Source organism: Lissotriton helveticus, chromosome 1_1 (assembly GCF_964261635.1).
Source record: "Lissotriton helveticus chromosome 1_1, aLisHel1.1, whole genome shotgun sequence".
In the NCBI taxonomy this organism is placed as follows: Eukaryota; Metazoa; Chordata; class Amphibia; order Caudata; family Salamandridae; genus Lissotriton; species Lissotriton helveticus.
In genome coordinates, this window is record NC_136057.1 from 1,849,365,402 (window position 1) to 1,849,437,490 (window position 72,089).

Consider the following 72,089-nt stretch of genomic DNA (forward strand, 5'->3'; position numbering starts at 1 on the left):
TTACATGTTTCGAGGACATCCCCCTGGCTTCTCATCAGGACCAAATGAATGATACTTAATTACATTGATTAATCTTGGGGCGTGGCTTGGAGCTCGGCAAGATGGCCGCACTGTAGTGCAGCTCTGCCAGCCATCAACGGACATCCTTTAATCATCCTGCCCCAGCCCTGTGTTTGGGATCGATCGCCCCTGGACTGAGCTGCCCTATGTGAGGTCTATCTGGTGACACCACATTCCGGCCTCTGAGTACCGGTATAGCGGACATTTTGAGCTCCCGTGGCTGCCCAGGGAGGCTCTGCAAATGGCGGATCTCCCCTGACCGTCGCCACTACAGACGGAGCATCTGGCGCTGATCGGTAGTCTGGATATTGCCTGGGACCTTCGGCGGACCGGACCGGGCAGTGGGTGTCCGAGTTGGGGGTGTGGACGCAGCCTAGGGGAGCCACTGAGACGAGGTGAGACGGGAGGAGCGGAGGTCGCGGCTGCGGCCCGGGGGAAGACGTCTGCGCAAGTGCCCGGCACTGTGGAGAGCTGCAGGCCACATCGCAGCGCGGCGCCGGGCTGTGGGAGATAGCGGCATTAATCTTCACCTCCTCCTCCCCCCTGTGCCTCACCTATACCTGCTGAGCTGTGCGCCTCTGCGGTGGGGGGGGTGTAACTGCTGCTCCTTGATGCGACGGGCAGATGGGGTTGCCCCCCCCCCCGAGGAGACTTCGTCTGTCAGGACAGAGCTGCTGAGTGACTGTAGCTGGGAGAAACACTTGAGGAAGCTGAGACTGGCGATACATACATGCCAGTAGTTGGTTAAGTGCGGGGGTACTGCATGAGAGAAGCCCTGTCAGCGAAAGCCTTCACCACCACACTGCACGCTATCCGTCTGAGCCCCATTGCGCCATTAGAACCCCACGTGGACGCGAACCCGGGATTGCGCTCCCACCTTGACTGGGAGACTGGCGCCAATCCTTACACAGTTGAGCAGCATACTGCCAAGAGCCCATGAGACCTGCTGACTAATATATAGGAGGACACCACTGCAAAGCCTGTTAAACCTGCTTGGAGATAGCAGTTTGGGGACCCCGACAGTCATACATAACGTCTGGACTCTGCGCACTCTCGAGGAACGTTACTAGGTACGGTGCGCAATGCAACAAGACAGTCCCGCGCCAAATCATCAGAGCTATGAGGAAGCCTGACAGAAATCATCCCCGTCTGACTTTTGAATTGCACAAGGGGAACAAACTGGGCCAAGCTGCGACCTCGGACTCTGAGATGGACATGCCGGCGACACCCCCCACGGCTATAGAGAAATCGCTGGCGGCTGTACATGCGATCCTTCAAGCCATCGACGGGAAGATCGAAGCGCTAAATGGCAGGATGGATCAATTCTCGATGAAATTGAACAAGCACGCGGTGCGTTTAGGAGAAGCGGAACAACGCATCACTGATACGGAAGACGGACTCCAACAAGTAGCAGAGAAGACATCAGACATTACTAAGCTGCTAGAAGTCATCAAAGCCAAGAATGAGGACATCGAAGCGCGATCGCGCCGCAACAACATCCGCGTTCTAGGACTGCCAGAGTCAACCAATGTGGGGTGGCTAGAAGATTATGTCGAGGCGATGCTGCTGGAAATTTGCGGCAAAGATGAACTTTCTCCCCTGTTCGCGATCGAGCACGCACACAGATCTTTGACGGCGCGGCCTCATAGCCCGACTACTCAATTTCAGAGATCGTGACACTGTTCCACGGATAACAAGATTGAAGGGCTCGGTTACATACCAAGGAAACACACTTTCCTTTTACCCGGATTTCACTGCGACTGTACAAGCAGCAGGCAAAGAATTTCAAAACGTCAAAAAATTGTTGCAAAAAGAACAGATTCCATATGCAATGCTGTACCCTGCACGCCTGAGGATAGGCAAAATGGAGGATGGAAAAATCTTCACGAAGCCCAAACATGCTATGGAATATGCACGTAGAGGGGCGTGGCTAGCAGCCAACGGAGATGGTCGCTGCCTAAAGCGGCTCCCGACCTCCGCCCGCTGATCCTGCATATAATCCACTGTGCACGGGGGCATACCCCCTGAAACCTGGGGGGAACTCCGACAGCAGACCCCAGTGCCTGCTTTGGGGCTGACGGCGCCCGGTTGGCCGCTATGAAACGACTCGAAACCGGCGAGGAGCAGAGCGTCCAGCGCCGAACAAAATGGCGACCGCATCGAGGCCCTGACTGCACGACCGGCGATGCCTGCAGCCTGAGGACTCGGAGGCAATATTGAGGAGGAGCCTACCCCTGCCCGGTGCGGCTCGATTTGGCGGCGGCGCATCCCGACCCGAGACCCAATGATCCGGCTCCCTGCTCCGGGTGAGTCTCTCTACGCCCCTCGCCTGACCGGCAGATCTACCGGACTCCCCGGCTTCTGGGCCCTGGCAGAACCTGGCCTGGAGAGACGGCCGCTGCCCCGTGTGTCCAACGGGACCTCGGCGGGCTGCACCCTGCCGCTACTGAAGCTCCACCTGTGGGCAGCATGGGAGAGAGAGCTGGGCGGAGAACCGACTGACAAGTGCAGCCCTGACCCGACTGGATGTCCCTCCACCGGGACGCCTAACTACGCGACCCCCCGGCTTGGGGGCCTGCGGCAGACCCGGGCCCTGCCGACCACCAGAGATCTGTGGAGTCCCGACACCGCCTCCTACTGAGATCGGAGCGCCGCCATTAGAGCCCTAGGCTCGATCTGGGGCCTCACCTCGAGCCCCGGCCCACTGCCCCACTGGCCTTGAACACTGCCGGCATTTGCGGGCTTTGGGGGCGCTCCGTGGTAGCGGCGGACCTGCTTCCCTCCCGGGCGGCTTGGAGGGCACCGGGGGCTGTGGTGTGGCGGCGACCTGAGGCGAGCTTGGTGCTTGGAACTGCAGCGCACGGTGGAACTCACTCGCTGCCTGGACATTCCCGCTGGTCGAGCCCAGTGGGCCTGGACTGCCGGGTGGGCCCCCCCGGCACTGGCGCTTGCTGTCTCCTTGTGGGCCCAGGAGTGCCTCGCAGATAAGGTGGATCCTTGAGGGCGGCAGGTTCACTAGGTGCCCGGCGCGCCTCCGCCCCCTGTGCTCCGTCGCTGGCCCTGGACCCTGAGTGCCTACCTGGCCTGCGCTAGCAGAGGAAACTGAGCCAGACCACAGGCGAGAAAACGGAACTCGCCCGCTCCAGTGGGAAGGGCCTGCGCTTAGGGCCAACACCACGACGGCCTGACCGGGCCCCTGGGGGGAGCAGGAGCGTGTGGGAACTGTGAGACCCGGAGTGACCCGCGCTCGGGCTCGGACTCGGACTAGGGCCTACCAGACCGTTGCCCTCCTGATTGCCCGTGGCGCGTGGCGCCCTGATGCCGGCGAACCTCGTTGGGGCTCCAGCACAACCACCCCGCTACAAGATGGGGAAGCCCAGGGGAGCGAAGGGAGATGGACACCCACCCGCGGAGGCGCCTGAAGACGTTCCGCAGACCCCGACGGAACTGCAACAGATGCAGGACCGCATCCTGGAGGCTATCGCAGCCACGAAAGACGCTCTACATCAAGATATTGTGCAGGTGTCGACGGGACTGGGACTCCTGCGAGCAGATCACGGAAAGCTGGCGGACAGGGTCAAATCTGCGGAAGATACTCTGAAGGGCATGTTGCCAGCACACAAGACCATGGAGGGGCGACTCACAGAGGCTCTGGAACACATACAAACCCTGGAGAGACGGGTGGAGGATGCCGAAAACCGCAGTCGGAGGAACAATGTGTGCCTAGTGGGCCTTCCGGAGAAAAAAGAGGGATCGGACATGGTGGGTTACCTGACCGAATGGCTAAAGACGGATGTAGCCCCGGAGGGCCTCTCGCCCTTTTTCACACTGGAGAGGGCGCACCGAGTACCGGCCAAACCCCCGAAACCGGGCCTACCACCTCGCCCAGTGGACGTCAAATTGCTACACTATAAGGACAGGGACTGGCTCCTGCAAAGAGCCCGGGAAGCGGGCCCCTTCCAAGTGGACAATAGTAGAGTCACGCTGTTCCCGGACTATACATTCGAGACTCAACAGCTGAGGGCCTCATTCCTCTCCATCAAGAAAGAACTGCGAACTGAAGGCATACAGTATTCGCTCCTTTTCCCGGCCAGACTCCGAATAGTAGTGGACGAGAAATCGCTGTTCTTCCCCACGGCGGCGGAGGCATGGGCCTGGTGGGACACTTACAAAGCGGGCACAGACGGGGCCAGGTTTAGAGCGGAGGAGGAACGGCAGAGGCAACTGGTGAAGAAATCGCAGAGACACCGGGGGCGCAGCCAGAGATCCAGGAGACCTACGGAGTCCCAAATGGAGGACGAGAGAAGAGCAGCGTTGCAGGCAGTAATGGACGTCTCGGGCTCGGCACTCGCCCAGTCGGGGAGAGTTTCAGGCTCGGATGAACAGGGAACGGGCTCAGAGACAGAACTATCAGAGATTGGCGACATGAGGGGTCCAACGGTCACGCCACAGACATTGGAGAACATAATTGAGGGCTGAAAGAGAGCAGTGGCGCTCTTACTGGAATGGAGGCTATTGGGACCACCGCCTTGGACACCTGAGCAGGCAGCTGTAAGACTGGATCATCGTGAGTTCTACTGCGTATTGCAGGGCGGGGGGAGTGGGAACTGAGAATTTGAGTGCTTGTGACTAGTACACGCTCCTTAGGGCCCTTAAGGCCTCCGTAGTGCAGACTGCGGAATAGAAGAACTTGTGAGCACGTTTGCTCATACACAGTTTGGATGGGAGCTGCTCTTTCGGGGTTAGGTCCTGTTCTGGGGGGGGCCTGGAGAAGTTGGGGTGACTCAAGGTGTAGAGGAGGGGAGGGGGGAAGGGGAAGCTCAGTGGGGGGGCGGGAACAGTGTCACGCCTGATGCCAGGAGGTGATACACCTTTGATTTGAACCGAACACTGTGGGACAATGGCTAATGCGGGATCGATAAAGTGTGTGTCTTGGAATGTGAGGGGGCTGCATACTATGGCAAGGAGGCACAAGATTCGTGCTTATCTGGTTCGGAGAGGGGTGCACATAGCGTTTCTACAAGAAACCCACCTGACGAAGAAAGAAGGAATCGCGCTGCAGCGTAGATGGAGAGGGCACTTGTTCAACACCACGTATTCTGCTTCTGCTAGAGGGGTATTAATATGGATATGGGCGGGTACTCCTTTTCAAGTAACCAGACATATAGTTGACCCGGAAGGGAGGTTTGTAGTAGTTGAGGGCAAGCTTAGAGGCCGACACATTGTACTCAGCAGTGTCTATGCACCCAATGTAGACCAGGCAAACTACTTTACAAAGCTATCCGGGGAACTGGCCAATTATCTCACAGGTCCTGTTTTGATGGGGGGGACTTCAATTCCGTAGCAGACACGGTACTAGATAGGTCAAAGCCGCCACTGCATTCATCCCCAGTACATAGGCTAGCGAGATGCAGATCCGACTGGCAGGGAAAATGGGAACTGACAGACGCTTGGCGCACACAACACCTGGCGGAGCGGGACTATTCATTTTACTCCAGCCCGCATGACCTCCATGTCCGCATTGATACCTTCCTGTGCTCCCAATCGGTGCTTCCTGCAGTAGCCAGGACTGAGTATCTAGCGCGCACACTGTCCGATCATAACCCACTACTCCTGACACTGGATTGGATGGCTGAGATATCGCGGATCCCGACGTGGCGGCTGCGGCCGGACACGCTGGATGAGCCGCCTTTCCGAGAGGAGCTGGGAGAGAGGGTTTCCCAATACTTTATAGAGAATGAGGGTTCTGCTACAACCAGAGCGGTGGAGTGGGACGCCTTCAAAACTGTAGTGAGAGGACACTGCATAGGGAAGTATGCGGGGGTGCGCAGGACCCTGCTGGACGACCTAGAGAAAGCTGAGCACAAGATGAGGGAGGCCGAGCGAAAACGCCCCAACCGGCCCGGGCTTCAGGGGAAGGTTAGCGATGCGAGGAAAGCGGTGGCTGTGGAGGTGGAGCGCCTTCGCAGTTTTGATTATAGAACATACCCAACAAAATCACACGCAGAGGGGGATAAAACTGGCACACTCCTAGCCTGGTTGGCGAACCCCACTAGGAGCAGTCACCCAATCCTGGCCTTGAAGGGGGAAGGGGGCCGCATCTGTAGCACGCAATCTGACATATCGAGCAGCTTTCGGGCGTATTACGAGGAATTATATAAGAGTGCGCTAGGGGACCAGGGTGAGGCGATAGACGCTTTCCTAAGTGAGCTACAGTTGCCGCAGCTCGAACGGGAACAGGCAGCCACCCTAGGGGGTCAAATAGAGCTAACAGAAATAAGGGGAGCAGTGAAGCGGATGGCACGTAACAAAACTCCGGGTATAGACGGACTGCCCATTGAGTTCTACGGACGATATCTGGAACAATTGGCCCCGAAGCTCCAAATAATATATAATGAAGCCAAAGATAAAGGCCGACTCCCCCAATCAATGTGTGAAGCCGTAATGATTCCTCTACTAAAGCCACGTAGAGAGAGCACAGACCCTGCATCCTATAGACCACTGTCCATGTTAACGACAGATTACAAGATCCTGAGCACTGTGCTGGCCTCCAGATTGTTAACCCACATGCAAGACCTAGTCCATAAGGACCAGTCCGGATTTATACCCACCCGTAACACGACGCACAACATCCGAAGACTGCTCAGATTGATAGACGACCCACCCCCGGGAGAAGAGACTCCCCTCGTGTTAGCTGTTGACATAGAGAAGGCCTTTGACAGCCTAGAATGGGAGTATCTATATAGAGTGATGCGGAGGTTCGGCCTAGGGGAGGGATACATCACTTGGACAAAAGTATTATACACGGCGGCGAGGGCAAGAGTGAGGGTTGGCACCCTGATCTCACACCAGTACGAGGTGCATCGGGGTACCAGACAGGGATGTGCACTTTCTCCCCTACTATTTGCACTGGCGGTGGAGCCTCTAGCGGCGATGGCCAGGCGGAGTACCTATTATAAAGGGTTGGAGTTCAGAGGAGCACAACACTTTATCTCACTGTATGCAGACGACATCCTCCTTTATTTGGAGGATGCCAAGGGGGCTGTGGAGGGTGCAGAGAGACTGCTGGTGCGCTTCGGCGCCTTGTCGGGCCTGAACGTGAATTGGGCTAAAACCTGTCTCTTCCCCCTACGGAAGGAGGGGAACCAACCCCCAGCCCGCCCACTGCTTAGATGGGAACCTGACTGCCTGACCTACCTAGGAGTACACGTATACCACGAGCCGGCCGACATGCTGGACGGCAATGTGGGCCGATGTGTCCGAGCTCTGCGGAACAGCATGTCCTTTTGGGCCCCCCTGCCTCTGTCAGTAGCCGGTCGGGTATCTCTCTTAAAAATGGTAGCCTTGCCGCGCTTGCTGTACTACTTCAGGACTCTCCCCATTTGGGTGCCTGGAGCGGTTTTCCAGCAGTTAAGATCGGCGATTATATCATTCTTATGGAATACGGGCAGACGCAGAATTGCGTTAACGACACTGACCCACCCCAAAGACGAATGAAGCCTAGCAGTCCCGGATCTCGAACTCTACTATTTCGCTGCCCAACTGCAAACATTTACGCAAGAAATTGCAAGAGCTTACCGGGGACCGGAACAGGAAAGAGACGACGGCACCCCCCGCCACGTGTTGGCTTATATCGCCCTACAGCAAAAGATAGTGCTCAGTGACCTGTCCCGGGAGGAACGGACGTTCCGATTATGTTGGAACCGCTCGCAGAAACGAGCGGGAGTCAGGCACCCGTATGCGCCCGAAATACCACTGGGCATGGTGACAGCACTCCCACACGGGGTAGACTGGTCGAGGCTCCAGCTGTGGGAGGAAGCAGGATTGCAGATGGTAGGGGATCTCTACGATGATGGTGTGATAATCCCATACCAGACATTGCAGGAGCGCTACGATCTTCCGAGGGGGGATTACCTACTACACGCGGCTGTGGTGAGGGCCGTTCAGGCACACTGGGGGGAAGGACTGATCGAACCACCGATGACACTGGCTTGCCAGTACACAATGATGGCGGCGGGCACCTTCAAGGCAGTAACATGCCTCTATTCGAGAATGCTGAGTGAGTCCTTGTAGCCGCTTGCGGCGTTGAAGGCCAAATGGGAAACAGACCTGCAGATGGAAATCCCGGACACCGCGTGGTCCCAACTAGTACGGAGGGCTAGAAAGAGCACTAGAAATGCGCGCTTCCAGCTCATACACCTTTATATTATTTATAGGGCCTACCTCACCCGGGCAAAATTGCACAATACTCCGGAGCGGAAGACACGGCATGCCCCAGATGCAATAAGATAGGAGCAGATTTAGTACATATGCTGAGGGACTGCCCTCACCTGCAGCATTATTGGAGGGATATTGGCACCACGTTGAATGAGGTAACGGATAGGGACCTGCAGTACAATGGAGCGGTCAGCATACTACATTGGTTCCCACACACACCCAAAAATAAAATGTCGAGCGAATTCATTGACATGGGCCTAATCTTAGCGAAGAGGGAGTTGACCAAGGGATGGAAATCGAAAACGGGGACGACACACCGGCGATGGCTGAACGAATTTCTAAAATGGGCGGCGGCTGAGAGCACGGTCAGGTACCAACTAGCCCGTCGTGGTTCGGACGAGCGAGCCCAGGAGGCAGCGATGGCATGGGAAGTTATGGTGCAGGCACTACGAGATAGTTCAGTGGAGGAGGAGAGGGGGATGGACCCAGAGGACCCTGAAGACCCGCCTGGGATTGCCGCGGTGCCGGCACCCTCACCAGACACACACACACAGTAAACACTAAAATGCTTCTGCCCATCACCACAGGTTCGTGCTTCTCAGAGCTAGGCGAAGGCGGGGACACTGAGGGGAGGAGGGGGGAGTTTAAGTTCAGGGGTACAACATTGAGGAAGCTGGAGGAATATTGCCTGGTGATAGCGGGGGATGGGGAGAATAAGCTGAAAAGCAGACAGCAGATTGCCTCATACAAGGACTATGTATAGTAGAAATTGTAACATGCACCGAGAATGCAAAAGACGCCGCCCGGCCTTCGGGATGTGGGCTGAATTGCTGTGTATGCTAACCAGGTGCGGGGATGAGAGGAGGAGAAATCTGCACTGAACCGATTCCGTAATGTTAAATGTACTGTGCATTTTATTCTGCAATAAAAAACGTTTACAAAAAAAAAAAAAAATGGAGTACGCACGTACTCTGGGGCGCAAGAAACAAGCGGCACCAACATCCCCCACATCAGACATTGATGAGTGACCGTAAGGGGGTGCATGCAGGGCTGCGATTGAGATGGACTTTGTGGACCATTGGAGGGTACGAAGGGGGCGGACATTGTTTAAGGGTGGCTCACCTGAGGGGACAGAAACTATTTGTTCAGTGGTTTTATATGCTACAGCAGGGTCCCATGTTCCACAAGGCTGGTGGTGATGATAAGTACTGATGGCTCCTCTCCCGCCATCACCTGGGAGCGGTTGCAGCCGCCACGACCCCCGATGGGTGATCCCCGATGGGAATTGTACTTGTCTAATTTGGAGCTATTGGGGGAGTTATGTGAGGGACATGTCTTTAGCAGGTTGGGGATGCTGAAGTGGGAGGTGTGCCAAAGGTTTCCAACGTTAAAAAGATTGCACTAAACAGTCAAGTATGTAAGAAGCACGTAAATGACTACTTGGTTCATAGCGGTTGCATTGTACTCACACACTACAAATGACAGGGGATACGAATAATTGCATCACATGGAATGTCCGGGGACTCAATACCCCACAGAAAATTAGACAGGTGCTAGCACAATTAGACAGACACAATGTCAAACTTGTGGTGCTACAGGAAACCCACCTGACGAAAACAACAGAGGATAGAGTGGCTCAAAATGGACATCCTATAGATTAGCTTCCTCCTATTCCTCATACGGGAGGGGGGTCCTTATTCTAGTCAAGAAAGGGGTACCATTTACGCATATTCGAGATAGCACAGATCAGGAAGGTCGCTGGGCAATGGTACTGGGGAAATTGGTTAATGTTTTGGTAACCATCATCAGCTTTTATGGCCCTGTAGTGGACGATACTACGGATATCTGAATATGTTTAGGGAATTGCGGACATGGCCTGAAACGGACATACTATGGGGGGGGTGACCTCAGCACACACCTGAATCCCGCGGTGGACAAGTCCAATCCACATGGTGCGAGAATGGTCAAAGTCGCTCAATGTATCAAAGACGGCATGTTAGAGTTTGGGATGGTTGACACTTGGCTTCAAAGGCATGCAGATGTTGTAGCAGGCACCCACATTACACCTGCGACAAATAGCTGGTCCAGATTAGATTACTGGTTATTGAGCGAAGGGGCGAATAACTGGGTAACGGAGGTTCGCACCCTTCCGAGAACACTATCGGACCATAACCCAGTACTCCTCACCTTACGTATCCCACAAAACCCCCATAAACCATTCACATGATGGTTTCGTGCAGAGTCATTACTTGACCCGGTGTACGCTGACACCATCAAAGTTGCTATTACACAGTATTTTGAGACAAATGTAGGATCCGTAGAGAGTCAAGAGACACTGTGGGAGGCCTTCAAGGTCACAATCAGGGGCACATGTATTTGCACGTCAGCAGGGATACTAAAGGACATACGGGGTAGATTGGCCACGTTAGAGAGGCAATTAAGTGAGTTGGAGGTTCAATATGATCATAAGCCATCGACAGCCACACTTGCTAGAATACACGAACACATCGCGGAATACAACGCCCTTGCCGATACAGAAATAAAATATCTATCGAAACGGCATGTTGCCAGGCGGTACGGCGAGGGGGGACGGCCTAGCAGATCACTAGCTGGCAGGCTACAAAGTCGGTCAAGCCATCTTCCGGTTGAGCGTATTGTGGACGAAGACGGGCAGGCCCATTTTTCTTCAATCGCAATCGTAGAACAATTTCGGCAATGTTATGCCACGGTGTACTCCTCGAGGGGCGGAATGAATGAACAAGCTATGACTGACTATCTAGATGACATTGCATGTGCATGGTTGTCCGATGCTCATCGGAAGTATCTTGCCCTTCCTCTGACGGAAGAAGATGTGACTGAGGCCATCCTTTCGCTCCCGAATGGCAAAGCTCCGGGCCGGACGGGCTTACCGCGGAATTCTATAAAGCACATGCTGACATATTGGCGCCTCACCTGTTACGAATGTACGCAGAAGCGTACGAGTCGGGCCGCCTCCCTCCCACTCTGTGCCAAGCAATGATTATAACTCTTCTGAAGAAGGACAAACCCCCCCTAATGTTGTGAATCATACCGTCCGTTATCCCTTATAAACCTGGACGCCAAGATTCTGGCCAAAATTCTCACCACGAAACTACAACCCCTCATGCCGATGCTGGTACTCCCAGATCAGGCTGGGTTCATTCCCGATCGTTCCTCATCCCTTAATCTGCGCACAATTTTCGCCATGCAGCATGTACTGAAACCCGAACTCCCAGCCGTGGGGGTGCTGCTAGATGCCGCTAAGGCATTTGACACGGTAAGAAAAGGGAGAGTCCCTGTAAAGGGTAGCAGACAGGGATAGCTGTGGATGGAACTCAGGGGGAATGCTTTTGACCTATACCTGCTAATTTAGCAAACATAAGTATCAAACACAAGAGTATGCAGTACACTGTGACTAAAGCAAATGATGCAAAAAAAATTTTTAAAAAATATGAAGAATTTATTCATGAGTACCTCCCACTTGGGTTACAATCTATTACAAAGTTAAAACTTTCTTCCAATACCATTCGGAATAGTACCACATATAAGAAATACACAATTAAAACAAGATATACAATAAAAAAGGTCTTAACAAAAGGTCGACGCGGCGTTTCGGTGTCACTTTATCTTGGCACCTTCATCAGGACATTTAAGACTTTTGGACTTTGTATCTAAGAATAAATAACAGTATTTTAGTGTACTCACAATTATGTCTCTGAATACAATCATTTGAACGTGTTCTTACAGCCCACAGGTTGCACACTCTAATGGTCACTCCCCTCGTTCCCAGAGACTTTATAACTATTTTGCCTCAAATTCACTTAAGGTTAATCCTTTAGTGTACAATGAATAACTATCTCACAGACAGTATTGTATTAAAGATGCAATTCTAGTCAATATACCTGAAAATTACGGTTGAAGCAGCTTTTCAATTGCTGTCCGTTTAGCGTACTTTTTAAGATGATGTTAACGAATATCTATGGATCAGACGTTCTACTGCACATCAGTCAACTAGAAAAACATAAATAAATCCATCTTTAGTCTATGTTTTCTCTATACACATCACGGTAATTCAATGCAACCGGTTCTCTTTACCTTTGATTATGGAATTCGTTATTGTACATTTAGCACGAAGAAACCACCGTGTATGGGGTCAATGTCCCTCGGTTCAACAGGTTATGGATGATCTGAGTATACATAAAACAGGAATCATCTTTAGTCTAAAACGGGACTTGTTGCCAATGTCACTTCCTTATTTTTCTGCTCTCATCCTACTATTCCAATTTATACTCCATTACTCACCAGCTTATTCGTGAGTATTCCTAATTAAATCGGTGTGCCCTGAAGATAGGACCGTGTTCTCCTGTTGATTCTGGTTAAGGCTCACTTTTCGATATAGAGGGAGTCTGTGCAGTGGAATAAAAGGACGTTTATTATGATAAAACTCCTGATATCCATTGTGTTCATAATTATCACTGCTTGTCTAAGTTTTAATTCAAGCTATACTAAGTTTTTAATTCAAGCTATACTTAGGGATCCTGTGTGAGTCCCCCTCGCTCGCAATGTTCCCAGCGTTATATATAACTGCTTGGTATACCGGGGTTTTAACAAAGTTGCCCATTCACTCTAGAGCCCTTCTCGCGGTGTCCCCTCTCACTACTAAGACTCCCGGCCGAGTGTCCACTTTTACTCTAAAGCCTCCCGACCGAGCCCTTCGTTGAACATACCTTCATTCCTCAGTTCGGCCTCCCCGTTTCTCCGTGCTCCGTCCTTCCTTTCGATTCGAAATGGAATGAATGGAGAACGGGGTCGCGTTTTTATGCTGCCACTGTCAATATTGACCCGGAAGTTTAAAACTTTTACCGAGCCTAGTCCCCAATATTAATATTAGTGGCAGAGGTTCCTATCTTGTGGCGCATCTGACCTTTATACTACTTTTGTTTTCAATCCAAATCGGCTATTCGGCATCAATCCTGATTTTAAGCTTGTTGGTGTGCCCGGTTGCTTCCGGACCCGGAAGTAAATCGTATTACCGTTCTGGCATAATCACCATCCTTACATGGATTCATAACGCAATAATGCGCGGGTCTAATAGTTGGTAATCGCTTATATTTAGGAATTCCATAATGTAGCATAATGCGGTATATACTTTTCCTCATAATCTATTCGCGTCTATATTTACGTGGCGGCCATCTTGGATTGGGACGCTCTCGGCCTCGGGTGTTATGACCAATGATGCCTCTTGTATATTAACAGTTTCTAGATGTATGTATGTTTTACAGTTTCTAGATGTATGTATGTTTTGCGTATGTTCAACACAGAACCTATTTAACCAACAACGAGTGAATTCTTGAATTATCGAGAGCATAGCATTACTTGAATCCTCGAATTATCGAGAGCATGGCATTGATTACTATTACACACGACAATCCTGTCATATCATACATTCTTCAGTCTGTATACATTTGGATTTACTGGTAATTCGAATCGATCCCTCTAGGTCATTAAAACAAACCATTTAATGTAATATTTCTGGTTACCTTCACAAACTAATAATCCAAAACAGTATGTATAATAATACAGTTTCTATAATACAGTAATCAGATTCAGACCGGCAAATAATTAACATCATTTGTACATAACGATAATACACATGATTCACAGTCTGTTGGTCATATTTCCATTCTCATAGTTATCCTCAATTTGTCTCATCAATCTGATTAGAACCAAATGGTTTTAAGGCTCGACACACAGTGTCACTCTGCTGGTCTAAGGGAAATACATCTGAAAGTGGTGAATAGGAGAATTCACAGGAATAATCGTTCCCACTCTTCCCTATTATTAAGCCCAGTTCTGAAGGTATTAAAAAGGGACATGTAGAACTGCTCCCTTTTCTTTCTTTTTACAGTGTCATTACCTCCTCTGATACTGTGGGTGATGCATTCCACACCACCCCATTGCAAATCCTCTATTTTATGATCAAACGTGATCCAATGCTCTACTAGGGGGGCAGTCGTTTTTTTAGTTCTAATAGCAGATTTGTGCTCTGTAATTCTAGTTTTAATCTCGCGTCCTGTCTCTCCTATATAAGCTTTATTGCAGGGGCATTTAATTATGTAAATCAAATTTTTAGTTCTGCAATTGATAAAACTTTTAATCCTATGCTGAACTCCATTATGTTCGATTGTATTGCCCTTAAGTTGCGATGCACAATTACAGCACATATTGCACGCAAAATTCCCTGTGGGTAGAGGATTCTTGTCTATGGTTTCATGGGTGATTTGTTTATTTTCTTTGAAGGTATGGACAAGACAGTTTCTTATCGTCTTGTTTCGGCGGAAGCTGAACATTGGTTTTGGTATACTGACATTCTGTCTGTCGTTCAGTAGTGACCAATTCCGGTTAATTATATTTTTGATTTGATTACTCACTGTACTAAAATTAGTTACAAAAATTAATTTATCCTTCGTGTTATCCTTGTTCTGATTATCTTTGTGAAATAATGCTTGTCTATCATAATATTTGGCACGTTTGTATGCCTTTCTAATCAGGCTTTTGGGATAACCCCGGTTTCTTAGTTTACTAGACAGGGCATCTGCATGTCTGTTAAAATCATGTAGGTTGGAGCAATTACGTCTTATTCTTAGATATTGGCCAAAAGGTATATTATCTTTTTGGCTCCTCGGGTGATTGCTTTTGTAGTGTAAAAGCGTGTTCCTATCGGTGGGCTTGGTGTAAAGGTCTACGCCTAGGATCGCATTTTCTACTCGAATTTTGATGTCTAGGAACTCTATCGATGTCTTATTGTAGTTTTTTGTAAATCTAAGATTTCTGTCGCCGCAGTTGAGCCATAAAATAAAATCATTTAAGGTTTCTAGATTACCTGTCCAAATAAAGAAAATATCGTCGATATACCTCGACCAATGTGATATATTTTCGCTAAATGGTGCTAATTCGTTAAAAACGTGCTTGTCTTCAAACGCCGCTACGTATAAGCAGGCCAAACTTGGGGCACAGGTGGCCCCCATGCTGGTCCCTTTTATTTGTTTATAAAATTCTTTTTTAAAAAGGAAAATATTATTTTTCAAAATTATTTTTGCACAGTCGCAGATGAAAGTGGCATGGGTGGTCAAATCCTCGTCTCCAATTTGTAAGAGGCCCTCTAACATTCTGATAGTGTCATCCTGCGGAATGTTAGTGTAGAGGGCCTCTATGTCGAGGGTCACTAACCATTGGTTGTTCTGATCATATGGAAGACCCTCGATTTTTTCAATCATGCTAGTGGTATCTTTAATATATGCTTGTTGAGTTACCACTAATGGTTGTAGAAATTTATCTATATATTTGCTGAGTGGCTCTGTTATAGAATTGATACTAGACACGATTGGGCGCATGGGGGGGTCAGTTAAGTTCTTGTGAACTTTAGGCAGCCCATACAGAGCTGGTATTATTGGTGACTCATTTTTTAAAAATTTATACTCATCTGGGCAAATTATCTCGTCTTCTCTGGCATGATCTACTAGATTATTTACTTTAAGGATCAGATCATTCCACTCCTGTCTGCTGGAACGGCAATAATGTTCGGTATTATTTAAAAGAAGCATCATCCTATTCTCATAATCATCAGTTTGCATGAGCACAATGCTCCCGCCTTTATCTCCTGGCTTAATTGTCAAGTTGTTATTGTTCTCTAAATTATGTAGCGCTGCTCTTTCCTCTTTACTCATGTTGTTGCTACCTAAATTCGGATGTGACAATAGATCATTGATATTACTTTCGACCACCTTTTCGAAAAGATCTACTTGTTTATGGACCATGTTAATATTAGGTGTCCACTCGGATTTCGGTTTTAAACCCGATTTGTTTTCAGGTCCAGTTCTTTGTCCCTTGTCTCTAAAGAAGTCTTGCAGCCTAATTTTTCTAAAAAAACCTCTAAGGTCTTTTTCTAGATTGTATTTATCTACCTTGGTTCCTAACGCAAAACCTAATCCCTTTTCCAGGACATTTTTTTCTGTTTGGGTTAGAATAATGTTGGACAGATTTATAATTGCTGCCTTTTGATTCTGATGGGTCTGACCAGACCCATCAGAACCAAACAAGAGGAAATGGGAGAGGGAGGTCCTACCATCAACCTCCACAACAGAAAAGATATTACACGAGGAGCCAGCCCAAATGGGATTAAATCAAAAGGCAGCAATTATAAATCTGTCCAACATTATTCTAACCCAAACAGAAAAAAATGTCCTGGAAAAGGGATTAGGTTTTGCGTTAGGAACCAAGGTAGATAAATACAATCTAGAAAAAGACCTTAGAGGTTTTTTTAGAAAAATTAGGCTGCAAGACTTCTTTAGAGACAAGGGACAAAGAACTGGACCTGAAAACAAATCGGGTTTAAAACCGAAATCCGAGTGGACACCTAATATTAACATGGTCCATAAACAAGTAGATCTTTTCGAAAAGGTGGTCGAAAGTAATATCAATGATCTATTGTCACATCCGAATTTAGGTAGCAACAACATGAGTAAAGAGGAAAGAGCAGCGCTACATAATTTAGAGAACAATAACAACTTGACAATTAAGCCAGGAGATAAAGGCGGGAGCATTGTGCTCATGCAAACTGATGATTATGAGAATAGGATGATGCTTCTTTTAAATAATACCGAACATTATTGCCGTTCCAGCAGACAGGAGTGGAATGATCTGATCCTTAAAGTAAATAATCTAGTAGATCATGCCAGAGAAGACGAGATAATTTGCCCAGATGAGTATAAATTTTTAAAAAATGAGTCACCAATAATACCAGCTCTGTATGGGCTGCCTAAAGTTCACAAGAACTTAACTGACCCCCCCATGCGCCCAATCGTGTCTAGTATCAATTCTATAACAGAGCCACTCAGCAAATATATAGATAAATTTCTACAACCATTAGTGGTAACTCAACAAGCATATATTAAAGATACCACTAGCATGATTGAAAAAATCGAGGGTCTTCCATATGATCAGAACAACCAATGGTTAGTGACCCTCGACATAGAGGCCCTCTACACTAACATTCCGCAGGATGACACTATCAGAATGTTAGAGGGCCTCTTACAAATTGGAGACGAGGATTTGACCACCCATGCCACTTTCATCTGCGACTGTGCAAAAATAATTTTGAAAAATAATATTTTCCTTTTTAAAAAAGAATTTTATAAACAAATAAAAGGGACCAGCATGGGGGCCACCTGTGCCCCAAGTTTGGCCTGCTTATACGTAGCGGCGTTTGAAGACAAGCACGTTTTTAACGAATTAGCACCATTTAGCGAAAATATATCACATTGGTCGAGGTATATCGACGATATTTTCTTTATTTGGACAGGTAATCTAGAAACCTTAAATGATTTTATTTTATGGCTCAACTGCGGCGACAGAAATCTTAGATTTACAAAAAACTACAATAAGACATCGATAGAGTTCCTAGACATCAAAATTCGAGTAGAAAATGCGATCCTAGGCGTAGACCTTTACACCAAGCCCACCGATAGGAACACGCTTTTACACTACAAAAGCAATCACCCGAGGAGCCAAAAAGATAATATACCTTTTGGCCAATATCTAAGAATAAGACGTAATTGCTCCAACCTACATGATTTTAACAGACATGCAGATGCCCTGTCTAGTAAACTAAGAAACCGGGGTTATCCCAAAAGCCTGATTAGAAAGGCATACAAACGTGCCAAATATTATGATAGACAAGCATTATTTCACAAAGATAATCAGAACAAGGATAACACGAAGGATAAATTAATTTTTGTAACTAATTTTAGTACAGTGAGTAATCAAATCAAAAATATAATTAACCGGAATTGGTCACTACTGAACGACAGACAGAATGTCAGTATACCAAAACCAATGTTCAGCTTCCGCCGAAACAAGACGATAAGAAACTGTCTTGTCCATACCTTCAAAGAAAATAAACAAATCACCCATGAAACCATAGACAAGAATCCTCTACCCACAGGGAATTTTGCGTGCAATATGTGCTGTAATTGTGCATCGCAACTTAAGGGCAATACAATCGAACATAATGGAGTTCAGCATAGGATTAAAAGTTTTATCAATTGCAGAACTAAAAATTTGATTTACATAATTAAATGCCCCTGCAATAAAGCTTATATAGGAGAGACAGGACGCGAGATTAAAACTAGAATTACAGAGCACAAATCTGCTATTAGAACTAAAAAAACGACTGCCCCCCTAGTAGAGCATTGGATCACGTTTGATCATAAAATAGAGGATTTGCAATGGGGTGGTGTGGAATGCATCACCCACAGTATCAGAGGAGGTAATGACACTGTAAAAAGAAAGAAAAGGGAGCAGTTCTACATGTCCCTTTTTAATACCTTCAGAACTGGGCTTAATAATAGGGAAGAGTGGGAACGATTATTCCTGTGAATTCTCCTATTCACCACTTTCAGATGTATTTCCCTTAGACCAGCAGAGTGACACTGTGTGTCGAGCCTTAAAACCATTTGGTTCTAATCAGATTGATGAGACAAATTGAGGATAACTATGAGAATGGAAATATGACCAACAGACTGTGAATCATGTGTATTATCGTTATGTACAAATGATGTTAATTATTTGCCGGTCTGAATCTGATTACTGTATTATAGAAACTGTATTATTATACATACTGTTTTGGATTATTAGTTTGTGAAGGTAACCAGAAATATTACATTAAATGGTTTGTTTTAATGACCTAGAGGGATCGATTCGAATTACCAGTAAATCCAAATGTATACAGACTGAAGAATGTATGATATGACAGGATTGTCGTGTGTAATAGTAATCAATGCCATGCTCTCGATAATTCGAGGATTCAAGTAATGCTATGCTCTCGATAATTCAAGAATTCACTCGTTGTTGGTTAAATAGGTTCTGTGTTGAACATACGCAAAACATACATACATCTAGAAACTGTAAAACATACATACATCTAGAAACTGTTAATATACAAGAGGCATCATTGGTCATAACACCCGAGGCCGAGAGCGTCCCAATCCAAGATGGCCGCCACGTAAATATAGACGCGAATAGATTATGAGGAAAAGTATATACCGCATTATGCTACATTATGGAATTCCTAAATATAAGCGATTGCCAACTATTAGACCCGCGCATTATTGCGTTATGAATCCATGTAAGGATGGTGATTATGCCAGAACGGTAATACGATTTACTTCCGGGTCCGGAAGCAACCGGGCACACCAACAAGCTTAAAATCAGGATTGATGCCGAATAGCCGATTTGGATTGAAAACAAAAGTAGTATAAAGGTCAGATGCGCCACAAGATAGGAACCTCTGCCACTAATATTAATATTGGGGACTAGGCTCGGTAAAAGTTTTAAACTTCCGGGTCAATATTGACAGTGGCAGCATAAAAACGCGACCCCGTTCTCCATTCATTCCATTTCGAATCGAAAGGAAGGACGGAGCACGGAGAAACGGGGAGGCCGAACTGAGGAATGAAGGTATGTTCAACGAAGGGCTCGGTCGGGAGGCTTTAGAGTAAAAGTGGACACTCGGCCGGGAGTCTTAGTAGTGAGAGGGGACACCGCGAGAAGGGCTCTAGAGTGAATGGGCAACTTTGTTAAAACCCCGGTATACCAAGCAGTTATATATAACGCTGGGAACATTGCGAGCGAGGGGGACTCACACAGGATCCCTAAGTATAGCTTGAATTAAAAACTTAGTATAGCTTGAATTAAAACTTAGACAAGCAGTGATAATTATGAACACAATGGATATCAGGAGTTTTATCATAATAAACGTCCTTTTATTCCACTGCACAGACTCCCTCTATATCGAAAAGTGAGCCTTAACCAGAATCAACAGGAGAACACGGTCCTATCTTCAGGGCACACCGATTTAATTAGGAATACTCACGAATAAGCTGGTGAGTAATGGAGTATAAATTGGAATAGTAGGATGAGAGCAGAAAAATAAGGAAGTGACATTGGCAACAAGTCCCGTTTTAGACTAAAGATGATTCCTGTTTTATGTATACTCAGATCATCCATAACCTGTTGAACCGAGGGACATTGACCCCATACACGGTGGTTTCTTCGTGCTAAATGTACAATAACGAATTCCATAATCAAAGGTAAAGAGAACCGGTTGCATTGAATTACCGTGATGTGTATAGAGAAAACATAGACTAAAGATGGATTTATTTATGTTTTTCTAGTTGACTGATGTGCAGTAGAACGTCTGATCCATAGATATTCGTTAACATCATCTTAAAAAGTACGCTAAACGGACAGCAATTGAAAAGCTGCTTCAACCGTAATTTTCAGGTATATTGACTAGAATTGCATCTTTAATACAATACTGTCTGTGAGATAGTTATTCATTGTACACTAAAGGATTAACCTTAAGTGAATTTGAGGCAAAATAGTTATAAAGTCTCTGGGAACGAGGGGAGTGACCATTAGAGTGTGCAACCTGTGGGCTGTAAGAACACGTTCAAATGATTGTATTCAGAGACATAATTGTGAGTACACTAAAATACTGTTATTTATTCTTAGATACAAAGTCCAAAAGTCTTAAATGTCCTGATGAAGGTGCCAAGATAAAGTGACACCGAAACGCCGCGTCGACCTTTTGTTAAGACCTTTTTTATTGTATATCTTGTTTTAATTGTGTATTTCTTATATGTGGTACTATTCCGAATGGTATTGGAAGAAAGTTTTAACTTTGTAATAGATTGTAACCCAAGTGGGAGGTACTCATGAATAAATTCTTCATATTTTTTTAAAAATTTTTTTGCATCATTTGCTTTAGTCACAGTGTACTGCATACTCTTGTGTTTGATACTTATGTTTGCTAAATTAGCAGGTATAGGTCAAAAGCATTCCCCCTGAGTTCCATCCACAGCTATCCCTGTCTGCTACCCTTTACAGGGACTCTCCCTTTTCTTACCGTATCTATTCCCCCTCCCTGTTACACAGTACATAGGGGAACCTCCATTTGTGTTGACGCTAAGGCATTTGACTCCATAGAGTGGGGATATATAATACACATATTGCGAAGAATGGGATTCCCCCCATTTTTACACGCTGGATCCAGATACTGTATATCGAACCATCCGCGAGGGTGAGAGTAGGTGGAGACACGTCTGAGAAGTTTGATATTGGACGTGGTACGCACCAGGGGTGCCCACTGTCCCCGCTTATATTTGCTATTGTGCTGGAGCCACTGGCATGTAAAATTTGACAAGCCCACAGAGCGGCGGCCCTTAACTTTAACAACAGGCCGGTGGGGATCTCCATGTATGCGGATGACATGGTCCTTTATGTCCACGAACCGCAACAATATCTGTCACCAGTCCTCCGTGAATATGTAAAATGTAGCTTATTTTCTGGACTAAATATTAACTGGGATAAATCTGTCATCATTCCTCTGACTGCAGCTACCACCCCTCCTATAGTTGAATATCCCTTGCTTTGGTCTGCAGACCCTGTTAAATATCTGGGAATCTGGATTCATAGGGACCCTGAGACAGTTATCACGGCAAATTATGGTGCGGCGTATACGGCACTCGTCACGCAGGTTGACAGATGGCTGCGTTTCCCATTATCACTAGCGGACAGGATTTCAGTCATAAAGATGGTGATACTCCCCAAATTTTTATACTTGTTCTGTAACATACCGGTTCCGTTGACCAAACACTTTTTCCAAACTATTCAAACACAGGTATTACGACTTGTTTGGGGCGCCAAACCACCGAGAATAAGCTGGCATACATTATCGCTGGCATACGAGAGAGGCGAGTTCAATGCACCAGATTTTTACATATACTATTTGTGCTGTCAGGCTCAATATGTTTACTACTGGTATCGATCACATGACTTCATACCACACGTATCTGTGGAAGAGGGTGATGCGCATCCAATACCACTGAGGGGCATCATAACACACACTCACAGGCACATTCCCAGGGCAGAAATTAACACTCTAGATATCACGGTGGCGGCCTGACAAGCAATCGGACGGCGTACACAGAAGCTCCCTTTGTATGCCCCTGCAATGCCCATAGAGGGACATGCAGCACTGTCAGTGGCCCAAGATAGGGGATCTACACACGCACTTCGCGAGGCAGGCATAACATGTATGAGTGATCTATTCCCAGAGGGTACGTACCCCACAAAGGACGATTTATCGTATATAAAAAATCCTACACTTCTATTCCAGTTCACTTGCTATCGCTTGCGACAAGCGATTAAAGTTCACTACACTTGTTTCCCGAATGAACCGGAGACATTGTCGGCTCTGCAGACACTGATCACGACCCCAACGAAAAAGAAACTGATCACCAAATTATACAGGGCGACACAAAAGGATACACCACACGACTCTGGGGCTAGCCTCCTTCGCTGGAACAATTAAATAGATCCCCCCATCACAGAGGAGGAATGGATAAAAATATGCTCACTTACGGGGAGATTGACGTCAAACAGTAACCTCCGCATCATTCACCTTAAGTTTATCCATCAAACATACTACACTCCCCACAAGCTACGGAGGATAGGCCTAAGGAGATCAGATGAATGTAAAAGATGTGGGCGGGAAGGGGACGATTTTATACACTTAGCGTGGACATGTGGGCCAGTTTTTTTGTACTGGGAAAAGGTTTTGGCACTTATCACCGAGATGACAGGATTAACCCTGCATAATGCTCCATCGTAGTGTCTGTTAGGTCACGATCCCCAACTAAAGGGCATGCTGGGTAAATTTGTACAACTGGCCTTACTATTGGCAAAAAGACGCACTCTGTTTACATGGGATAGTAGACAGCACCCTAAAGCAGACAGCTGGTTAAAAGATATGGTGTACTGCAGAGACCAGTTGGAGACATATGCAGAAGAACTTCCACTTTCCTCAAGGCCCAGGGATGTCTGGACTCCGCTGCGGGAGTATTTATTGACATGTGCTGATCTGAACTCTGATTGAACATGACAACTATGGATTCTGGGTCTAACATTTCCTACGATGCTCAGATAGTAAAGCCTTATATGTGGGGTGTTGGATGTGGAGAGAGCTATTATACATTGCGACTGACAGTTTACCTCTGCTTGATGCATAGTGCCCGTTATTACTTACCAACTAGTGTAACCTTTGGCTTTGTTAAGTTGAAGTTCGTTGAATGTTACATACTGAAGATCTTTGACTGAACAGGCATATGCTGTATGAATATTATATGCTCAATAAAGAATTATAAAAAATAAAAAATAAATAACATTGAATAATCTTCATGCATTCATGTAGTTGCACAAAGGCATCTCGTATTTACCGCATAATGGAACATGCATCTATTTTAATAGTATTTTACACTTATAATGTGACTGTCTAGGTATCTGTATATATGCAGCTACAACGTGTATTGAAGTCTTGGCTTTTCTAACTTGACCAAAGGCCTTAAACATTTGGGTTTCACAATGTTTAGCTTTCAACGTGAATATTTATTTTGGGTGCAGTGTTTTCCTTCCCTCTGCAGGTTCCTGGTACAATGATCTAATGAATGGGGGAAAGACTCAGTTTGTGTGAAAACTCAGTGTTCTGATAGACATGTGGGCCATGGTGTGTGTGTGTGTGTGTGTGTGTGTGTGAGTGCGTTTGTGAGTGTGTAATTTGATAAACCAATGGGGCTGGCATGGGCGGTTTTAGATTCTACATTTACTGTTCACTCCTATCCTCATTCCCAAATATATCAAATTACTTTCCATAAAAGTGAAAGAGAACTATATACTCAAAAATTGCAGTATTCACGTCTCTCATTTTGGGGGAAGCCTCAACTAGTTAAATGGTTATGTCAACAGAATTAATTCTGGTAGCCTCTATAGAGTGGAAAAATGTCCTGGTAAAAATACAAATGGTCCCTATTATTATTTCTGTACTTAACTACTGCTAGTCTAGCAGTAGTTAAGTACAGAAATAATAATAGGGACTAGTTGACTACTGCTAGTCTAGCAGTAGTTAAGTACAGAAATAATAATAGGGACTAGTGGCTTATTGATGTAGATATCAGGGTGATGTTATTTTAGTACTCATTGGTCATCTCCAGTCTTGTATATTGTCAAGTAGACGAGGCTTTGCAAAACTATAGGTGTATTCAGCCAGTGGCATAACGATACTTGAGTACTGCAAAGTGCAAAGTACATGTTGGGGGCCATGATGGTCCAGATCCAGACCTCTGAGGTCAGTCAACTGCATGTGCCGGAAGCCCCCGCCCCCCCCACCCAAGGGCACACCGCACCGCAGTGGCTGCGGAGGCTATTGTTACGCCACTGTATTCAGCCATGTAAACAATGTTAGATTTGTCTAAGACGGTGCCAACATGCAATGTTCGAACCAAAGCCTACTGCTACAGGTAGCACAGAGATGATGTAGAACTCCATTTTGCTTTCCGGACCATTACCTAAAGGAAGATCTTTTTGGGAGTTGCGATACATCAGCCAAATCGAGGAGCTTGATATAGAAGTCAGAAACGAGTATTCACAGTCTGGTGTCTAGATTGAAATCCCCTAGACTAGATGCATTCTGCTTTTAGATGGAAGGGTTCCATCAACCCTAGTAGTAAGCTGCAGGTAAAGTTGAGGGGGCGAATTCGCAATAGCATTGATCAGAAGTAGTACTACAGGAGTGATCTTTTGCATACTCATTCTTGTCTTTGTAAATCAGCCCTGAAACATCCAAACCACCTATTAGTAAAAGTGCATAGGGCGCCATGCTTTCTATATGAATTAGTTGTATATGAATAGTCACTGAATATCCCCATTCAAAATTCCCACTTTATTTCCATATATTTTTGGAACAGTTCAAAAAGGCATGCTATTTTTGTAAAGGGTACTACAGGGGTGCTACTTTACATACTCCAAAATTCTTCAGTGACTACATCCATTTGGGCGGCTGAAATTATAATGTGTCTGGCAAAGTTTTGTGAAAGAGAAAATCAAAGCTATAGTTGCAAGGTTTGTAGTCATTACACACATCTCAAGCAGGCGAAATGGTACCGTTTTTCCCACAAACTTTTTTTGTGTGCGCTAGCGCAAATCATAAACTATTCATTTGGGCTTTTCTCCTTCAAACCCTATTATTTTATATCACGGTCTTGGCCAGGTTGCTGAGGTTGACAAAGTTGAAATAAAACATTCATGATCAAACATGCATAGTCGTTTTTGCAACAAAGGAGAAATGGAAATAATTCTGAAAGTCCATAACAGAGAAAGTGTCATGAAGTTTGAGAAATTGATTTTACAAAAAAGTGTGATTGTTTTAATCTGATTCTTTCAAATGATTTTTCTAAGCATCCAAAAATTACAAGTCAAATAGAGAGATCGGTGACCCTTTTTTATTGAGATAATTATGACATACCTAGCCATGGCACTATCACCCGTGCATGGATTTGTTCAATGTGAAAGGCGTACGTCAAGCAGAAAACTGAGAGGCATTTTCACTAAATAGTGAGGGAGTGCGGAGTTCCCCTCACTGGCCTAACGCCGCACTCCGCCACTTCTGAAACACAGGGCTGCCCTTATTTACAACAATACGGAGCAGCCCTGCGTTTCCCTCGGCTCTGGTGTCTCTTCCTCCACATAAACAATCTTTAAATTATGTTTTGTAACTCCAATGTGGGCTGCTTAATGCAGCACACATAGAAGTTGCAAAACTTCATTTTATTAAATGATTTTTTATGTGCAGGAAGAGGCACCTTCCTGCACCTAAACAATCAGTGGAGTTTTGCTGTTTCTATGTGTGCAACAACGCAGCATACATGGAAACAGCAAAAACTAGGAGAAATTAAACATTTCTCCTCGGTTTGCCAGGTTAAGGGACAAATTTTCCCTGGTCTTAATTTTGGCGCTCCCTCCTATTTACGGCACTCTTGTAAATAGGGGGCAACGTCAAAATCAATGTGTGTTGCGGTGGCACGCCCACAGCAACACCCATTGCTATCTCCGTGTAGCGTGAAAGGGGGCCTTATTTACAAGGCAGCGTTAAACCTCGATAGGTGGCTTAACGTTGCCTTGTAAATAAGGCGAAGCCCCAATTAACCACTACAACGTCCTGAAAAGTGACATTGTGATGGTGATAGGGGTTTGTAAATATGCCCCTCAGTCAGTTCTCTTTGGCGCTAGTCTGCACTGTCTTCCTCTGAGAAATGGTGTACCAACAGTGCTTAATTTGTGCCGGTGTTTGCCGGGGTTTGAAACTGCCCCCTATTGATAAACACCCGAAGTTAATTATGAGAGACCATCAAATGGTGGCACTCTCTGTCATTTTTTTTAGACCAGCAAAGTGTTTCACGGTTCCATATACCTAAAAACCATAATGAACTATTGATTCTAGTGCATTATTACCGCTCCCACTGGCCTGAAATAGTCCAAAATGTCACTCTTGCATCAGTGTACTGGTTAGAAGGGAACGCCAGAGCTGGCATTTGACAAACCCAACAGGGCAGAGAGTGGTGTCAGCTCTGGGAGCCTCCTCATTAATAAACTGGGACCTGGCACTTATATTTACCACTGGCTGTTAGGATTGTAGTTTCCCCAAACCACCCACTCTCTTGAGAGTGCAGCCATATTTGATGCTTCCAGGGACAGTGAGGTACTTCCTTTGCTTACGGTAGCACAAGCCCTTTTATTCCTCCTAGCGCCTCACTTTTTAGAAGCATCTCTCAAGCTGGCAGAAAAACACTTCCACTTGATAATGCGGTTGCAGTCAGGGAGAGCCCAGACACCAGTCCCCCAGCATGCAAAGAGGGAACAGCTACATCCACTCCAGGCCCTTTCATTAGCTGGAATTAGAATGCTAATCTGTGCTGGTCTCCTCATCCCTCATGTCAGCTAAATGAATATTCAGTTAATATTATTATAGCTGACAGCCCTTATTAATTTTCATATTCACTCTGCGAACGCTAAAAAGGCTGATTTGCATTCATGTGAAAAAAGCAATTGATGGTTTTATTAATGTGTTGTAATGCTTCTCCTGCAGAGCTAATGCAGACTCTTGCATCCTAACTTTACCAACACAAAGCTGACCCTGTTCATATTATAACTTGAATGTCGAAGAAAAGTAACAAAAATATAATTCCGCTACAATAGGACTTTCCTGATTTGCAATTAACCATCAGGCTGATTGACAACTGTAGTGAATTAGATACTTCTCTAAGGCAAATGTGCTTTACACCTACGCATGTTCGTAGTTTATAACTGTCTTCAGTATTCACATGCAGCATGCTGCAAAGCCTGCATACATTATTCTTACAAGTCGTTTGTGCTAGTTTGAATCGTATTTTCACAAATTGAATTTACATCTACTTTCCTGGGACATGGTGTTTATAGGATACAAAACGTGGGTAGTTCACACTCGACAGGCTATAACATTCTTGCAAGATCTTTTTTTTAAGAATATGGGCTTTCAAATCTGTACGTTTTTATGTACATAATTCTTGCACCTTAACCACTTAGGTGTAGTTTCATTGCCTGGAAAAGTGTGAGAAATTCCTATAAAAACCTTTCCGAATATTCATGAAGTCAATGCTTTGTGGGCGTTCACTTTACACATGCATTGCATATAATATGCCTGGTAGAATTCCAGCGATGTGAATCATGCGTAAAGTAGGCCCACATACATTCACAAATATTTTTAGGCATAAATCCTGGAAAAAAATGTATGGATTGGGCTCATGTGCATTTTACACACATACACACACACCTAATTCACAAAGGTAAATATACAGTGTCTCGTAAGTTTAAGTATTCTATTTAGTTCACAAAATACGAGTTAATAGCACATATATAAATATATTCAACACTGAGGGGGGGTCTAGAAATGTAATAAACATATATTTTTTCACGGACCCGCTTGTGAGTGTGCTCCTGCTTGTTGTCGGCTGAAAACGGATTTATTTCTGACTGTGCTTTAGTTCTACAACGCGGGTCACCACCGCGTCCAGGAAGCACCCAAGGTGTGTCGTGCGACGGCGGTGGAAAACTTTGCTTCTATATATACATATATATGTATGTGTATATATAGAAAGGGAGATGAGAGAAGACTACCCTTCTCTCTGGTAACAACGCAGAGGTCAGCGCTAAGAGAAGTACCGTGGAGCAACATTTTGGCACTATGCAAAAGTACTCAGCACCAAACAGGAAAAACAGTGCAGTATGATATTAATTAACGCTATTAAGCACAAATGGAACTTTCAGTGCACATTGACATTGAATGGAATGGTGCATTATGGAACCTGAGGTAGTATCCCTGCTTCAGGCACGTGACCACTGGGATTGTAAATAAGCTCACCTGTGATCAAGGCGTCAGGGAACGCCGAAACGCGTAAGGACATTTGAGCTCTGTTGCACTCGGTAAAAGGTGAATAAAGTCTGCTGCCTCCCAAGACGCTGTTGGGCTCTTTGTTTGTTGTGGCAAAACCGCTTTCTTCCAGGATCTCCATTCTTGGCTTGAGTCCCGCCCTGCAGGACCGGAGGCCCCCGGTAAAATGGAGGAGTGTGTCTGAATATTGCTTGAGGGGGCATGGACCGCTTGTCACTGTCTGCCAGCGAAATGGACTAAACCGCAGTGATTTGGCAGTTGTGGCGAGAAAGGGAGATGAGAGAAGACTACCCTTCTCTCTGGTAACAACGCAGAGGTCAGCGCTAAGAGAAGTACCGTGGAGCAACATTTTGGCACTATGCAAAAGTACTCAGCACCAAACAGGAAAAACAGTGCAGTATGATATTAATTAACGCTATTAAGCACAAATGGAACTTTCAGTGCACGTTTACATTGAATGGAATGGTGCATTATGGAACCTGAGGTAGTATCCCTGCTTCGTGTTCGCTCCGGTGAAAGGACACCTGCCACACTCGCGGGGTTTCAGGTAAGGCTTTATTCAGCACAAGTAGCTCAATGGCTGCAAACCAGAACAGAGTTCAAATTGATTCCTGCTTCGTGTAGTTTCCTGACGCGTTTCGAAGGCGGAGCCTTCTTCTTCAGAGGATAACGAATGGTATGCAGGGTAGTGGCAGGGAACACCCTTATGATAGTTAAAGGCACGCCCCTGGATGACCGCAGTGCCTTGTGGTGTTAGAAGTCCTGCCGTGATGCCTACTCGCAGAATTGCGACAAAGTTCGAGGTTTGTAATGTAATGAAGTGGCCTTCTCCTTGGAACCCCTCGCCAACCAGGCAGCAATATGATGATCGAGCTGGGGAGAAGTATATGATCTAGACCCCACCTGCGGGATGCTCGCCATCATGGACCCGTTGCATCAAGCTGCGTGGCGGTGCTCGGCGAAATTGCAGTTTTACTACCTCGCTCCACCCCATCAAGACGCCGTTCACTCTTCCAAGGCGGGTGCAGCTAAGGAAGGTGATGGGACCTTCCAAATATGTTCGCTCCGGTGAAAGGACACCTGCCACACTCGCGGGGTTTCAGGTAAGGCTTTATTCAGCACAAGTAGCTCAATGGCTGCAAACCAGAACAGAGTTCAAATTGATTCCTGCTTCGTGTATATATCCAACCAAACAAAAGTCGCTTGAGATTCCTGCCGCTTTCCGTGGCGGGCCTCGGACGGGATAGCGGGTCCCAATATTTTCAGCCGAAAACTCTCCTAATACAAGAAAGAAGTCCGGGCCACTTGTAGGTTTGCACAGCGTCTTTATTCAAGAAGGCTTTCTTGTATTAGGAGAGTTTTCGGCTGAATATATATATATATATATATATATGTGAACAAGCTGCCCTGCGGAGCGAAACGCGTCATTGTGTAATAAACGTTTTTCCTGCATACTCACTTGAGTTGGATCGTTTGTGAGCTTTTTTGGCCGTTTGATGTGGCGTTCTGAGGTTTGCACCCTGCCGTAGCCTGTCGTCCATTGACGGGTTGGGATTTCTTCTTCATATATATATATATATATATATATACATATACATATATACTTACACTATAAATCCATCTGGAATGTGGGTCCTTAGTCTCGGGCGCGATTCACTGCTACCAACATCAACAAACAGTTTTGGACACAAGAGAACAAAGAAGACAGGCATTCCAGGGTCGGTTCTTTATTTCAATGCGTTTTGGTTCAAACAAGCCTTTGTCAAGGTGACAAGCCCTACCACCATTCAACATAAATACAGAAGCACATAGGCATTGAGAAAATTCTACATTAAATGTCGGACTAGTGAATGAAATGAGGGATTTATAAAGCGCAACACAACCGGAGGTATCTGGGCGTTGGATACACCAGAAGACAGTTATTTCCAGAACGATGTCACTAGTACAGCCAGGTCTTTAAGCGCTTCCTAAATTGAAGCAGGTTATGTTCGTTTTTCAGGCAAGTGGGCAAGGAGTTCCAAAGTTTTGCAGTGGTATAGGAAAAACGTTTGCCTCCCCATATGATTGATCTGGGATTCGAAGGAGAGCCTGGAGTCAAACAGAACTCTTTTTTTTAAAAAAATGTTTTTTATTGAGCAGAGCATTAGGTACATGATATACATTTTGCGATCAAAATCAAAGACACAATTATTGAAACCTTTTAAAACATTAAATAACTTCTTCCTTCCATGACAAGATTAAAAAAGATAAAAATGTTGCAGCCAATATCATCATCAATAATTTAAAAAGAGACAGTGTGCAAAAACCTGCGATAAAGTGCAGCTGCAGAAATGTGCAAATATTACAAAGTGCAACGACCACAAAAGGGCTAATGCTTCTAAATTGCAACCACCAAGGAAAGGAGTCAAACAGAACTCCAAGGTTCTTATCCTTGTCAGCTGGTGTTGGGGGAAGGCCCATTTGACATGGCCACCAGCTGTCTGATCAGATAATAGGTGTGTTGCCAAAAAGCAGTTTTTGAAGTGTTAAGTTTAAGACAGTTTGTCTGGCTCCTACAGCTTTTGAACCGGGATACAGTGTCTGCGGATGAGCTGGGAATGGACACTGTGATAAGACACCAGTGTGAATCCAATGGTTCTTATCAGTTTGGCCAGTGGGGTGACGTAGAGATTAAAAAGAGTGGGGCTCAGCGATGAGCCCTGCGGCACTCCACAAGGGAGTGAGAAGTGTGGGGAGACAAATGGATCGAGTGCCACTGATTGTGTCCTATTTGACAGGAAGGATCTGAGTAGGAGGAGTGATTTGTCCCTGATTCCCAGTGAGGCAAGGCATTCAACCAACACGTCGTGGTTGACATTGTCGAATGCCGCTGAGAGATCTAAAAGGATAAGAGCAGCGCAGGGCAATGAGTCATACATATTCATAAAGTTACATAAAAATAATAGACAATTAATTCCACATATATAGCATGAATAAAGATTTCAACAGTGCTCAACATACATTAAATAATAAAAAACATCACATAAATCATGAATATAAACAAAATACTTATGTTCATGCAACAAACCAATTCATGTGTTTGAGCTTATCACATAAAGGTCAAGGGTCAAAGTCAGTGCAGCAGCCAAAAATATAAATATTCCTAAACATACTTTACAGCAGTGTATCATAACCAAAATATCGTCCCAATGAGCAAAAGTTATATATAGCACTCAGCACAGCACAGGTGGAGGAATCCATATGACATCATGGAGGTAAATATGTTAAGATACATGATGAACAGCAAAATATAAATGGACAATTTCCATGCATGCACAATGCGGCTTCTGTCCCCATGGGTAGATATCAATATATATATATAAGAAAGTCCAATTGGTCGCACACTGCTTGTCCTATCAGCGTGTTGCCCCAAAGCATTGCGGTCCATGAATGGTCCCTGGTGGGGCTGACGAGCCCGGGTTACGCACCTGCGTGCCACGAGCGGTACCGGACCTGAGAATATTTTTGGCAGCCTACGCAGCACCCCTACATATATGCCTAGTCCCTGCTGACGAGAGGTAACAACCTCGAAACACGTGTCCAGGGATGGCCAACGCGACACTGATTTTTGCTCAAGACTCTGGCAGAGGCGCACCCGCTGATGCTTACTTCATGCACCACAATGCTGGACAAGCAGTGTGGGACCAATTGGACTTCCTAATATATATATATATAAATTCAGTCTCCCAAAGGCATTCCTCGCGCACTCCCGGATCTTCAATAAGCGACATCCACCAATTCCATGCTGTTCATGTTATTTTAATTCATAACAGCTCAGCCAGGAGCACAACTCGACACGTTTCGGTCTCGCAGAGACCTTGATCACGAGACTGCTTACAGCCACATTTTTTTCAATTATGATTTAAATAAAGTTAACAAAACCAAAAATGTGACATAATTTCCTTATTGGTGGCAGCTAAGGATTGTGGAACATGTAGTGCACATATCAATCTCCTCTCATCATCTCATAAATACCCCATGTTTTTTGCTGAAATAAGGGCATCATTCATCTATATCCGCGCCACATGCGATCTAGTTGTAAATGACAGTTTTTGACAGTAACTTCTATCATGTAAATTTCCTGACAATTATTATTTGACACCTAGGTGTGTTACAACGTATTTCCAAACTCTCTCCCGCCCTCCAGTGGGTGAATGTTATCCCTAATGTCAGTGTAATAATACCCTCCAGTGGGTTATTGTAAAATCTGTTAACACACTAAGCTGGTAGCGACTAGTCCAGATTGCATATTGTTATTCATTGATACACCTCATATGCCTATCATTATCTCCATTAGATTGTGTTCAGCATATTTCAATTAGTAGCCTTACTCCTTCCCAATAATGTTGCTGCCACCATTCGTACAGTCATGTGTGCTCTATGTGAAATAAGGAAAAGAAAATTAAACAAAATATACAAAAGGTGCTAGTTAAAAGTCAAAGGTCTGTTTTGAAGGGGAAATAGTTAATTTTTTATTATAAGGGGCAGTGATGTTCAAAACAGGTTGCTCATAGGTGGTAATGTAATTCCTCATCCTGGTTTAATCCATACAGAGTCAAGGTCCGAAAGTTAAGGATATGTTTGGATTCCTTTTGTCTGAGGATTTTCTCATGGTCTCCACCATGTGGATGCATCCCTAGTTTCCATAGCCTAAAATTTCTGTCCAGTTTCCTCCGTGTTCCTTCTCCATGTGTTTTGCCACTGTGTTGCTTCGATCATTGTTCACAGTGGCACGAACGTGTTCTAAAATGCATTTCTACAGTTCGCATTTCGTGCTTCCCACGTATTTTAATGTGCACGGACATTCAATTATATATATGGCAAATTGACTCTTACAGTTGATCAATTGTTGGATTTTCCACATACGCTTGTTGGCCATCATGATCTCCTTTTTATTTTCCGCAATAGTGCACACTTTGCACCCTTTGCATTTAAAGAAGCCTTTGGGTTTAAGCCAAGTTTCTGTTTTTGTTTTACTTTGAAAATGGCTGTGGACTAGCTTGTCCCTTAGGTTTTTTACCTTCGGTAGGTAATATTGGGATGATCCCCTACTATTTTGGCTGTTGTGGAATCCATTTGCAAGATGTGCCAATTTTTTCATAGGAATTTTCATCACTTGCTGATTGCCTGTGGAGTATGTGGTTATCAGTCTTATTTTGTTTTCCTCATTCTGACAGGTCACTTTTTCTTTTAATAGATCTGCTCTGTTTTGGGATTCAGTTGGTTTCAGTGCAGTACTGATTGCACCTGTATTGTACATTCTTTTTTCAAATCTTTTTCCCGCCTGTTTTTGATGTTTGATCCATTCTTCTTCTTTGGAACAGATCCTTTTAATCCTGAGGAATTCACCATAGGGGATATTTTTAATTAGACTTGCCTGGTGGAAACTTTCCGCGTGTAATACTGCATTGGTGGCCGTGATTTTGCGGTGTAGGGTTGTTTGTACCTCATTATAAGATATAAATGTCTGTGTCCAGAAACACCACCTTGTCTTCACTGATGTCATATGTAAAGTTAAATTTGAAGTCCCAGTTATTCAATGTATAAAAGTATTCAGCAAATTCTTTCTTGGTCCCATCCCATATTATTAGCAGGTCGTCGATATACCTTAACCATGCTATGGTCTTATGACAAATCGATCGTTCTCATTGCTCCAAGCCCAGGTTTGTTCCCATAGTCCCATATTTAGACAGGCGTATGAGGGACTAAAAGAAAAGCCCATGTCCGTACCCTTTATTTGCCGGAAAATTTCTTCTCCAAACATAAAGGTATTTTGTTCCAGGCATAGTTGAATCATTTCCAATAGCATGCTATTGTGATCTGTGAATTGTATGTTTCTGTCTGCTAGAAAATGCTCACACGCTCGTAAACCAATGTCATTTTGTATGTTCGAATACAAAGATATCACATCCATAGTTATTAACTTGTATGTCGATTGCCAAGGAGTTTCCTGTAAATGCCTCAACAGATCACCTGTATCTGGAAGATACGATGTGAGTCCCTTCACATACAGTAATAAAACACATCTAGACAGTTTGCTAGTGGTTCCAACAGAGCCCCTTTGGCTGAGATAATGGGTCTCCCTGGTGGCTTCTTGGGATGTTTATGGACTTTTGGAAGAAAATATATTGTTGCCAGTTTGGGATAGGCTGTTTTCAAATATTTGACTTCATCCTCGTCCAACAGATTTCGTTTTAGCCAACCATCTAATTTCATATCCTGTTCCTCTTTCCATTTTTTAGTAGAATTCAGTTTCAATTTCTCATAATATTCCTTGTTCTTTAAATGGGAGTATGCCTCTTGCATGTAGGCTTCTTTCTCCAGGATGACGAAATTTCCCCCTTTGTCTGCCATTTTGATCTCAATTGTGTCATCATTTTTTAGTTTATTTAATGCTTCGCGCTCTTTGTATGAGAGATTGTGCTTATTTTTAGGGTATTTCAGCGGATAGAGATGTTTAATGACACATTCATGGAATACATCAATTTTATTACCCGGAGCTAGTTGCGGATAAAATTTAGATTGGGGTTTCAAATGACTGCATCCAGCTCCCAATTGAGTACAATGGGACTGAATCTCCCCTCTTTCACATCCCAGATCCTTGTCTAGCTCCATAAGGGTGACAAAATGTTCAGCATCTCTAGCTGGTAAATCCATTTTCCAGTGTTGATATTTGCTTTTGATGTTTGGCCATATTAGGATTTTCCGCAAACAATTTGGCCAACTTTATCTTACGGACAAATTTGTATAAATCAATCCTTGTTTCAGCCAAATCTATATTGTTCATGGGGCAGAAGTTTAAGCCCCGTTTCAAGATATTTGATTCCAGATCCGTCAGAGGTTTTTTAGAAAGATTAATAACTTCTAATTCCTGATCCGGACTTGTTGTGAACATATCCGGTTCTTGCTCATTTTATTTAGGAAGTGTTGTTAATTCCATTTTTGCCGCATACTTCTCGCCATCGTTCTCACTCGTTTTGCGCAAAAACTTTGGTCTGTGTTGCTGCCTGCCTCTTCTTGTCAATTTCTTCGGGCATTTCCACGTCCTCTGCCCCTCATGGTTCCTGCTGGCGATCCCATTGATTTCTCCCAATTCTTTTGCTGCAATGCCAGCTTCATTTCGTCTAAAAAAAAACATTTTGGTCTTGGTTCTCTTTGTTCGACTTCTCCTTCACTTACACTGGCATCTGTTGATGTGAGTGAGGACAAGCTCCATGTGTTTCTAGCTAGACTTGAGCCCTCATTGCTTTTTAGTCTGTCATATTTCCTTGCATACGTGAATATGCGGCCTTCCTGGTAATCCTCCTTATCCCTTTGGAATTTAGATTGTTTTCGCATACGCACGGTTTCTTCGTGTGTCTCTATATACTTCTCAAGTTCTTCCTTAAATTTTTTTAGATCTGAGTTCATTTCCATGGATGACAACTCTTTCTCCATTTCCTTTAGTTGTTTTGTGGTTTTATCCAGTGCTATTTCAATATGTCTTACAAGAATATCCATTAGACCTAATGAAGATTTTAAGATGTATTCACCCCACTCACTTAGTGGGTCATTGCTGGTGTCTTGGTGGTTAGGCATCAAGTATATGCGCAGTCCAGGCGGGACGCGTTTCACTACAGGTACTTCTTCAATGATGCCACCTCCCACCACTTATTGATCTCTTTCTTGGACAATTTTTCCCATGCGCGTAGTTTATTCTTTACATCTGGCTTACGAGCACTTGTTGTCCCATTGGTGCTGGTTGTTGCCCCTTCTTCAAAAAAAGTCTCTATAACAGCATTTCTATTTGCCTCCCTTTTCTCCATAGTGTGCTGGCTCAAATCGTTTTCTGCTGTATTTTCAAAATTGTTTTTTATTCTAATATCTTAAAGTCACCCTTTTGGATCCGATTATGCGTGTAAACCTTATTCTTGATTCTGTTTTCAAGACCCATTTCTCCATGTTCTCTGACTCGTTTTGTTTCATAAGATAAATACACGCTATAGAAACCAACCGGCACTGTTCTTAATTCCTCACGCACTCCCGGATCTTCAATTACACTGACATTAGGGATAACATTCACCCACTGGAGGGCAGGAGAGAGTTTGGCGGCGGTCGACGACTTTTTGCGAAATTCTCCAAGAAGATGGCCTGCTCCGCTCCGCTCCTTCCCTGAAAGTTTCGGAGTGATTCGTCAAGTGGGGCCGAGAAAAAAGGGGGGTCCCAAAATGTGTTTTCCCCATGCAATTTTCCATAGGGACCTTAAAGACAGGCTACAGCCCGAACTGCTTAACGGAATTACACAAAATTTGGCAAAAAGGTAGAGTTTGGTTCGGAGATGACACGTTTTGTTAAATGGTGTAAATCCGTGCAGTAGTTCCTGAGAAAATCAAAAGTAAAATCATAGATATAGCTATGGACGAAGTAACGTCCGAGGATTATACGCGTACCTTTACGAGCACGAGCTGCATGCTAATTGGCTGTCAACTGTCTGTCAACACTCCAGACCAGGAAGTGTTGGCAGACATCTTGTGTCTTGGTAGAATCGAGGCACAGGAAAACTGAAAAACAAGTGTGCAAAAGACGCAAAGGGGGCAGGGTAGAAACACTCTGACCCCCTAGGCCTGCTCAGGGGGTCCCACAAAAACCTCCAAGGTCCCAATTATTTTTTTTTAAATCGTGGGATTATGAGTTGTGCATCCAGGGCATGCACAAAAGGGGTCTGCACTGAGCTGGATGTGCAACTTTTACTTTTTCTGTTAAAAAATAGCCCCTACGAGGAGCCAAGATGGCGATCGGGATGGCTGCGTAACCGCTTGGCTCCGTGTGCCCTCCCGTCCCTCACATATATCCTGGCGATAAACCTGAGCAGTCTTTGCTAATTTCAGTAGGTGAAGGGAAGCGTTCACTTACCATCTGCTTTCGAGACTCCACCGTGCAGTAGACCCGAAGAACTGTCTCCGTCTCTTTGGCGGCCTCCGAGGTGCTGCGGCCGGGATCTCGAGTGAGGGGAGTGTCCGGCCGTGATTGCAACGCCAGCGGCCTCTGGTCACGATGGGAAGCCGGTAGGGGAGAACCTGAGAACTGTGAGCCGGGAGAGATGATACCAACCCACCCCCAATAGTGGGTTGCCCTGCGGGAGGTGTGAACTATCCGGGACGGAGAAAGTCCATGCTGCCCAATTCCCCTTCGGTGTGATACCCGGTTATGTTAACAGCCCTCCCTGGGAGCCGGTGGGTGACTCCCGGGCAGCAGGGAGCTTGTTTAGCCTTTCGGTGACTCTCCTTTCTGCTGCCTGCCCGGACTATTGAGATCCCACTGTAATTCCTGCTGATCCCGGGGGTTGGGCCCACTCCTGAGGTGCGGTGGAGGGGAAGGAGAACGTGACGGCTGAAATGGCGGATGATGCTTTCCCGTGCACCCCTCACCCGGGCAGAGAAACCGGTGCGCAAGAGAACCCCGGGGTCTGGCCATGTGAGAAACCGCCCACGCCCAAACATATACTGGCTGCACTAACAACCCTGCGGACAGCCCTGCTCCGGGAGGCCCGAGATTTGGGACAAAGGATGGCCGCCATTGTTGTCCCGCCATCTTGTAACGGCACGGATCGCTTTCACGGAGGCGCCGCTGTGTCTGCCTCTGCTTCATCAACGTGTTCCCCGGATGAGTCTACATTCTTGGAGACGTGGATAGATTTGGTACATGAGCCTACTGTGGATGCATCTGTGGCGCGTGTGATTGTCTCACCGGGGCCTTTCTTTGATCCGCAAGTGGAGAAACAGCGTCGATACACGGCTTGGGCGGCCCCATCGGGGTTTTGGTGCTTCCCGCCTCGTGTGTTTCCCTTTCCGTGTCTGACGGGACTGTGTTCGGACTCTAGACTGTGGGCGGTGTTGACATTGTTCCACTCAGACTTCCACCATGCCTCATCGGCGAAATTTCGGTGGCTGGGGTCCTATGGAGCGGCGCCACTGCCTGATCCTCCCGGTGTAATCGGACCCTTTGTGCTACTCTGTATCCCGTTTGAGGGATGGTTCAACGTTGGTACTATTGACAAACGTGGCCAGGGGTGAATTCGATTGGAACATGGAGGGACTCATGGCTGGTTGATGGTGATTTGAGGGGCGCTTAGCGGGGCTGTCATTGATTGTGTTCTACGTGATTGCTGCTACCTGTGCTTCTTTTACCTTTACTGTTTATACGATTTTTGCATGCGGAGGTGGGAGGGGCCGGATGACCGGATCGAGGGCCCTTCTCCTGTATTTTTTCTCTTCTTTTTCTCTTTTTCTTCTCTGTATTTCGGGTCTCTTATTTAGGGCGATAGGCACGCTGCTGGGGGGGTAGGCCGTAGCCTTTTGCAGGGGTGCAGGGTTGAGGGTTGTGGGATGGGTTTGTTATTTTGTTCTATCTTGTTTCTATGGCCCTTTGCCCTTTTCCTTTTTCGATGTCATCGTCTTCCATGTCTCCCATATTGTGTTTCGCCGTGAGGGGTGGGGCTGGTTCGCCATGCTTGCTTGGTGTCTATTGCATCTATCCTGCTTCATATACCCCCTCCCCCATCCTTTTTATCTATGTACATCGCTGGCGTAAAATCCTTGCTTTAGTTAGCTGTATTAGGGGTGTGTGTGATTATGCGACATTGATTCTTATTTTCTTTTCCGTTATTACAAAATGAACCGTCTCAGATCCTTATTATTGCATGGTACTTTAATTCTATGGTATATCCTGGATGCTACTCAGCTCTTGACCTCCGGACCGCTGTATATTTTTCTGCTACATTACTTTTAATCGATATGAATAGCGGCCGGCCGGACTGGTTGTAGGCCCATGTTTGTATCTCCGTGTCATGACAATAAAGGTTCCTTAAAAAAAAAAAAAAAATAGCCCCTATCAGAACTTTCTAATATTCCTGGGGATCGTTTTCCCCGGGTCTTATAAAAATGTTGGGGACCGTGATGGGAGCCACTATGCCCCAACGGTCCGGCTGGCTTCCCGCGTTCTTCGGGAACCGGTATTGCTTTTACACATGGGGAGATGCTAACTTGCATGTGGAAATGCAATCTGGTTTAGATTTTGAAAGTGAGAACAGATTTCACTGCTCTGTCTTTCAAAATGTAGGCACCCCGGGACACTGCAGGAACCGGCTCTGGCGTGGCGGTCTCCAGGGTTCTCGAGGGCACCAGGCAGAGGGCCACGCAGCCTGCCTCACACAATACAGAAATCTCAGCGGGGTGGTTGTTCCCAGGGTTTGAGGGGCATCATTGAGACCCACATACTTCTAATTTTCCATGGGGGGGCCTTGGACGCGAAAGTGGCGCAAGGGGATTGTAATTCTGGTACACAGTGTTTTGTTTTACTTTGCTTTCCTTTCTGTCTTGTAGAGGATTCAGGGTAAACATAATGGTTTTTGTACAGCCAGTACCTTTCAACCCTACCTCCAAACGGCTTTCTGCCTGTTACCATAGTACTTCAAATTATAAATATAATTTCTATTGGGGACCGCTACCCCCCCAAAAAAAAGACATATATACTTTTTTTTTTTGTTTACATTTATTTTATGGGTTTCAGTAACATTCACAGGTATTACAAAACAGTATGGAAGCCACCAAAAGGAGGGATACGCAGGGTGAAAAGTCATGTTCGATTAGCTAGATATACAACACCACAAGTTCTTAGGCCTTTGTTGTCGACTTTGCGTAGTGTCTCTTCCATAAATGGTGGCAATGAGCGAAGACCTGTCAAAAAGCCTGACTGATAACCCCAACAATAAGAAGTACAAACAGACCCACCCCCCTCCCCTTACCCTCCCCCCTCCCCAACCAGTGTGTCGGATTATATGAATGTAGGGGATAGCGGCCTCAGCAGCCGTTTGGGTGGGGAGAGTGGTCGACCTCCAGAGGGATAAGATGTGTTGAGAGGCAGCTTGGATTGCCAGACCCTTTTGGCGGCCCCTCACGGATTTCAGAGGAAAGGTTAGTGTATTCGGGAGGCCAAGGATGGTATAGATAGGAAGTCGTGGGATCTCAGTGTCGAATGTGCTATCTATATCGTTGAGTACTGCCGTCCAGTACTCCCTAACTTCTGTGCAGTCCCACAATAAATGTAGCAGGGTGCCCCTCCCTCCACATCCCCTCCAGCAATGCGCGCTTGGGGTCGGGTTACCTCTGTTAAGCCTCACAGGGGTGAGGTACCAATACGTGGCCAGTTTCACTGCCATCTCCCTTCCCACCATATTCCGTGCCGTGTGGTTAGCCCTGTAGTATATCGAGCGCCATTCCCTGAGCGACAGTGTCCTCCCTAATTCCTCCTCCCACCGTTTCTGTCCTGCAGTGTGATGTGTCTCAGGAGGGGGGGTGAGCAACTTGTATAAGTCTGTGATAAGGCTTTTGTCTGATTCTTTCGTGACCAGCCAGCGTTCGAAGTCAGTCATGGGCCTTCCGACCAATGGGGCCTGGTCGGGGTGTGTGAGCCAATGCCTGAGTTGAAAGTACTGGTAAAGCTGCGGCGAGGCAATATCGTACCCCTTGGATAACTCCAGGAAGGGAATAAAGCCTTTCAGATCGAAGAGGTGGCCCGCTGATCTACAGCTGGAGGTACCCCATTGGAAGAATGCTTGGGGATCATTACCAGGTGGGAACTCAGGGTTGTCCAAGAGAGGAGTAAGCGGGGAGGGGAACGTCGTAAGAGTACGTCAAACAGCAACCGTGTCCCATACTCTCATAATGGTGCTGGTGATGGGAGAGTGTTGGAGGTACTAAACACAAGGAAGGTCCTAGGGGTAAGTTTATCGACCTCAACTGTTAAATCCCCTACACAGAATTGACACCAACCAAAATTAACAGTGAGTCCAAGACCAGACAATGTACCCAAAATATAGCAACACCAGGGAGTAGTTTAATTATAAACAAGTTCCCATCAGTCCACCATCGAGACCGCCCTTCATCATCTGGGATCTTTTATGTTTATAAATAACACAAAGAGGGTAAAAAAACCTGGGCTGGCAGATAGCTAAGCCATGCACAGGAAAAACCGTAGTGTTATTATAGATGTGCGATGAAAGCGTGTATACTCGGGGAACTGAAAAGCAGTGCAAAGAAAAAGTGTATGTGAAAGAGAGAAAGGCTCTAAAATTAGGTCGTGATCGGGAAAACAAGTTTAATAAACACCCTCACACTCCTAAATCAATAAAAACAGTGCAAAATTAGTGGTGTAACAAATGACCACTAAAAAAGGTGTAAGGTCGACATGTTTCTGCAGACAGTTGGAGTCTAGTGATCTCCTGCTGCTTCTTCAGGACCATTAGTGCTACTGCTGAATTAAAATAACAAAAACCATATCACCTGATGGTGTATGTGTGTTCATCTTCTCATCCTAAGAGAAAAAACGTATATAGTAGGGTACAGAGTCAAGGATACTTTTAACAAAAAACAACATGCACCATGTGCCATCATTATAATGTGCTGGTCGTAAACAATTATCGACCATCATCTCGGACTGTCAAGGTCAGTCTACAATCACCACTACAATTAATATGTAGAAGTAAATTCACTCACCCACGTGATGGGAAGGAACTGCCCCACCTCACCTGGCACGAGCTCAGGTAGTGGATGCACCGCACTAAGAAAAAAACAACAATTAAACAGATGTATCTACACCTGTAATCCTAGTCCAATTGATCTCAACACGCGCCACACACGGCGCCCCGCCCCGTCATTGCCACAGAACCCCACCTGGTTACGTGGGTAGCTTAATTAAAATATAACTCAAGTTTGATAGTTATTGGGTTCCCATGCCCAACCTCATGACCAAACGCCACTTTCAGAGCATCTCTACAACTTTTCAAACTATCTTCATGCATTGCAAAGTTCGAAATCCACAGATAGTCAAACGCTCATCACTCAGGCATAGGCTGACTCACCTATCCGTCGGTGCACCGGTCGTCCCTCTAAGCTCTCTCGTAGGGAGGAACCGACGCGGTGCACCGACGAGGTTTAAATGCCTTCATCCGCCTTAGTGTTTGGGGCGGGCCAGGCGTTTCCTGACGCGTCTAGTGCGTCATAGCGTACAGCGCGCCGCGCGCCCTCAATGCTATGCTGGTAGTCATGGGAATTGTAGTTCCCACGGAATATTGATCTCCCGCGTTCGCCAGTTCGAGTCCCCTTTAGGGGACATGCGCAACAAACAATACCAGCCTTAATTTAAATTAGACAAACGGGGAGCTAGTCACAGGACGATATTATTATTAAAAACCAATTAATACTCAGTGGCCAATTAGCGCGCTGATGATGGGAAATGTAGTTCCCAAAGGACATAGTCTCCCACAGCGTGGATTCCAGACCTCCTAAAGCAACATGAGTTACAGAGAGCTCCCAACCAGATTAGAAGATCTTCTTTTGGCAATATATTTAATAAAGAAAACCCTCTGTACATGAATGAATTGGAAGATCCTCTTTAAGGAGTGTGTTTAACAAAGAGGTCCCTATGTACATGAAGGGATTAAAAGATCTTCTATTAAGCAATGAATTTATCAAAGAGGTCCCTACGTACATAGATCAAGGGGACCCATCGACGCTCAGTATTGGGTAAAGATAGTTGGACTTAAGGACCACAGTAACCCAATCTGACAAAAGGTCAATATGTCCATTACAATTTGATGTATCCTAGAATAGGATGCTTCAAGTTACCCGAGGAGTGTTCCCAGCAACATGATAGCCATCCAATCACTATATTACAAAGCATGTACTTAACTGAGATCCAAATCCAATGACTAACTTGAACCAGTATTGCAATTAAAGGGACATCCAGGGGATGTCATCATTCAACCCAAGTTTGTCACTTCGAAGACGGTAGACCCACTTCTGTTCACATTTGAACAAAAATTTGGAAATGTCTGTTACTGATGGAGAAATCCATGGTTGGTCTAATACCGTCCAAAGGATGTCAGTAGGTTGGTGACCCACCTGCACAAAGTGATTCGTCAATTTGGTAGCCTGTTTGCCGCAACGAATCGAACTTTTATGTTCAGAAATTCTGAGCTTGATTTTACGGGTGGTCATCCCTACGTAGTTCAGTTTGCATGGACAAGTTATCAAATAAATCAGGTTCGAACTATTGCAATTAGTGAACCGTCTTAGTTGCCATGGTCTGTCAGTCCCAATATCTATGGTAAGTGTTTTAGTCGTCTGGGGACAAGCCGCACAGCTGCCACAGGGATGGTGTCCGGTAACTGCGGGCAAGTCCCAGAGAGTTCCAACAGCTCTGGGAATCGAGGTTTTTGGTCTGGTATGAACCAGCTGATCTCGCAAGTTCTGGCCTCTCTTAAAGGCGAACAGTGGAGGAGGGATAGAGTCTGGACCTGTCCCGAGAATTTTCCAATGTTTCCTAACAATTTTTTGAACTTTGTTGGAAAGCGTGTTATATGTGTGTACACAGGTAATTCTCTCTTGTTGGTTCTTTGGGGGTGCAGGTTCTAATAAACATTCTCTGTTGTTATTAGCAGCACGTTTTTTAGAATGTTTAATGAGACGTTGAGGATAATTTTTGTCTCGCAGGTTTTTTTCAAGTGCTGCAGAATGTGTGCCAAAGGCCATTTTAGTGGAACAATTCCTCTGAATCCGGAGGAATTGTCCAAAGGGTAGGTTATCCCTTAACGCCTTTGGATGAAAGCTGTCATAGCTTAACAAGGAATTCCTTGCCATTGGCTTGCGGTACAGCTCAGATTGTAGACCCCCTCCTGACGCTGAGATCAACAGGTCCAAGAAGGCGAGCTGGTGTCTATCAAATTCCATAGTAAATTTCAGGAAACGATTTCTTCCATTCAACCACATGTGAAATTGGTGAAGTTCCTCTACTGTGCCACGCCACACGACCAAGATATCGTCTATATATCTTTTCCATACTCGCAGACACTGGAGATATGGGTTAGTGTCTGCGAGTACGTGTGTCTGTTCAAAAGTATAAACATATAGATTAGCGAGGCTAGGAGCAAAGACGCTTCCCATGCTCGTCCCACTAACCTGAAGATAGATAGATTCCTCATACTGGAAGAAGTTCTCAGTCATGGCGATAGTCGCCAAAGTCATAATAAAGCTGACCGGAGTGATCGAATTCAGATCTCTGATGTTTAGAAGGGCTTCAATGGCCTCTAGTGTCTCAGTTTGTGGGATCGATGTATATAGGCTCTCCACATCAAAGGACACTAGGAAATCAAGATCTTCATTAAATTCTATTCCTGGCAGAATCCTTAGGACATCCTTAGTGTCCTTAAGGAAAGTTGGCATCTCCCGCACTATAGGCTGCAAGAAAAAGTCTACAAAAGTAGACAAGGGTTCCAACAGAGAACCAATCCCCGATATGATAGGTCTACCGGGAGGGGGGCGTTGTGGCTTGTGCACCTTTGGAAGTGTGTAGAAATATGGCATTTTAGGATGGATAGTACGCAAATACTGGGACTCCTTGTCTGTGATCCATCCCTCTGCAAGGCCTTCCTCAACTACGTGGCCGATGACCACGGACAACCTGTCAGTTGGATCCTTGTCGAGTTTACGATAGGCCTTGATGTCATTTAATTGCCGCATACACTCTTCACGGTACATGTCCGTGTCCAATAAAACGGTGGCCCCACCCTTATCGGCTGGTTTGATTACCACCGATGTCAAGTTTGCCAATGTCGTAACTGCCTCCTGTTCAGTTTTGGATAGATTAACAAAATGATTTTGAGGTCGGAGGTACAGTTGTGACAAATCATGATCCACTGCCTCTTCGAATGCCTGTACTTTCGCCGGTAGTCCCACTAAGCCGGGATTAAAAGTTGAGGGTCTCTTGAGGCTAGTGTTTACTATGTCTTCACTTTGTGTGACAGTAGTTTTATTGGCAAATAGATAGTGGAGCCTAATCTTGCGGAAAAATTTGCCCATTTCAGTTTGAATAAGAAACGGGTCACCCTTGTTGGTTTTGACAAAGCCTAGTCCTTTATTAAGGACTAATTTCTCAGTGTCAGTCAAGACATGTTTGCTGAGATTGATTACAAGGCTGATGTCCCTGCTTGTTCCCTCGGTATCTTCTTGCCGTCCCTCAGATCCATGGTTGCTGGGGGAAGGTTCCAACGTACTTGGCCTTGTTGTTGGCCTCTCCGCTTGCCTCTCGGACGTCCAAAGCCCTGTCCTAAAAAAGGCTGCTGGTTGTAGTCTGGGTATTGTTGTTGAGGTCCAAAGGGACCTGGAGGGGGGAATGATGGAGGACCCCAAGGTGATGGTTGCCACCAAGGTGGAATAGGAGGTTGGGCGTAATAAGGATTATAGCCCCTTCGATTTCTCCTGTTGTTACCTCGCCCTCTTGTGCTTACCTTAGCACCACCCTGGTTGGAAGAGTCTGAGTCTGTAGAGGCATCATCTGAGTTTGACGTGCCATATGATGATCCTGACCGGCCAGTGTTGTTAGATGCCGCTGGAACATAATTGTCCCCCGCATACGGATATACGGTCTCGGCAGAAAATTTAGCCAAATCTTTTTCAAATTTCGCAAGTTTTTGCACTAGGATAGAGTCCCTTAGTTCTTTACTGACTCTATTCCCTTCTTCCTGTCCTTTACCAAAAACTTTGCTCGTAAGAGTCGCCCGGATCTGGCCCTCTAGGGTTTGAATTTCCACTATTATTTCGTCGGCTTTCTTTTTAGCCGTTTTTATAATCAGCACTAGCCAATCGCGCGTGCATTTCCACGCGATAAGATACCAGTCTCTACAAAAATCCTTGTTGTCCAGAAACAAGCGGGGGGCGTTGTTAACAATTAGCCCACTAGGGGCACAGTTACCCCTGAGATATTCAGCCATGATGATGCCATGGACACAAACCCTTGCCTGGTTCTTTTTTAGTACAAGGACTTTGGCCCATCCCTCATCACCAGTTACTGGAGCCGATGTTATAGTACCCAGTATACTCGGATTTTCTGCCAAGATGGAGTCAATCTCGGCGTTGTCAAAAGCTAGACCAGGGTTGGTAGCCATGGTCACAACAGGGGGACACCACGCGTAGGCGCAAGCCCGATCAACAAGACCTAGGAGATGTTGAATGACTTGAACAATTTATAGTTAAATAAATAAATAGTTACGGTGCAAAAACAACATAAGGAACCTGCAGCCTCAGCTGCACAAAAACTACTAAACACAAGGAAGGTCCTAGGGGTAAGTTTATCGACCTCAACTGTTAAATCCCCTACACAGAATTGACACCAACCAAAATTAACAGTGAGTCCAAGACCAGACAATGTACCCAAAATATAGCAACACCAGGGAGTAGTTTAATTATAAACAAGTTCCCATCAGTCCACCATCGAGACCGCCCTTCATCATCTGGGATCTTTTATGTTTATAAATAACACAAAGAGGGTAAAAAAACCTGGGCTGGCAGATAGCTAAGCCATGCACAGGAAAAACCGTAGTGTTATTATAGATGTGCGAAGAAAGCGTGTATACTCGGGGAACTGAAAAGCAGTGCAAAGAAAAAGTGTATGTGAAAGAGAGAAAGGCTCTAAAATTAGGTCGTGATCGGGAAAACAAGTTTAATAAACACCCTCACACTCCTAAATCAATAAAAACAGTGCAAAATTAGTGGTGTAACAAATGACCACTAAAAAAGGTGTAAGGTCGACATGTTTCTGCAGACAGTTGGAGTCTAGTGATCTCCTGCTGCTTCTTCAGGACCATTAGTGCTACTGCTGAATTAAAATAACAAAAACCATATCACCTGATGGTGTATGTGTGTTCATCTTCTCATCCTAAGAGAAAAAACGTATATAGTAGGGTACAGAGTCAAGGATACTTTTAACAAAAAACAACATGCACCATGTGCCATCATTATAATGTGCTGGTCGTAAACAATTATCGACCATCATCTCGGACTGTCAAGGTCAGTCTACAATCACCACTACAATTAATATGTAGAAGTAAATTCACTCACCCATGTGATGGGAAGGAACTGCCCCACCTCACCTGGCACGAGCTCAGGTAGTGGATGCACCGCACTAAGAAAGAAACAACAATTAAACAGATGTATCTACACCTGTAATCCTAGTCCAATTGATCTCAACACGCGCCACACACGGCGCCCCGCCCCGTCATTGCCACAGAACCCCACCTGGTTACGTGGGTAGCTTAATTAAAATATAACTCAAGTTTGATAGTTATTGGGTTCCCATGCCCAACCTCATGACCAAACGCCACTTTCAGAGCATCTCTACAACTTTTCAAACTATCTTCATGCATTGCAAAGTTCGAAATCCACAGATAGTCAAACGCTCATCACTCAGGCATAGGCTGACTCACCTATCCGTCGGTGCACCGGTCGTCCCTCTAAGCTCTCTCGTAGGGAGGAACCGACGCGGTGCACCGACGAGGTTTAAATGCCTTCATCCGCCTTAGTGTTTGGGGCGGGCCAGGCGTTTCCTGACGCGTCTAGTGCGTCATAGCGTACAGCGCGCCGCGCGCCCTCAATGCTATGCTGGTAGTCATGGGAATTGTAGTTCCCACGGAATATTGATCTCCCGCGTTCGCCAGTTCGAGTCCCCTTTAGGGGACATGCGCAACAAACAATACCAGCCTTAATTTAAATTAGACAAACGGGGAGCTAGTCACAGGACGATATTATTATTAAAAACCAATTAATACTCAGTGGCCAATTAGCGCGCTGATGATGGGAAATGTAGTTCCCAAAGGACATAGTCTCCCACAGCGTGGATTCCAGACCTCCTAAAGCAACATGAGTTACAGAGAGCTCCCAACCAGATTAGAAGATCTTCTTTTGGCAATATATTTAATAAAGAAAACCCTCTGTACATGAATGAATTGGAAGATCCTCTTTAAGGAGTGTGTTTAACAAAGAGGTCCCTATGTACATGAAGGGATTAAAAGATCTTCTATTAAGCAATGAATTTATCAAAGAGGTCCCTACGTACATAGATCAAGGGGACCCATCGACGCTCAGTATTGGGTAAAGATAGTTGGACTTAAGGACCACAGTAACCCAATCTGACAAAAGGTCAATATGTCCATTACAATTTGATGTATCCTAGAATAGGATGCTTCAAGTTACCCGAGGAGTGTTCCCAGCAACATGATAGCCATCCAATCACTATATTACAAAGCATGTACTTAACTGAGATCCAAATCCAATGACTAACTTGAACCAGTATTGCAATTAAAGGGACATCCAGGGGATGTCATCATTCAACCCAAGTTTGTCACTTCGAAGACGGTAGACCCACTTCTGTTCACATTTGAACAAAAATTTGGAAATGTCTGTTACTGATGGAGAAATCCATGGTTGGTCTAATACCGTCCAAAGGATGTCAGTAGGTTGGTGACCCACCTGCACAAAGTGATTCGTCAATTTGGTAGCCTGTTTGCCGCAACGAATCGAACTTTTATGTTCAGAAATTCTGAGCTTGATTTTACGGGTGGTCATCCCTACGTAGTTCAGTTTGCATGGACAAGTTATCAAATAAATCAGGTTCGAACTATTGCAATTAGTGAACCGTCTTAGTTGCCATGGTCTGTCAGTCCCAATATCTATGGTAAGTGTTTTAGTCGTCTGGGGACAAGCCGCACAGCTGCCACAGGGATGGTGTCCGGTAACTGCGGGCAAGTCCCAGAGAGTTCCAACAGCTCTGGGAATCGAGGTTTTTGGTCTGGTATGAACCAGCTGATCTCGCAAGTTCTGGCCTCTCTTAAAGGCGAACAGTGGAGGAGGGATAGAGTCTGGACCTGTCCCGAGAATTTTCCAATGTTTCCTAACAATTTTTTGAACTTTGTTGGAAAGCGTGTTATATGTGTGTACACAGGTAATTCTCTCTTGTTGGTTCTTTGGGGGTGCAGGTTCTAATAAACATTCTCTGTTGTTATTAGCAGCACGTTTTTTAGAATGTTTAATGAGACGTTGAGGATAATTTTTGTCTCGCAGGTTTTTTTCAAGTGCTGCAGAATGTGTGCCAAAGGCCATTTTAGTGGAACAATTCCTCTGAATCCGGAGGAATTGTCCAAAGGGTAGGTTATCCCTTAACGCCTTTGGATGAAAGCTGTCATAGCTTAACAAGGAATTCCTTGCCATTGGCTTGCGGTACAGCTCAGATTGTAGACCCCCTCCTGACGCTGAGATCAACAGGTCCAAGAAGGCGAGCTGGTGTCTATCAAATTCCATAGTAAATTTCAGGAAACGATTTCTTCCATTCAACCACATGTGAAATTGGTGAAGTTCCTCTACTGTGCCACGCCACACGACCAAGATATCGTCTATATAACTTTTCCATACTCGCAGACACTGGAGATATGGGTTAGTGTCTGCGAGTACGTGTGTCTGTTCAAAAGTATGAACATATAGATTAGCGAGGCTAGGAGCAAAGACGCTTCCCATGCTCGTCCCACTAACCTGAAGATAGATAGATTCCTCATACTGGAAGAAGTTCTCAGTCATGGCGATAGTCGCCAAAGTCATAATAAAGCTGACCGGAGTGATCGAATTCAGATCTCTGATGTTTAGAAGGGCTTCAATGGCCTCTAGTGTCTCAGTTTGTGGGATCGATGTATATAGGCTCTCCACATCAAAGGACACTAGGAAATCAAGATCTTCATTAAATTCTATTCCTGGCAGAATCCTTAGGACATCCTTAGTGTCCTTAAGGAAAGTTGGCATCTCCCGCACTATAGGCTGCAAGAAAAAGTCTCCAAAAGTAGACAAGGGTTCCAACAGAGAACCAATCCCCGATATGATAGGTCTACCGGGAGGGGGGCGTTGTGGCTTGTGCACCTTTAGAAGTGTGTAGAAATATGGCATTTTAGGATGGATAGTACGCAAATACTGGGACTCCTTGTCTGTGATCCATCCCTCTGCAAGGCCTTCCTCAACTACGTGGCCGATGACCACGGACAACCTGTCAGTTGGATCCTTGTCGAGTTTACGATAGGCCTTGATGTCATTTAATTGCCGCATACACTCTTCACGGTACATGTCCGTGTCCAATAAAACGGTGGCCCCACCCTTATCGGCTGGTTTGATTACCACCGATGTCAAGTTTGCCAATGTCGTAACTGCCTCCTGTTCAGTTTTGGATAGATTAACAAAATGATTTTGAGGTCGGAGGTACAGTTGTGACAAATCATGATCCACTGCCTCTTCGAATGCCTGTACTTTCGCCGGTAGTCCCACTAAGCCGGGATTAAAAGTTGAGGGTCTCTTGAGGCTAGTGTTTACTATGTCTTCACTTTGTGTGACAGTAGTTTTATTGGCAAATAGATAGTGGAGCCTAATCTTGCGGAAAAATTTGCCCATTTCAGTTTGAATAAGAAACGGGTCACCCTTGTTGGTTTTGACAAAGCCTAGTCCTTTATTAAGGACTAATTTCTCAGTGTCAGTCAAGACATGTTTGCTGAGATTGATTACAAGGCTGATGTCCCTGCTTGTTCCCTCGGTATCTTCTTGCCGTCCCTCAGATCCATGGTTGCTGGGGGAAGGTTCCAACGTACTTGGCCTTGTTGTTGGCCTCTCCGCTTGCCTCTCGGACGTCCAAAGCCCTGTCCTAAAAAAGGCTGCTGGTTGTAGTCTGGGTATTGTTGTTGAGGTCCAAAGGGACCTGGAGGGGGGAATGATGGAGGACCCCAAGGTGATGGTTGCCACCAAGGTGGAATAGGAGGTTGGGCGTAATAAGGATTATAGCCCCTTCGATTTCTCCTGTTGTTACCTCGCCCTCTTGTGCTTACCTTAGCACCACCCTGGTTGGAAGAGTCTGAGTCTGTAGAGGCATCATCTGAGTTTGACGTGCCATATGATGATCCTGACCGGCCAGTGTTGTTAGATGCCGCCGGAACATAATTGTCCCCCGTATACGGATATACGGTCTCGGCAGAAAATTTAGCCAAATCTTTTTCAAATTTCGCAAGTTTTTGCACTAGGATAGAGTCCCTTAGTTCTTTACTGACTCTATTCCCTTCTTCCTGTCCTTTACCAAAAACTTTGCTCGTAAGAGTCGCCCGGATCTGGCCCTCTAGGGTTTGAATTTCCACCATTATTTCGTCGGCTTTCTTTTTAGCCGTTTTTATAATCAGCACTAGCCAATCGCGCGTGCATTTCCACGCGATAAGATACCAGTCTCTACAAAAATCCTTGTTGTCCAGAAACAAGCGGGGGGCGTTGTTAACAATTAGCCCACTAGGGGCACAGTTACCCCTTAGATATTCAGCCATGATGATGCCATGGACACAAACCCTTGCCTGGTTCTTTTTTAGTACAAGGACTTTGGCCCATCCCTCATCACCAGTTACTGGAGCCGATGTTATAGTACCATCACCTTGGGGTCCTCCATCATTCCCCCCTCCAGGTCCCTTTGGACCTCAACAACAATACCCAGACTACAACCAGCAGCCTTTTTTAGGACAGGGCTTTGGACGTCCGAGAGGCAAGCGGAGAGGCCAACAACAAGGCCAAGTACGTTGGAACCTTCCCCCAGCAACCATGGATCTGAGGGACGGCAAGAAGATACCGAGGGAACAAGCAGGGACATCAGCCTTGTAATCAATCTCAGCAAACATGTCTTGACTGACACTGAGAAATTAGTCCTTAATAAAGGACTAGGCTTTGTCAAAACCAACAAGGGTGACCCGTTTCTTATTCAAACTGAAATGGGCAAATTTTTCCGCAAGATTAGGCTCCACTATCTATTTGCCAATAAAACTACTGTCACACAAAGTGAAGACATAGTAAACACTAGCCTCAAGAGACCCTCAACTTTTAATCCCGGCTTAGTGGGACTACCGGCGAAAGTACAGGCATTCGAAGAGGCAGTGGATCATGATTTGTCACAACTGTACCTCCGACCTCAAAATCATTTTGTTAATCTATCCAAAACTGAACAGGAGGCAGTTACGACATTGGCAAACTTGACATCGGTGGTAATCAAACCAGCCGATAAGGGTGGGGCCACCGTTTTATTGGACACGGACATGTACCGTGAAGAGTGTATGCGGCAATTAAATGACATCAAGGCCTATCGTAAACTCGACAAGGATCCAACTGACAGGTTGTCCGTGGTCATCGGCCACGTAGTTGAGGAAGGCCTTGCAGAGGGATGGATCACAGACAAGGAGTCCCAGTATTTGCGTACTATCCATCCTAAAATGCCATATTTCTACACACTTCCAAAGGTGCACAAGCCACAACGCCCCCCTCCCGGTAGACCTATCATATCGGGGATTGGTTCTCTGTTGGAACCCTTGTCTACTTTTGGAGACTTTTTCTTGCAGCCTATAGTGCGGGAGATGCCAACTTTCCTTAAGGACACTAAGGATGTCCTAAGGATTCTGCCAGGAATAGAATTTAATGAAGATCTTGATTTCCTAGTGTCCTTTGATGTGGAGAGCCTATATACATCGATCCCACAAACTGAGACACTAGAGGCCATTGAAGCCCTTCTAAACATCAGAGATCTGAATTCGATCACTCCGGTCAGCTTTATTATGACTTTGGCGACTATCGCCATGACTGAGAACTTCTTCCAGTATGAGGAATCTATCTATCTTCAGGTTAGTGGGACGAGCATGGGAAGCGTCTTTGCTCCTAGCCTCGCTAATCTATATGTTTATACTTTTGAACAGACACACGTACTCGCAGACACTAACCCATATCTCCAGTGTCTGCGAGTATGGAAAAGATATATAGACGATATCTTGGTCGTGTGGCGTGGCACAGTAGAGGAACTTCACCAATTTCACATGTGGTTGAATGGAAGAAATCGTTTCCTGAAATTTACTATGGAATTTGATAGACACCAGCTCGCCTTCTTGGACCTGTTGATCTCAGCGTCAGGAGGGGGTCTACAATCTGAGCTGTACCGCAAGCCAATGGCAAGGAATTCCTTGTTAAGCTATGACAGCTTTCATCCAAAGGCGTTAAGGGATAACCTACCCTTTGGACAATTCCTCCGGATTCAGAGGAATTGTTCCACTAAAATGGCCTTTGGCACACATTCTGCAGCACTTGAAAAAAACCTGCGAGACAAAAATTATCCTCAACGTCTCATTAAACATTCTAAAAAACGTGCTGCTAATAACAACAGAGAATGTTTATTAGAACCTGCACCCCCAAAGAACCAACAAGAGAGAATTACCTGTGTACACACATATAACACGCTTTCCAACAAAGTTCAAAAAATTGTTAGGAAACATTGGAAAATTCTCGGGACAGGTCCAGACTCTATCCCTCCTCCACTGTTCGCCTTTAAGAGAGACCAGAACTTGCGAGATCAGCTGGTTCATACCAGACCAAAAACCTCGATTCCCAGAGCTGTTGGAACTCTCTGGGACTTGCCCGCAGTTACCGGACACCATCCCTGTGGCAGCTGTGCGGCTTGTCCCCAGACGACTAAAACACTTACCATAGATATTGGGACTGACAGACCATGGCAACTAAGACGGTTCACTAATTGCAATAGTTCGAACCTGATTTATTTGATAACTTGTCCATGCAAACTGAACTACGTAGGGATGACCACCCGTAAAATCAAGCTCAGAATTTCTGAACATAAAAGTTCGATTCGTTGCGGCAAACAGGCTACCAAATTGACGAATCACTTTGTGCAGGTGGGTCACCAACCTACTGACATCCTTTGGACGGTATTAGACCAACCATGGATTTCTCCATCAGTAACAGACATTTCCAAATTTTTGTTCAAATGTGAACAGAAGTGGGTCTACCGTCTTCGAAGTGACAAACTTGGGTTGAATGATGACATCCCCTGGATGTCCCTTTAATTGCAATACTGGTTCAAGTTAGTCATTGGATTTGGATCTCAGTTAAGTACATGCTTTGTAATATAGTGATTGGATGGCTATCATGTTGCTGGGAACACTCCTCGGGTAACTTGAAGCATCCTATTCTAGGATACATCAAATTGTAATGGACATATTGACCTTTTGTCAGATTGGGTTACTGTGGTCCTTAAGTCCAACTATCTTTACCCAATACTGAGCGTCGATGGGTCCCCTTGATCTATGTACGTAGGGACCTCTTTGATAAATTCATTGCTTAATAGAAGATCTTTTAATCCCTTCATGTACATAGGGACCTCTTTGTTAAACACACTCCTTAAAGAGGATCTTCCAATTCATTCATGTACAGAGGGTTTTCTTTATTAAATATATTGCCAAAAGAAGATCTTCTAATCTGGTTGGGAGCTCTCTGTAACTCATGTTGCTTTAGGAGGTCTGGAATCCACGCTGTGGGAGACTATGTCCTTTGGGAACTACATTTCCCATCATCAGCGCGCTAATTGGCCACTGAGTATTAATTGGTTTTTAATAATAATATCGTCCTGTGACTAGCTCCCCGTTTGTCTAATTTAAATTAAGGCTGGTATTGTTTGTTGCGCATGTCCCCTAAAGGGGACTCGAACTGGCGAACGCGGGAGATCAATATTCCGTGGGAACTACAATTCCCATGACTACCAGCATAGCATTGAGGGCGCGCGGCGCGCTGTACGCTATGACGCACTAGACGCGTCCGGAAACGCCTGGCCCGCCCCAAACACTAAGGCTGATGAAGGCATTTAAACCTCGTCGGTGCACCGCGTCGGTTCCTCCCTACGAGAGAGCTTAGAGGGACGACCGGTGCACCGACGGATAGGTGAGTCAGCCTATGCCTGAGTGATGAGCGTTTGACTATCTGTGGATTTCGAACTTTGCAATGCATGAAGATAGTTTGAAAAGTTGTAGAGATGCTCTGAAAGTGGCGTTTGGTCATGAGGTTGGGCATGGGAACCCAATAACTATCAAACTTGAGTTATATTTTAATTAAGCTACCCACGTAACCAGGTGGGGTTCTGTGGCAATGACGGGGCGGGGCGCCGTGTGTGGCGCGTGTTGAGATCAATTGGACTAGGATTACAGGTGTAGATACATCTGTTTAATTGTTGTTTTTTTCTTAGTGCGGTGCATCCACTACCTGAGCTCGTGCCAGGTGAGGTGGGGCAGTTCCTTCCCATCACGTGGGTGAGTGAATTTACTTCTACATATTAATTGTAGTGGTGATTGTAGACTGACCTTGACAGTCCGAGATGATGGTCGATAATTGTTTACGACCAGCACATTATAATGATGGCACATGGTGCATGTTGTTTTTTGTTAAAAGTATCCTTGACTCTGTACCCTACTATATACGTTTTTTCTCTTAGGATGAGAAGATGAACACACATACACCATCAGGTGATATGGTTTTTGTTATTTTAATTCAGCAGTAGCACTAATGGTCCTGAAGAAGCAGCAGGAGATCACTAGACTCCAACTGTCTGCAGAAACATGTCGACCTTACACCTTTTTTAGTGGTCATTTGTTACACCACTAATTTTGCACTGTTTTTATTGATTTAGGAGTGTGAGGGTGTTTATTAAACTTGTTTTCCCGATCACGACCTAATTTTAGAGCCTTTCTCTCTTTCACATACACTTTTTCTTTGCACTGCTTTTCAGTTCCCCGAGTATACACGCTTTCTTCGCACATCTATAATAACACTACGGTTTTTCCTGTGCATGGCTTAGCTATCTGCCAGCCCAGGTTTTTTTACCCTCTTTGTGTTATTTATAAACATAAAAGATCCCAGATGATGAAGGGCGGTCTCGATGGTGGACTGATGGGAACTTGTTTATAATTAAACTACTCCCAGAGTGTTGGAGGTACCATGGCCTGTGAATGCGGCGGAGGAATGGTATTTTCACAAAGGGATGTTTGAGCCATGGCCCTATCCTGGAAGAGCCACCTCTTCTCTGATTCTAGTCTGTACCACTCCACTAAATATCGCAGTTGCGTTGCTCGAAAGTATTGTTGGAGATTGGGGATCCCTAGCCCTCCTTCTTCCATATCCTGGTATGCTATATTCTTGTGCAAGCGTGGTCTCTTACCCCCCCCTATGAAGTGCTGGAGAGCTGTTTGTAGGTTCGCAATCGTCCCAGCCGGTGGGGACACTGGGATCGTTTGCAAGAGGTAAAGAATCTTAGGGAGGGCCGACATTTTCCCCGCTGCAATTCTCCCTAACAAGGAGAGCGGTTGTTTAGTCCAGCGCGCCAGGTCTTTCTGGATTTGCCACATAAGGGTAGTATAGTTGAGCGCAACCGTCCTTGCGGTGGACGATGTAAGGGTGATACCCAGATACAGAAGTTGTGACTGTATCGATAAGCCCCCCGTTTCCTGGCATACCATGGGCTAGGCATGTATTTTTACTCAGCGGCAGGATCAAGGACTTCCCTCTATTCATCCGGAAGCCCGATACCCTCCCGAAGGATTCCACCTCTTCCAGAAATGCTGGTACTGAGCTCTCCGGGTGGTCGAGAGCCGCCAGCATACAGTCCTATGGAATGTGGCTCCCCGCCGAATGTTATACCCTGAATGCTCAGATGGTCACGCACTTTCTGTGCCAGCGGTTCGACGTAAAGCACGAATAAAAGAGGAGAGAGGGGACACCCCTGTCCGGTACCGCGTTGGATTTCAAAGGGACTTGAGCATAAGCCGCCCAGGCGTACCCGCGCCTGGGGGCGATGGTAACAGCTCGCAACCCAGGCCTGGAAGTATTCCCCTACTCCGAAATGCGTCAGGACCTTTTGTAAAAAACTCCAGTCAACCCGGTCAAACGCTTTATTTGCGTCAATGGCTAATAAAACCGAGTCCGACTGCTGGAAGTGGGTTTTGTCAATCAGGTGGAGGAATAGCTTGGTATTATCACTACATTGTCGCCCCGGTACAAAGCCCGACTGATCCGGCTCTATGATCCCGGGCTAACAGGGTTCAAGCCGCGTGGCCAACACACCCGTAAATAACTTAAAGTCGATGTTAAGCAAAGAGATTGGTCTGAACGCCGAGCATAGCGTGGTATCTTTGCCCGGTTTGGGCAGCACCACGATTCTGCTCCCCGTAAGTATCGGGGCAAGTAGCGGGCGGCAGAAAGCTTTGTGAAAACCGGCAGAGAAACCATCCGGGCCTGGCGATTTGAGGGGTTTGAGGGGTTTGAGGCGAGATATGGCTGCAACCACCTCGTCAAGTCGGATTGGGGCATCCAGGGCATTCGCGTTCGGTAAATTCAGCGCCGTAGTAGCAGCGTCCCTCAGATAGGTGTCAGCGTCTGCCCCCAAGACCGGGTCCGCCCGATACAATGAGGCATAGTAAATGCGAAAGACTTCCGCCATCTGCGCCTCGTCTCTCACCTCATCCCCATCCTCGCTACGCAAGACTTGAATTTTTGAGCGCTGGACCCGTGCCCGTAGGGCGCTTGCAAGGAGGCGACATGTTTTGTTCCCCCTACATAATAGGTATGGCGCAGGTGTAAATGTAAATGTAAATTGATACTTGTATAGCGCAGTACTCACCCGCAAGGCTCTCAAGGCGCTTGTACGAATACCGCTGTGGAACCCATCCTGGCTTTCCCTGTGAGGTGTCCACTCCTGGGCACCCCCAAGGTGGAGGCCAGGCATCCTTAGCGTTGTGGGGGCCGTTGTGGAGATTAAGCAAGCTATTGCCCAGAGTTGCAGAGTGGGACTCCATGATTGGAATAGGCACAGAGGCGAGAATTATCAGGTCCATGGAATTTTTGAGCCCAAGACCCGCCGAGGCGGGGAATTGAACCCTGGTCCCGGGCTAGACTTCTGCATCAGGGTCTGCCGCTCTAACCATTAAGCCACACTTCTCCGCATACTCGGCCCTGTCAGTGTCCAGACCTGCCAATTGAGCTCTGGCCGCCTTTAACTGCTTCCAGACCCTGGGGGTCCCTGTGCGACTATGAACCCTCTCCAACTCTTCGACCCGGGCAGTTAGGTCTTCCCTCTTAGCTTTACGCTCTTTGGACTCAGCCGCCGCTACCGCGATAAGTTCGCCCCGTACCACCGCCTTCAATGCCCCCCACAGTGCCGTTACTGGTGTGTCGGGCTGTCATTGACCGCTAAGTAATCTGTGATGCATTTATGGAGTTGCTGGGCTACGTCTGTGCGCTGCAGGAGGGGTTCCCTTAGTCTCCACTTACCTGGAGGCCTCGTAACATTAGGGACCTTGAGCGAAAGCTCCACAGCATCATGGTAAGAGATGGCTGCCAGGGCGAAGCTCACGTCCACCACCCGGGCCTCCAGCTCGGAAGAACCTATAAAATGGTCTAATCTAGCATAGGTGCGATGTACATGAGAATAGAAAGTGTACTGTGATGTTCCTGGATGCTTAGCCCTTCATAGGTCCACCAGCCTCATGTGCCGTAGCCTGTCCTTACCTGCCCCTGAAACGGCGCCCGTGCTCCCATACCTGTGCCCCGACCTATCCTTATTGGTATCCATCACTAAATTAAGGCCCCCACCCAGAAGTAGAAGGGGGTCTGAGGAGCGCAGCACTTCAGAGATAGCATTTCTTAAAAAAGGTTCCTGCCCCGTGTTTAGTACATACAGAGACCCTACGTTAGCTGCTGACAACCCACCGTAATACTGTGTGCTAACAACCTACCTTTAATCTCACCCACTTTGTCCTTGACCTGCCCGCGGAAATGTTTGGCCACCAAAATCGCAATCCCTGCCTTCTTCTCCGGCAAGGAGGAGAAGAATTGTTGGGGAAATGCTCGGGACCGTAACCTGTGCCAGTCTTTAGAAAGTAAATGTGTTTCCTGAAGCAAACAAATCTCGGCCCCCGAATTTTCTAGATAGGATAACACTGCTCTCCTCTTAATGGGGTTGTTCAAACCTTTCACATCTAGTGTTAAGATTGGTAATGTAGGGTCCGTCATCTTGGAATCAATGGGTAGTGTTTGCTATGTGAAACTAGCAACTTTCGTCCTGCCGCACATTCAGGCCCCATCCCGTCCGACACACTGGCTCCCACCCTTTGCCCCCCAACCCCCAAACTCCCAAGTCAACACCGAACCCCCCCTGAGCCCTGACCCCCACCACCCCCCACGGGACCACCTTCCCCCGCGCCAACCATCCACCCCCTTCCCCCAGCCCCACCTCTCCCACGCCCCCACCTCCCATACTCCCCCCAATGCTCCACTCCCCCGCCCCCCGCCCTAACCCCAATAAAGAACTCCCAAAGTTGATTCATAGTCCCAGGCCTGATAACACCCAGTTCTGGCCTGTGGTAACGTTAGGTGAAGGAGTGTGTGGCTGTGGCGACCCGTTCGGCCCCCCGCTCGTCCCCCTATCGGACCCGCGTTGACAAAGTGCAAAGAAAGCCCCCATCTCCGCTTTGTCACTTCAATGTCGCTGTGTCCCTAGACACTTCCTGGACAGCTAAGCGTTGTTCCTGTGCCATAGTGACTGGGTCCGGTTTTAGGTTGACCTAAGGCGAACGTCTGCGGCTCACTCGCTGCCACCCATCCCGCTGGGGCCGTGGCGATGCCACCTGTGAGAGCCGCAGAGAAGCCTCCTGTGACCGAGGATCCTCATGGAGATCTATACCCAGAAGGGCGCATGTGTCGTGCAGGGATCTAAGTTGGTGCAGGGACCCCTTCCATTTAAAGATCAGTCTAAAGGGGTGGCCCCACGAGTAGGGGACACCTGTGTCGCGGAGGAACGTCGTAGCTACCTTAAAAGCTTTCCTCTTGTGCAAGGTAATGGCCGAGAGGTCCTGATACATTGCCACCATGTACCCCTGATAGTGGAGAGGTTGTTTCTGGCGCGCTTCTCGAAGGATCCGTTCCTTCAAGGGAAAGTCAGGCAGGAAGGCTAGAATGTCAGGTGGAGGGGCAGGTGCATGGCGCGCCGGCCTACCCTGTGCACCCTGTCTATACGGATTGCAAAGTCGTCCGCCTCCCCCAGGATCTCCTGAAACAGCCTCTGCAGGAAGCTAGTGACATTGTCCCCCTCTGCTTTGGATGGAACGCCTCGGACCCTAATGTTGCTCCTCCTAGAGCGGTTCTCAAGATCTTCCGTGTACGCCTGGAGGTCAACTTGCTGTTCTTTAAGACGAATGACTTCCTGCTGAAGCTGCTCCACTTCCTCGCTTCGGGACTGTTCCGCTTCTTCCACGGCTGCCACTCGTTCGCCCAGTCCATCTACCTCGCGGCGCAACTCACGGTGCTCTCCGGCCATTTCCTGTTTTAGCTCCTGGAAGTCCTCGCGCAGAGAGTTAAATAAAGTTTCAAGAAATGATTTTGTGATGGATGACTCCTCCTCGCCCGGCCCTGTGGTCTCCTTCACCGCTGTCGTGGGCAGGGATGTGGGGCTCTTCTCTCCCTTAGGGGTGCCTTTGACCAACATGTCTCTTATGGTGCGCCCGCCTCTGCGCCCTGTATTGGCCATGGCGGGCCGTCTGCCCCACCTCAGTATTGCCCCAGCTGGCTGTTCCCACAGGGGGAGTGTGCACCGGCGCGTGCGCGGGTGACCCACCAGGGTATCCCAATGGGTCGTGGGCGGTCGCGTAGCCTGCTCCCCTTCTCCGTGTGCAGTCTCCCTGTGCTCACCGCACCCTCATGGCAACGTCCACAAGAGCCAGTCACTGCGGGGGAATACCTCGGACCCCGGTGTATCAGGTCTCCAGTAGCGCTCTGCCTCTCCAGGGGGGATACCCTCAGCCGGGAGCGAATGAATGAATGAATGAATTTTTTATTTATATTGCACAGTTACTTAAAACCATTTGCAATACTACTTGTATGCCAATTATAAAAGGTTTAGAAAAAACATCGGTTTATAACATTTGTGTACAACAGTCTCGAAGCAATTAAAATACAATAAATATGTAAGTATTTATGTCTGTCCATTGATGACATTACAAAGGTCTGCCAATGCGTCCTTTTTATGAAGTTTTTTTTCAGTATTTGGCAAAAAAAAAATGTAATACCTTCTGCGTCTGATTCAGTGGGGGCACATATTACTTATTCGGTGAAGTTAACTTTACATATTGCATGACCCATCTTCTTCCGCAAGCCTTTTTCGCAGCTCTGCCATATATTTCCCAAACCCAGCCAAATCTGCTGGACAAGAGCAAGAGAAAAGTGCCGCCACCGCTTCTTTTACTGTCCGAGCCGGGAGTGGGGGGGGGGGTCAGGCAAGCTCTTTCCCGCTACAGTGCAAGTCAGGCCGTAGACCTCCAGAAGCCTCGCGGGCCTAGTCCAAGGTGGTGTGTAATGAGCCCGCCCCTGGCAGCAACGTCTTTCTCAGAAGCCCCTGGTAAGTCATAATGGGCCTGCTATGGTGTTAGACGCTCCCTCCACTCCTCCCCTTACAGCCCGTAGAGCCCGCTCGCCGAGCAGGACCAGGCAACCGGGATGCCCGCCACTCAGGCTCCGCCGCTCCGGACACAGGCATACACACCCACAACATGCTCTGCTGCGGCGCCCTCTCCAGTTCCGCTCTGTCCCCAACTGTCCAAGCGGACAGGCCCCCCGTCACGCTGCACCACCGTCCTTTATGAGCGGGTCACCACTCGGGCCCCGCACGTCTCCCGCTGTCAGCCCAGCCGGGCCGCCGGATGCCTTTCAGCTATAGGCCTCGAAGCCCAGGCCTCGATTTCAACGCCTCCCGCTGCCGGGCTCTCTTGCCGCCGCCGGTGGCCCGTGCCTTGGTTCTTGGCACCGGCGATGTGCGGCAGCGCTATTTCACCTCTCGGCCCCCGTATTCAACCTCCGGCAGTTGTTCTCCAGGTGGGGCGCTCCTCCGATGGCCCACAGGCGGCGGGGAAGGGTCCCGATTCTCACCCCTCACTCAGCCGCCATGATATGGCCACGGCCCCACTGCTCTCCGCTCCGCACAGGAATGGCGTCACCTCACTTTCTTCGCCTCGGGGGACCGCCACACGTTGCTCCAGATCTCCCGGCTCCAAAGCACACCAGTCCGGGGCTTAAGTGCCGAAAAAAGGACCACGACGGGGGTCAAGAGTGGAGAGCCGCTCGATCTAGCATCCGCTCAGGTCGCCGTCTTGACCACGCCCACCTATATACTTTTTTTTAATTAACTTTTATTAAAACAACAATAAATAACTGGAAACGTAACTTAAAGATAACAATACAATAAAGAACTAGAAACATAACTTTAATAAAACAATATAATAAACAAAATGTGATGTGGACTCCAATAGACGTACGGTAGGTAATCTGCAAAACAAAAAAGAAAATTAGTGTTTAAAATTAGATCGATGTGACTAAATGAGGTCAAACATTACAAGTCAAGGTAACACTAGAATTTTACGTGTGCAGTGTGCCTGGTACAGTTCACTTGTGTTATAGGCCCGCATTGAAGCGGTGGCTGTATGGAAGTGCCTACTGCGTTAGTGACGCAAAAGTGGCGCAACGGGATTGTAAATAAGTTATTTTATTTCTAATGCATTAATTCGAAGGCATTGTATATCTAGGCCGCTCTGCTTACTGTGACCAGCAGAATTCACAACTTCAACTTAGCTTTGGTTCTATACGTTAGAGTAGACAGCAGTGTCCATAATTTTAAAAGAGGAAGAGAAATGATGTGAGAGAGAGGGAGAGAGATAAAGAGAAAAAACAACTTTAAAATTGTGATAGAAAGTTATAGATGCAGCAGTTAATACTGGAGAAAATACTCTAATATTTTAATGTTTTATCAGATTTTTGTAACCTATGTATTCTCACTGCGCGGAAGTAATTGTATATTTCTACGCAGTCAAGCTGCTGCACACTACCCACTCTCTCCTTTCACAGATAACTTGTTGTTGTTTCGGAAACAAGTTTCTTTGCTCACCTAGTGCCATTGGCGTGATTCAAAGAGAGTGCACTACGTGTCAAAGCAGGCTTCACTGTGGCCAACAGAGTTCACTACTTGTACTCAGCTAAGGTTGTACACGGCAGAGTGGAAAGCAGCGTCCATAACTTTAAAAGAGAAAGAGAAACGATGTGAGAGAGAGTGAGAAAGAGGAAGAGAGAAAAAACAACATTAAAACGTGGGAGAGAGAAAGTTATAGATGGAGACGTTAATAGTGGAGAAAATACTCGTAGCTCACCTTTTGCCTCCATTGTGTGTCCAAACATGTGCTGGTTTATAGTCCACCCTCCAGTTTAGTGATCAGAAAGATAGTATATAGAGTTAGTACATCGTACATACAACTGCACCTGTATATTTTTGCTTAATTTTTTTATACACTCAGGTAAATATATTTTATCAAGTTCCACTGTAAGGAGGTGTCTGGGTGCTGTTTTTCTTCCAAAGTAGTATATCCCATGCCCTCCCACTGCATAGCGGTAAGTTCTCAATATTGCGTACCTAGACTGTTGCACCTCATTGACTCGCAGAGTCTAGAGGTGAGTGTTTTTCTTGAGAAGTCAGAGGTAGATTTACAAGCTCCTTGCACCACTTTTCCCATGTTAAAAGTGACACAAAAGTGGCGCATGGAGCTTGTAGATCTGTTCCTCAGACTGTTGTAACCTATCTATTCTCACTGCCCGGAGGTAATTGTATATTTCTACGCAGTGAAGCTGCTGCACACCAGGCGGGCAACTAGAGCCAAATTTCTGCGGGGGGCTGAAAAATATTTGGTGGGGCTAATTTTTCCAACCATAGACAGAGTGGCTGTAAGAAGGGGTGAACACACAACAAAAGCCTCATTTACAAGTAAATAGTCTTTTAAAGACCTGTTAAGAACTCGGGTGCGGCTGCAATTATATGCTCGCCAGTCCACGAAGCTGTCTCCGCCCGGGCTGACACACACAACAGGTGGGGCTGAAGCCCCGTGAGCCCAATGTGTGTTGCGCGCCTGCTGCACACTACCCACTCTCTCCTTTCACAGATAACTTGTCGTTGTTTCGGAAACAAGCTTCTTTGTTCACCTTGTGCCATTGGCGTGATTCAAAGAGGGTGTACTACGTGTCGAAGCAGGCTTCCCAGTCGTTGTTACAATGGCCACGCATCATCGCAGAATACACGAATGTAGAGCTTTGTAGGTTTTTTTGGGGGGTGACCCCAATTTGTGAAACACACCCTGTAAGATAAAAAGTAAGTTAACATTGTGTGTAATTTGTTTATCAAAGGAGAGAGGAAGTGAGAGAGTGACTGAAAAGAATACGTGCGCCCCGTCTTTTTTATAGGTAGGGTCACATGTGTTGTGACGCAAGTGCTGGATGGGTGTGGTGTGGGTGTACACCAGCCATGAGGGAGTGTGTGTGCCGTTCTGACAACTAGACCTGGAACTAAGAAATCACTACAATGGAACTCTGAGCCATGTAGTGTTGTTGTGTTTTCCTGGTAGCGTAAGCGGAGTGGGCTGGCCTGACGTACACTAGTGCTGCGTAAGGCTCGGAAGCATGATTCCGGCGCTATGGACATAATTCCGTCGTGAGCTATATGAAAAATCATGTGATTCGGGTGTCCGTTTTGTAGTGCTGACGTCACCCGGGTCTTAAAAGTAAATGTGTCATTATATCTGTAAGTTCTACAACTTGGCCAACATGGAAGGTACAGGGTATCACTGACTGTATATTCGTTTATAGTTGCACACATAAAATATGGTAGACATGACGTATTTCTGTGATTGTGAATGTTTATTGTACATTCAGTGAGTGTTGTAGTTGTAGTAATATAGGGCTGTGAAAGGTTTAAGTTGTAGTTTTTGGCACATGAAGGGCAGCTAATTTATATACGTATGTTCTCATTCAGGTACACTGTACAACTTGATGCTGGAAATCAGTGTTCGAGTGTCGGAGTTGCATGCACATCCTGTTATTGTAGAATAATCACATAATGTAAAAACCCGAAGCCCGCTTTATTGTTAATTAGCCCCCGGGGGGGGGGGCAAATCCCAGGGGCAATGTACTTATTTATAATGAGGGGCTCAGAGGGGCCCTCCCTGCCCCGGGGACTGCCACCCCCCCAGGCTTTGACATTATGTATGCGGGGGGCTCACGGCCCCCCCACAGCCCCGGGGACAGCCACCCCCCGGGGCTTCTTTTTTTTATAATTATGGGAGGCCCAGAGGGGCCCCCCTGCCCCGGGGACCACCACCCCCGGGGCTTTGACATTATGTATGCAGGGGGCTCACGGCCCCCCTCCTGGAGGTTTATGGTGGCCCTGGGGACCTCTGCTGTGCACGCGTTGGGTACGCGTACCGTACCCCGTATGCTACCTGGTTTATAAGGCGTCCTGTACGTGTATGCAAGCTTATGTGTTTAGATATTGAGTGGCTCTAAAAAAGAGCCCTTGTGCTTATTGGGAGATTTTAGTACCAACAAGTAAGTACTGATGCAGAGTCTAAAGTTCAAGAGGAAGACTCTGTTCCCTTCATCTGTTAAATATACATCATCTCTCCCATGGATGCCATGCATATTGAAATGCAGATTGTTGTGGTAAATGGACCCCATTCTATAGTCTCGGAGAAAAGCAGAAACAGATTTATTCACATGTTTCCTAGCTTTCTCAATCTATGGACAATATCGGTTGGACCAGTTCTATTTCTGCCTTTGGCATATATTAGAATAGACAAAGTTAGTTTGGGGGGAAAGTACCATCAATTTTCCAAAGGTGTCCTTCATAAGCATTTCCAGACCTACCCCAGTCAAAGTGCCTAGGTCCTTGCCACCACAGTGCACAATTATAAGGTCAGGGTGTTGGAGATGTAAAAAGGATTTAACCAATGGTATCAATTGCTGCCATTTTAACCCTCTCTGTCCAAGCCATTTAATGTCTACATTTGGTAAACCTAGGTCTTTGTGAATTCCTTTCTGTTCTGCGTACCTTTGGCTCCAGAAAATATAGCTGTGTCCCACAATCCACACTCTAAGCATGTTGAAGAGAGGTTTAGATGCACTCAGATGGTCTCTGAAAATGAAATGGCAGTTTGAAAACTAAGATTTTTTTTAAATGGTGGATAAGATACAGTTTTGAAAAAAGATAAGAAATGATTGGTTCTTTGAGAACATTCAACACTGAAAATTAGGGTGTATGTTTCTGTTTTTTAAAAGCATGTTTCTTATTGGTTAACAAAAACTGATTGAAAGGTACATTACATAAGATAAGCTGATATGTTGAAAAGTCAAGCATACTCGCTGTTTTGATTAGTAACATTGTGTGATGAACTTTTGACCTGTGTGTAAGTTAAGTGTTTCTATGGTAACAGGCAGAAGGCAGAATGGGGGTTGGGTTCAACGTTATGTCAGTTGGATAGGGTTCAAAGTTCAACCAATAGAAATGTGTGTTTGCTTTTGAATTAATGTGGGAAGAAATGTGAATTTGTTATTTACATGTATATGTGAGTAGTATGAGAGGGAAACCTTGCCATTTTCTGGTTTTCTTAAGAACAGTGAAGTACAGAGATTCTGTATAACAATATCTGCTGTGTGACTGACCATCTTCTTAATCTACAAATCAATTTGAAAGGTGAATTGTTAACTTGTAAGGGGATGTATGTGGTGCATTTTGTTTTTAATAAGAGTAATGTGTTTATCGTTGTAAATTGCAAGCAGTAGTTTAGTTGTGTAGAATCACATTCTGAGTTTGTCTGCATTTCGATAACCATTGTGATAAAAGCATTTGGGAAGATAATGTGTTTGGTAAGTCACCTTTGTACAGTAAAGTGCAGTACTAAAAAATGTAGAATGTGTGCACTTACTTTTCCAGTTGAAGGGTCGTTCAGCACCCTGCATCTTCTGGCTGGGCTATGCACCCATGTGCTTTCCTGGGCATAGTTTTTCTAACTTACATGGGTCGTTCAGCACCCTGCATCTTCTGGCTGAATCTGGTTTATATGCTCTGGTTTGTTTTGTTTGCCCTAAGGTTTTTGTTAGGCGTATAGGGTTACATTTCCTAAGTATTTTGGACTATGCACCCATGTGCTTTGCTGGGCATAGTGTTTAATTGATGTTGTTACAGATCCGTGGTGTAGTGGCCTGGTTGGCGGCAGTTGAAGCAGAGCCTAGCTACTTCTTTTACTCTTCTCAGCAGTGTCTAAATATCTTTCTTCGGAGCCCCATTAGAACGCGTGACAGCAAGTGCTTGAGAGTGACAGATGATGCTGGATATGGAAGTTTACAGATGACAGATGCAGCGTGGATGAATGATGGATGGATGTGTGAAAAGGTGGATGAATGATGGATGGATGGATGGATGGATGTATGGATGTATGGACGGAAGGATGAAAGGGTAGATGGATGAAGGATGTATGTAAGGATGAAAGGGTAGATGAATGAAGGATGGATGGATGGAAGGATGCAAGGGTGTATGGATGAAGGATGATGGATGTGTGAAAGGGTTAGTAGATGAAGGGTGGATGAAAAGATGGATGGATGAAGGATGTATGTATGGATGGAAGGATGAAAGGGTGTATGGATGAAGTATCGATGTATGGATGGAAGGATGAAAGGGTGGATGGATGAAGGATGGATGGATGGATGTGTGAAAGGGTGGGTGAATGAATGATAGATGGATGGATGGATGAAAGGGTGGATGGATGAAGAATGTATGTATGGATGGAAGGAAGGATGAAAGGGTGGATGGATGAAGGATGGATGGAAGGATGCAAGGGTGGATGGATGAAGGATGGATATATAGATGAGGCATTGGATGGATGTAGGGATGACGCATTGGCTATCTTAATGCACATTCAAATATTTGCACTGTGCGGGATAGGTCTCTCTTTATCAGTTTATAAGAAAAATTAAGTATTCATATAATCATATACACTGCGATCTTTTAGCTTTTCTGTGCCTATACCCAAGATGCTGTTTCTGAGTTGGGAAACATTATTTATTGGAATCAAATCGTTGACTGCAAGAACTGCAACTGATATTATTACATAGAGATGCCGCGTGACAGTGACAGATTGCCGCACACATTTCATCTCTAGCGATTGCGCTGAGGAAGAGTTTAGTCTAGGACACTTTGCTAAAAGAGGCTGAAAATATCCATAAACTGCCACATGGAAATAATAGGAGCAAACGTATTTGCACACTTTCCTTCCTCACAAATCTCTTCTGTTGGCCAAACTGAGCAAATTATTTAACCTTCGCTCTCCTTATAGCATTATACATCCACCGTTTCGAGACTAGTAAATGTGTTTTGTTAAAATACAGGGTCCAATATTTTTTGTCTAGAATCACACTGTGCGTCTGTGTGCATTTAGGAATTATTCTGAGAGAAGCATTTTTGTATGTTTGTGTTTGCAGACACGTAACTGCCTAAAAATCTATCCTTTTTTCAAGTTTTGATAGAATTAGAAACCAGTTTTGCTTTTGTATTTGGAAAATTACTCATGGTTGTACAATAAAATGCAGTATTTATATTTCTGGAATGTAGCCCTTCAAGAGTAAATAATAGTGTTGTTTGTCTAGAATCAGACTTGTGTTTCAAATCTACAATTCCCCAGTCAGTATACATACACAGCTGCAGACACTCTGGGGCAGATTTAAAAGCCCCTTGCGCCTATTTGTGGTTGTATTGTGTCACTTTTTTGATGTAATGTTGGTGCAAATAGTGCAGCAAATTGCTTATGGATTTGCAAAATGAGTTAGGGTTGTATACTAAAAAGCAGTAGTTAGATATATAGTAGGCCTTAGGGCATGGACTGCTTCAAACCCCTATGCGCTATGTATGCAGTCTTCTATCTACATGCACACTTGTCTTTCACACCTTCAATTCCCCAGTCTGTATCCTTGCACTTCCACCAAACACTTTGTCACTGCTGTTGCACTGTTGTAGTGACCGGTTCCGCAGTATTTGCTCATTCATTTACTGCGCTAAAACTCAAGCACTTATAAATTCAATCAGGCACTGTCCTTGCAGTACTGTAATCATTCATTCAGACCCAAGTACTCATGCAGCGAAGTAGGCCTTAGGGCATGAACAGCTTCAAAGCGATATGCACTATGCTTGCAGTGTTCTATCTACCTGCATACTTGTCTTTTATACCTTCAATTCCCTAGATTATATCCTTACACTTCCACCAAGCAGTCTGTCACTACTGTTGAACTGTTGTAGTGACCCATTCAGCAGTTTGTTTTAATCCATTCACTGCACTAAAACTCAAGCACTTATAAATTCAGTCAGGCACTGTCCTTGCAGAACTGTAATCATTCAGTCAGTACCCAAGTACTCATGCAGCGAAGTTGGCCTTAGGGCAAGAACTCCTTCACAGCGCTATGCAATATGCTTGTAGTCTTCTATCTACCTGCACACTTGTGTTTTATACCTTTAATTCCCTAGATTATATCCTTACACTTCCACCAAGCAGTCTGTCACTGCTGTTGCACTGTTGTAGTGACCCATTCAGCAGTTTGTTCTAATCCATTCACTGCACTAAAACTCAAGCACTTATAAATTCACTCAGGCACTGTCGTTGCAGAACTGTAATCATTCAGTCAGTACCCAAGTACTCATGCAGCGAAGTAGGCCTTAGGGCATGAACTGCTTCAAAGAGCTATGCACTATGCTTGTAGTCTTCTATCTACCTGCAAACCTGTCTTTTATACCTTCAATTCCCTATTCTGTATCCTTCCACTTCCACCAAGCAGTCTGTCACTGCTGTTGCACTGTTGTAGTGACCCATTCAGCAGTTTGTTCTAATCCATTCACTGCACAAAAACTCAAGCACTTATAAATTCAGTCAGGCACTGTCCTTGCAGAACTGTCATCATTCAGTCAGTACGCAAGTACTCATGCAGCGAAGTAGGCCTTAGGGCATGAACAGCTTCAAAGCGATATGCACTATGCTTGCAGTGTTCTATCTACCTGCATACTTGTCTTTTATACCTTCAATTCCCTAGATTATATCCTTACACTTCCACCAAGCAGTCTGTCACTACTGTTGAACTGTTGTAGTGACCCATTCAGCAGTTTGTTTTAATCCATTCACTGCACTAAAACTCAAGCACTTATAAATTCAGTCAGGCACTGTCCTTGCAGAACTGTAATCATTCAGTCAGTACCCAAGTACTCATGCAGCGAAGTTGGCCTTAGGGCAAGAACTCCTTCACAGCGCTATGCAATATGCTTGTAGTCTTCTATCTACCTGCACACTTGTGTTTTATACCTTTAATTCCCTAGTCTGTATCCTTACACTTCCACCAAGCAGTCTGTCACTATTCTCGCCCTGTTGTAGTGACCATTCAGCAGTTTATTCTAATCCATTCACTGCACTAAAACTCAAGCACTTATAAGTTCAGTCAGGCACTGTCCTTGCAGAACTGTAATCATTCAGTCAGTACCCAAGGACTCATGCAGCGAAGTAGGCCTTAGGGCAAGAACTGCTTCAAAACGCTATGCACTAAGCTTGTAGTCTTCTATCTACCTGCACACTTGTGTTTTATACCTTTATTTCCCTAGTCTATATCCTTCCACTTCCACCAAGCAGTCTGTCACTGCTGTTGCACAGTTGTAGTGACCCATTCAGCAGTTTGTTTCCATTCACTGCACTAAAACTCAAGCACTTATAAATTCACTCAGGCACTGTCCTTGCAGAACTGTAATCATTCAGTCAGTACCCAAGTACTCATGCAGGGAAGTAGGCCTTAGGGCATGAACTGCTTCAAAGCGCTATGCACTGTGCTTGTAGTCTTTTATCTACCTGCACACTTGTCTTTTATACCTTCAATTCCCTAATCTGTATCCTTCCACCAAGCAGTCTGTCACTGCTCTTGCACTGTTGTAGTGATCCATTCAGCAGTTTGTTCTAATCCATTCACTGCACTAAAACTCAAGCACTTATACATTCAGTCAGGCACTGTCCTTGCAGAACTGTAATCATTCAGTCAGTACCCAAGTACTCATGCAGCGAAGTAGACCTTAGGGCATGAACTGCTTCAAACTGCTATGCACTATGCTTGTAGTTTTCTATCTACCTGCACACTTTTATACCTTCAATTCCCTAGTCTGTATCCTTACACTTCCACCAAGCAGACTGTCACTGCTGTTGCACTGTTGTAGTGACCAATTCAGCAGTTTCTTTTAATCCATTCACTGTGCTAAAACTGAAGCACTTATAAATTCTGTCAGGCACTCTCCTTGCAGGACTATAGTCATTCAGTCAGTACCCAAGTACTGATGCAGTGAAGAAGGCCTTAGGACATGGACTGCTTCGAAGCGCTATGCACTATGCATGCAGTCTTGTATCTACCTGCCCAGTTGTCTTTCAAACCTTCAATCCCACAGTCTGTATCCTTACACTTCCACCAAACACTCTGTCACTGCTGTTGCACTATTGTAGTGACCCATTAAGTAGTATGTGCTTATCCATTCACTGCGCTAAAAGTAAAGCACTTATAAATTCAGTCAGGCACTCTCCTTGCAGAACTGTAATCATTCAGTGAGTACCCAAGTACTCATTCAGCAAAGTAGGCCTTAGGGCATGGACTGCTTCAAATCCGTATGCACTATGCATGCAGTCTTGTCTCTAGCTGCACACTTGTTCTTTTTACCTTCAATTCCCCAGTCTGTATCCTTACACTTTCACCAAACACTC